The 72,089-nt window shown below is 45.5% G+C and overlaps 2 protein-coding genes across 2 annotated transcripts; one reads left to right on the forward strand and one right to left on the reverse strand.

Moving 5' to 3' along the window:
• The first annotated feature begins 14,209 nt into the window (after positions 1-14,209).
• LOC149281434 (lysophosphatidic acid phosphatase type 6-like) lies at positions 14,210-25,196 on the forward strand. Its single transcript, XM_089499291.1, has 10 exons — positions 14,210-14,398; positions 16,961-17,089; positions 17,819-17,949; positions 18,159-18,238; positions 18,593-18,680; positions 19,065-19,197; positions 19,826-19,926; positions 20,754-20,849; positions 22,759-22,924; positions 25,059-25,196. The coding sequence occupies exons 1-10, from the start codon at positions 14,210-14,212 to the stop codon at positions 25,194-25,196; spliced, it is 1,251 nt and encodes a 416-aa protein (XP_089355417.1).
• Positions 25,197-31,350: 6,154 nt separating this feature from the next.
• LOC149281435 (B-cell CLL/lymphoma 9 protein-like) lies at positions 31,351-43,823 on the reverse strand. Its single transcript, XM_089499278.1, has 7 exons — positions 43,588-43,823; positions 42,123-42,439; positions 39,690-39,873; positions 39,260-39,359; positions 36,692-38,936; positions 33,237-33,494; positions 31,351-32,444 (listed from the first exon to the last, which is right to left on the reverse strand). Exons 1-7 carry the CDS (start codon positions 43,821-43,823, stop codon positions 31,351-31,353), a joined length of 4,434 nt encoding a protein of 1,477 aa, XP_089355404.1.
• Positions 43,824-72,089: the final 28,266 nt, after the last annotated feature.

Below are 72,089 nucleotides of genomic sequence, written 5' to 3' on the forward strand. Positions count from 1 at the left end.
CGTCTGTCTGGGGAACCGTTCAGCTGAGGTGCATCTGGCTCAAAAGGATGAGGTGATAAAGATATTTTTAGTGAATTGCTCCGTTTTTGAGGATTTTCATAGATTTACAGAACTAAAAATCTATGGTTGTACAATGTCCAAAAACTGGATAATACCTTTTTGTGGTGGTTCCCATCCACCCTTTATTTTTACCTTAAAAGTGTAATTGGCATCAAATATTCTGTGCCTTAGGGGTTTAAAATATATGTCTGCGGTCGAAGACAGAACAAGGAGGACAACTTTAATGGAATGTGGGACATTTCTGATGATCCGGAATAACGGTATCCCAGAAACATTCTTGGCACATGGACTATGCCAACAAATCATAAGCACATTGACTGTAATGGTCATAGACGTTCTATCCACCTTACCAAAATGTACAATGTCATGGTGGACATGGTGGACTCCTTCTATTTTAAAATCATGTTGAATTAAAACGTGAAAAAAAGGCAGATGATCCTTGACTTTTTTAAATAAGAGACCCCTATTGCCTGTGTCTTCTGCCTTAAAAGAAATGTTAGAATAATTTTACTATTACTGAGTTTTCTTACCGAAAAAGATTTAGTCCAATGTTATCAATTATTTGTATTAAAAATATTGTTACAATGGTTGGTATTGACTTTATTGAATCGAACGGCCATATTGGGGATAAATATTCCGTGTGGAGACCTTCGCTTAGGTCTATAGGAATCCTTTTGTCTTCTGTTTAATGAGCCTTTTTTTAACGGACCGTGAGACCTTTTAAAATCGTACGTTGGAACCTCCTCAGAACGCTAGCCCGGATGGCTCCTCCTGTTATTTAAATTCACCCCCCCCCTTCTTGGCTTCCATATTGAGCTGCCAGGTAACAGGTGGACAGGGCAGATAAAAGGGATTGGGTGGAGTTAATACAACCAACTCCACACCCCGAGATCACAAGTGCCCCGAGACCAGGCAATCAGATGATATCAGTGATAGCTCCTCAGGTGGGATAGATGGGGTGGAGGTGGCCCCCTGAGACAAATTCACATCCTGCAAAAGGTTCTATTTCTGAGGTCAGGGTCCTTTGTCTTCAGTTATATCAATATGTCCGATGACAAAGACCAAACAACCCCCGCCCTTTCTAAGTGTCTCACCTGGTGACTAGTATAGCCAGGAAGAGGTCACTTGTGGCCCCAGGCCCAGAACACAGAAACAGGAGTTGCACAAATCAAACTTGACAGGAAGCACCACATAGATGACAATGACATCCACAGACAGCGTGTCACAACCCTTTCCAACGCGTTTCACGGCTACATTGTGATTTTGTTTTTCTGGTAAATTAAATTGCTGTCCCAAAACAAGGAATCAGCGCACATCTAGCGAATACTATTAAAAAGCACCTATCTGAAGCATAAATATTGGGGATTACATCACATTATTTGGTCATTTAGTGCTTATCCAGCACTAAGAAGATGTAACCTAGCTGACAGGTGTGTTTCGGACCTGTACGTTTTTAATCGCATGGAGGACGTTACCATGACAACAAAATATGTCGTATTAACATATTAGGCAGGAGTTTTCTGCCAGGTTTTACGAGCCAACTCCATGTGACACCAAATGGGAGAGATACCTATACTCTGAAGAGTAAATCTGGAGATTCCCACAAATTACTTTACTTTTTTATACTGTTTTGGATGTATTTATTTGTATGTCCTCTGTAACCATTCATTTTTTTATACTTTATATATCTATTTTTTTTTATTTTTTTTTTAACTAATATAAATTTGAACTCTTTGAGCTTTCAGGATAGCCAGAGTTATCACATTACTGGTTTTCTAAATGGGAGGTTTTACCTTTTTTGCCTAAATTGGGATTTTTTTAAATAGAATAAATGAGTAGTTCAGGGGGTTACTAAAGCCTCCTTAGATACTAAAAATAAATAAATAAATAAATAAATAGAACTTGGAGGTGGCAGTGAACAGGTTTGCGGTTAAGATGCAGTTTGCTCTGGGCCCTGCGGGGAGAGCAGCAGGTGAGCAAAAGTAACCATTTTTCCCGGGGTGGTAATAGAGCGGTAGCTCACACAATATGCAAGGGCCACAGCCGGACCGGTCACAATTGCGACCCCTGCGACTGTGGTTGTTAGGCCACTGGGACCCGCATTTATAACATTAGGCGGCTGTCACGCCACATAGATGTCAGCGCAGCCCCATAGGCCACTCCGGCCCTGAAATCCACAGCCTGACCAATAATCCTTCAACAGGGGGCTCCTGAGTCGGCAGCTATCTTCACAGAGAAAGTTTCGCGTATTTAACTGTTCACACGAGACTTCCAAACCCCGTAAAGCATCAGCTTAGTGTGGTGTTTGAGCCGGGAAAGTCAACCAAAATATCACATGACTGAAAACAATGGCCGCCTCCAGGTCTGCAGATAAAGGGAGTTTATTGGAGCAAAATAAGATAAAATCATTGAACTGGTAGTATAATATGGCAGTGAAGGCATGCTGCCAGCTGCCCAAAATAACAAAATAAAACCCACACAAATGAATTTATTAAAATATATTTTCTTATGTATTTTTTATTTTTTTTTAAAATGGGCCGGTGGACTACTGCTCCTATTATCCCCAGCCGTAATCATGATGATGGATGATGGGATCTGTGGCACATTTGCACATAAAGGTTGTCAAAGTTGTGGACTTTTCTAACTATCTTTTGTTTCTTTAACACAGTTATGATACTTAACCCCTTCTTGTGTGCCTACCCTGCAATATATTTTGTGTACTCTCACCTACATTAGCAATCGACATGTGACATTTACTAAATTAGCCCCATACAAACATATATTGTTATATTCTCAATATATAACCCCATATAGATTTATTTATTTTTGGGGGAAATGTTCCACTTTTAGCTCAATTCATTTTGAAACTAGCGCCACCTATTGGTTTGTAGTTAGGCAGCTTTGGAAAAAAGCCAATTTCCAGGAAATGCAAGCGGCCAATTAATGTATCAATAAATTGCTCTAATGCTTTAAAAAAAAATAGTAGTTTTCTGTTTTGAGAACACATTGAAAGTTCACGTTAATATTTTAGAAAAGTAAAAAAATAATAATTATTGATTTAAAGGATAAGCCAAACTTATGAAATCTTGCTTTAGTTGTACCCTGGTGGGTGATTCCTGGCAGACTTCATCTCTCGCCATTAGCCATGAACCATGAAGGACCAATCTTGGTGGGTTTCTCTTGTAGGAACGGCTGAACCGACCCAGAATAGTTAAATGTTAATGTTTCATCTCACAGAAAATAATCAAACCAAATGGTGGGACTGGGACCTCCTGCTCTTCATAATGCAGGAAAAAGTTACCCAACGGGAATTAATATTTTTTATTAATAAATGACAATTGTCTTTAAAACCATGTCGCTTATGATTAATTTCTGTTTTCATCACATGGTGTCTCCTCATTATGTTGAACATATTCATTTTAAAAGTTCTATACTCCTTGGTTCTAAATAATATGTCTGATTTTAGCACTCTAAGTGTCATTATTCGTATTATGAGAGAGTAATTATGTTGATGTATGCATGTCTAGTGTAGAATTTGGAATATATATTAATTTTTTTTGTATTATTGAGGGAATTATCACAACACAAGATTGTACTTTATTGAACTAGAATGTGAGCTTATCACAAAAATCAGTTATCCCCTGATAATAAAAACCTACTACTGACCTCCTGCTGACCATCTGTGACGGGCAAAGCATGTATCTCAAGATGTCGTTGGACTATAGTCCCATTACCCTCAAGATGCTTAGTTGTTATTATTGTTATTATCTTTTTTGTATATACCCAACAATGTACGCAGCGCTTCTTACAATACATATAATCAAGGGGTCTGACAAGAGTAGAATTGACAGACTAAGTTGCAGACCATCAATGGAGAAGCTACACTAGATCCTTCAAAGAGGTTGGGTTAGCAGCCTTAGAACATTCAGAACAAAGGATCTTTGTTAGAGTACCTTAGTGTTTTTTGGATCTTATATAAAAAGCCAACCCATTATTTAAGCCTTATCACAAATTTAAACAAAATGTTCATTATTTTGTTAACTATTTGAAGTTCAGCTATGGTCAGAGAATGTTTATCATGATGGGGGACTAGCCCTAACTCAAATATCCATTTCAGACAAATGACAATCCCGATTAATACATTTTAACTTTTAGGTTTTTTTTAGATCTAATTTGATGATCAATAAGCACTTTAAGCTCAAGTACACCCAACAAGTGCCCTTTCTAAACAATTTTGAGCCGGTACCAGGAGACAGGAGGCACGGGGCCGGTCACAGCTGCGACCCCTGTGGTCACGCCAGTGCTTGGGTCCCTCTTCTCCTGGAATCTGACCACTTTCCACACATTTGTCACAGGAGCTTTCTCCAGCTACCTGTGTCGTTGTGCGTTTGCATGTGCCAATTTATGATGCATCGCAGTCTTTGTCGCGCTGCCAGCATTATCATTAAAACACCAGCGTCCTAAACCTAATTAACTCCTGAGTTAATAGCATTTACTTGGTTGGAGTTATCTGTGCCAACGTACTTTGCACCAAGCGCGGTGCCAACAGCTTTTTAGGCTTTAAAAAAAAATTACATTATTTATTCCAATAAAATGCAGGCAAACATTCCGTACCTCGCAGGATGATATATATCTGTAATAAATTAAATCCAATCAAAAATAAAGTTATTTTATCCGACAAATAACCTAATCATTTTTATCACATCCAGTATTCGCTGATGTTATTTTAAGGGCAGTGTTTGCTGGGGGTTCTTCTAATGACATTAATTATGGTAAATTAAGGTTAAATGGAATTTAACCTTAGACTTAAGAGTTTCAGGAGACAATTTTGAGGACAGGAGCCTTGATCAGGGATTGTTCCCTAGAAATCGGGGGGCGTCTGGTTATTTTATGGCATCCTGCGGTTCGAGCTTGCGACGTTGTCCCCATTACAGGAACATGTCCTCAGAAACGTTGCCTTTGTTTTCTAAATGCCTTTGATCATCGCCACGGCCCAAGAACAATTTGGTGCATATGGGGGGGGGGGGACTTCCTGCTCTGCCCGGACCAGGGAAGGAGAGGTATGGGGGCCGGGGGGATCACAGTAATCACAATCATATGGCTTTGGAGCCAAGCTGTCTGCCAAGGAGACATCTCTTTTTTTCTACCTTCAGGACTTCAAAAGCCAAGACCCGCAAAAGACTCAAATGGCCGACAGACCTGACATGTTTACCTGACATATAGCAGAACCCATAATGTATATCAGCTTCAATGCAGTCAATAAATACATTTTAACCTTTTGAGTGCCAGACGGAAATGAACGTAGACTCCCTATGTGAATACGCTGGCCTACAAAAGGATATCCCAATATAGTAAGGACTCTAAGTTGTCTAACGCTGTAACGTGTTTTCGATCTTTGTCATGTAAGAACATTCATCCCAAGAGCGCTTCATTAAGAAGAAAGCCCCTCTCTGGCTTTAAATCCCTGTGCCCCCCCCCCTTTCTCCTCTGATGCCCCCTCTAGATGCTCGGAATGTTTGTTGGATATCGGTGTGACAATCATATACCGTATTTGCTCGATTATAAGACGACCCTGATTATAAGACGACCCCCCAAAATCTGAATATTAACTTAGGAAAAAAAGAAAAAGCCTGAATATAAGACGACCCTAAAGGAAAAAAGTTTTACCAGTAAATGTTAATTCATGTAAACTATTTTTTTTAATAAAAGCTATGATTGAGAAAAATATTTTTTTTGTTTTTATTTCTTGTATTTTCCAGCCTGTCCCCCAGTTACGCACATCTGCCCCCAGGCTTGCCACTCCAATATGGCACTGTGGCCCATGATATGCCTTTTAACCCTCTATATGCCACTGTGCCCCATGGTATGCCTTTTGACCCCCTATGTGCCACTCTGCCTCCAGAAATGCCTTATACCCCTATATGCCACTCTGCCTCCAGAAATGCCTTATACCCCTATATCCCATTCTGGCATTTAGGGGGTTAAAATGCATATTATGGGGCAGAGTGGCATATAGGGAGGTATAAGGCATTTCAGGAGGCAGAGTGGCATTAAGGGAGTTAAAAGGCATTGTATAGAGCACTCTGCCTCCAGAAATGCCTTATACCCCTATATGCCACTCTGGCATTTAGGGGGTTAAAATGCATATTATGGGGCAGAGTGGCATATAGGTGTATAAGGCATTTCAGGAGGCAGAGTGCTCTATTAAATGCCCCCTTAACGCCACTCCAGAAATGCCCTATGCCCCCATTTAACACACACACACACACACACACACACACACACACACACCCTATACCCCCATTTAACTAACACACACACACACACACACACACTCTCCCCTCCCCTCCCCTCTCTCCCCTCTCTTACCGGTGCTTCCAGCCGGGGCAGCGGGTTGACGTCGCCTTCTGCTGCAGCCGGAAGGAGGTGGAGTTGGCAGCGGGGGTTGTCTGCGTCCGTCGCGTATACTTTCCCCGGCTGTCAGAGATCAGAGTTCCCCGCACCGGTGCGGGGAACTCTGATCTCTGACAGTCGGGGAAGGTTTGCGCGACGGACGCAGACAACCCCCGCTGCTACCCACACCTCCTTCCGGCTGCAGCGGACGTTGTCTACGCGGATCGCGTAGACGTCAACCCGCTGCCCCGGCAATACAGCAGGAAGCACCGGTAAGTGTGTGTATGATGGGGGGGGGGGGGTGAGACAGGAGGATCCAGGTCCCCTGCAGCGGTGCGGGGGATCTGGATCTTAGTCTCCTAATCAGACTCTATTTGAGGTCTGATTAGAAGACGACCCCGATTAGAAGACGAGGGGTATTTTTCAGAGCATTTGCTCTGAAAAAAACCTCGTCTTATAATCGAGCAAATACGGTATATGGAATTGGCGGGTTATGTGGCTATAAATTATATCATGTAAAAAATAGATATTAATCATCCTTAGAATGTCTTAATTTAATGAATAGCTATCAATAGGCTACAAAAATATTTTTAAAGCTCTGACCAACCCCCACCCGACCCCCACAGTCACTCGCCTAAAACAAGCGCGCCCCTCATTGACCATTTTAATTGTTTGGAGTCACGCAGAACGCAAACGAGTTTAACAAACATTACGGCGCTACTGAAAAAGATTAAAAAGCAGTCTTATAAATATTAAATAATTAAAACAATTTAAAAAAAAAAATAAAGATTTTTTTTTTTTAAAATAAATACATTTATGAGTTTTCTTTGTATATAATAACCTCCTGAGTGTCTTCTGGTGATTTGAATTAAACTAACAAACCTTTTCCCAAGGTTTTTTTTTGGGGACAAATATCACATTTCTGTATGGTCCGTTGCAGTTGTTTAGACAGAATAAAAGAAGGTTTGTGCACGGAACCCGCTGAGATGCCGATGCGTCGCCAGCATTTTCCTGCCCTGGGTGCGCTCCGGATTCGATGCATTCTTTTGTGTATTTTTAAATATTTTAGCTTCCAAAGTAAGCAACGTTGCCTTCAGCATCGGATTCTGACTCTTTGACCAAACAGTTGGGATCTTGTACTAAAAACATTCAGCTAGAACCACGCTCACCATGAAATCTCAACCAACAATGTCGTGCTCTATGTTGAAACTTTTAGGCAAAAATCACCCCCACCTCTTAATTTGTGAGGCTATAAACAGGGGAATACATACAAAGCATTAAATAAATAACTTCTGACTTATCTTATTAAAAGGAAATTGTCCTTGTCACAATATATATATTTTTATTATTATTTTTAATCTGTGTAATGTTATCTAGTTATTGCTTTATTGCCCGAGAGAAAATTAAAGTATTTAACTCAAAATGGATACCTTTTATTGTGTCTGCTTGGAAAATTGTAAAGTTACAAAAGCTTTTGGAAACTCAAGAGGTCTGTTTTTTAGATGGATGGAGAAGATCTGGAGAAGAAACTTACGAGAACCCCAAAAGCTTTAAATCTTTTTCAATATTGGCACAATAAAAGGCATCATGCGTAATTTGTTGGCGCTTGATAAATAAAACGTAATAAGAATAAATGACTTTTGTCACTATTTAATCTGACACATACACACGGACGTTAAAAAGTTTGGGGAGTGATGGGAGTGATAATGGGCCATTGGAACACAGGAGTGATGGGAGTGATAAAAGGCCATTGGAACACAGGAGTGATGGGAGTGATAAAGGGCCATTGGAACCCAGGAGCGATGGGAGTGATAAAGGGCCATTGGAACCCAGGAGTGATGGGAGTGATAAAGGGCCATTGGAACACAGGAGTGATGGGAGTGATAAAGGGCCATTGGAACACAGGAGTGATGGGAGTGATAAAGGGCCATTGGAACACAGGAGTGATGGGAGTGATAAAGGGCCATTGGAACCCAGGAGCGATGGGAGTGATAAAGGGCCATTGGAACACAGGAGTGATGGGAGTGATAAAGGGCCATTGGAACACAGGAGTGATGGGAGTGATAAAGGGTCGTTGGAACACAGGAGTGATGGGAGTGATAAAGGGCCTCTGTACGCATATGAAGAAATTCCATTAAAAATCATCTGATTCCAGCTACAGTAGTCATTTACAACATTAACCCCGTCTGTGCTGGATTTCTGATCCATTTCATGTTATTTTAATGGACAGAATGTGCTTTTCTTTAAAAAAAACAAACAAACAAGAATGTTTCTAAGTGACCCCAAACTTTTGAACGATAGCGTAAGTGAAGATGCAGAATTCACTGCATGCTGCTACCCAGTTCAGGCAAATAGTCATCTAACCCCAGAACCGGCTTCTGGAAGTCAGAGAGCCCTGCAGGCTAACAAACTACTCGACCTGCAATCCCAGACTACAACAGAATAGGAAAACGGGGTGATACTTTATCAATACACGATCACGGGGTCCTGATCATAAGTGCTTTGCGACTGGTCTGGCTCTCTTCTTGTTGTGGAAGGACGGTAATTACCAGCATGATAGCAAAATGTCCGAAAGATCAGTTGAAGAATGAATCGGAAGTAAGAGTTCTAGAAAAGCTTTCTTTACGTTATTAGCTTAACAGACAGGAAGCGTCTGTTGTGGTCCTTTTGGCCATGGAAATAAGAAAAGAAAATATGTGGATAGTCCAGGACTTACTGACCTCTTATTCTCCTGTCTTAAACTTTTCGATCTCCTTCATCTGTCTCAAACGGGGAGGTTTTGGGGTTTATGCTAATTACACAATAACCAAATGATGGATATCCGGTGAAATCGAAAGGAAAATTTCCAATACTAACCTGATAATGAAGTAGCCAACCTAGAACACTTAGGGACGCTCTATCATATATGACGACACAAGCAGTATTTGGATAAATCGCTGCTTATTTACCTCCGATAGGACGTCGGATGGAGGTGTTGCTCAGTAATTATCAGGCCCAGTCTACGTTTCTAGAATATATAATGTTGCCTTTATGTAAGTGATGCAAACCCAGTTGAGTCAACATTTCCAATAGGTCGTAGGTACGTACAGAAGATTAAATATACGTCTTAGTATAAACTATGCATGATATTAAGAAATGGCATATAAAATACATGTTTCTCAAAACAATGAGAGCGTGTGAGGGACGGTGAGTTTAAATTAATCCTTAACTCAAGTAACCATGTATTTTAACGTTTAAGATTACGACAGGCTCAGGTTAAGGTCAACATGGTCACGGATCTCCTGCTCCTCAGGTAGACTACCGCATAGATAGGTGAGTGAGGTGGAGAGCAGTTATGCCCGGGCAGGGCTGACTTTTAGGAGGGTCTTTCCATGATGACAACTCATTTCCTTTTGCAGACAATCTGGGTCCTTGTAGCAGCGACCAGGCTAGGGCTGCACGTTAGGTAGAACAATATCTTTCCTTGCATGTGCGTTTCCCATCATGCATCCTACTTAGCAGACATGGGACACCCGTGAGCAAAAACAGACCATAAGCCTTATGTGGCGCTTATGACAGTCCGTGAGCCGCTGGCATGATATCTTTTGTTTCGAAAAATACCGTCTCGAAGTGGCTATTCGGGTAAGGTGGGCAGGTAGCCCCCCCACATCCCATTTACTTCTGGGACCGAATTTGACACCTGAGATGTTGGGTAGCCGGCTTTAAATCTGCACGGACATATACAGCATGAAACCCTGGGCAAAGTATTTGCAATGATATAGAAATAGTCTGCAAGCGTAGAAGTCATTTCTGTCTCGAATAATAATCCCAGTATAGGAAGAAACAGGTGGCTGTCAAAGATAGAACTGCCCCAGGATATGTTTAATAATAATCAAACTCCGCTCTGTGGGCTAATATGAACATATCTGGAGTGAGTCCCCTGTTGATAGAACAGTTGGATAAGGTTCTGACAAGGACATTTAACACCTGTCTGTTTTCTTATTTTAAACGAAACCAAACGCAATCCCTGCAAACGGGAAAATCAGCAAAATTTATCAACGGGACCATCTGGCTTCAATCAAGTGGCTTGGAATGAACGGTTCTGTTCTGAATTTTAATATCAATAAGAGACAGACACTGATGCCAGACCCTACCGTTTTCGATTTTTAATAAAAAAGAATATATTTGGATGTTTCCGTTTTCTTAGAAGGATGTACAGATACGTTCACGGATGCAGAGTGTCCGATGCTTTTAACGTTTTTATCTACATCACTTTTTCCTCCTCATCTTCGTTTTCAACTGGCCCTGGTCAGTTAGTCTGGGAATATTTGTGCTGATAAAGAAGATGGTAACAAGGAAAAGATCCAGAAGTGTTGTTATAAAAAAAATAAAAAAAAAAGAAGAAGCTGCAGCCCTGCTGCCTTCCTCCAACATTGTCTGACAGTTGTTGAAGCAGCCAATCAGTGGGAGGAAAGCTCTCCCACTAAAAGCAATGAACAGACCCTCATTACGGCCCTCCATTGCTGACTAAAGGTTCGAATATAACGTGTTTGCCCGTACATATCTCCTGCATTGCAAATAACTGAGGGGGAGGGGCAAATGCAGAATATGCAAAACGGGCACCGCAAAAAAATTGAAAGGGGCCACGTATATTAAGGTTTTCACAAAGTACATCAATAGGCATTCCTCTTTGGTGAGGCGTCTGGGACATTAAATTGTCTCTTAATTTTTTTTTTTTGCCTTAAAATGTTGTCTCTATGGAACCAGAAACGAATCCAAATCAAGCAAGTCGATAAAACTTCCCGGAGCAGGATTGTAGGAATGTCACCTGTGATCTCGGGGGAGCTCAGCGCGTTTCTCCAAGCGGCTCGCGGTGAACAGCTGCGGAAACGAGAGCCAAAGCACACGCAACACGTCTGCTGACCATGCATTAACCCTGACTTGGAATTATTCTGTTCTCTGTAGTTCACTTCTATTTGTAAATTTACATGTAACCTGCATGAACACAGGACAAGAAACGTGCCTTAGTGTGTATATATGAAATTCACAACCTGCTATTCGGTGGGGTGCACTGTGTGCAAACTACAGCATCCCCCGGTATCCCAGAAGGCACTGCACACTGTGGGCATAGTAGCCTCCTCACCAGCGAGGAAGAAAAGAATAACAATAAATCCACACTATGTGGGCAAAAGTATTGCGCAAATATTGCCATTGCAATACAGGAGTGATGGGAGTGATAAAGGGCCATTGGAACACAGGAGTGATGGGAGTGATAAAGGGCCATTGGAACACAGGAGTGATAAACGGCCATTGGAACACAGGAGTGATGGGAGTGATAAGGAGCCTTTGTACGCCTATGAAGAGATCCCATTAAAAATCAGCCATTTCCAGCTACAATAGGGAGATGTCTCTGCCGATGCGGTGAAGTCTGGACGTACCAGTACAGCCATATGGTAGAGAAAGGGTTAATTAAAGCTATGCAAATTAATTTGGTACGATCGATGACTTATTAGAACCATGTTGACTCCTTAACAAACTGCTAGCTGTTGGCCGGTGAGTTTGGTGAATTGGAGCTCCAGAATTCCTGAACTCATTCCAGAAAGAGATCTCCAAGGTCCTGAAAGCCCATGTGACGCGAGACGTTCTTCTCTGTTGGCCCAATACAAAGTATCAAGTCACTACGCATTTTCATGCAACTAAAGGCTTCCATAACTGAGGGGAGGGGCAAACGCATTCTGTGGCCCCAGAAGAAAATTGGTGGCCTGGCATCCCTCTGTGGCCCTATAATGGAAGCACATCAGAACAGTCGTGCATTCATTTTTTGTTTTGCGTGGGGGACGTTACTGTGGAAACGGCTCCCTTAAGATGTTGTTTTTCGAGGTACATTTTGCCCCCCAATTGCAGGCGAGATAGAAGACCAGGCTCTGCCATGGAAGGAAGGGGCAGCATATCGCCACCTGCCCCAGAGGGGGTTCTTGTTACCACTGTGGCCCTACTACTTGTCCCATCTTCACGAGACACCTTGAGCTCCAAAATAAAAAATCAGCCCTCTCATTATTTGCTTTTACCCTTTAAAGCAAACAAATGATTATTAGCCGTCTCAGTGGATGAGGAGTAAACAGGGCCTTCCGCATGGCTCCCGCGCACTGAATAGCACATAACTTGTTCCGGTTCCCAGCAGACATGGCGCTATCAGTGCCTTCAACAACAGGATGCGCCGTCCGCTTCTTCCCTCCGACAGGGGGCGCTGAGTAACTCCTTCAGGGATGCCTGATCCCACGATCACTGGTGTCCCGCCGCAAGCTTCGCGCGGAGCATTGTGGGACATGTAGTTAGACGCGCGATACCGCGAATTTTGAGATCGTGCGTACTGGTCAGCTCCGGACTACATTACCCATAAGCCCGCGAGGCGCCCTGTTAACCGTGTCGCGTCTAGGAGCAAAGTCCAATACGAATGGTGTGATAGTAATTGAATGACGACCTAAGGGCTGCCCGGGGAGAGCCAGTGTGTTACCGTGTGTGTGTGGCAACATCCGGGAATTCCAGCAGCCAAGGAGGGCTGGCGCCAAACCGAGGGCAGAGGACGTTACGCTTTACCTGGGAACCTCCCCCTAAAGGCATGTTCTCTGCATTTTAATCAGGGTCTGTAATTCATTTCCCCTCCATCCCCCACCTGTATCTTGACCTGTTATTACTCTGCCCCCCCGTGCCTCCCCCTGAACTGATAATACTCTGTCCCCCGTCTCCCCCTGACCTGTTATTGCTCTGCTCCCCCGCCTTCCCCTGACCTGTTATTACTCTGCCCCCCGTGCCTCCCCCTGACCTGTTATTACTCTGCTCCCCCGCCTTCCCCTGACCTGTTATTACTCTGCCCCCCGTGCCTCCCCCTGACCTGTTATTACTCTGCTCCCCCGTCTCCCCCTGACCTGTTATTACTCTGTCCCCCGTCTCCCCCTGACCTGTTATTACTCTGCCCCCCGTGCCTCCCCCTGACCTGTTATTACTCTGCTCCCCCGCCCCCCCCTGACCTGGTGTTACTCTGCCCCTCGTACCTGGTAATATTCTTCCCTTGTATTGTCTTCTTTCCCCTGCGATACTCTGTCTTGTCCTCCTTCCTGTTGCCCGTAATATTCTTACGTTATTACTCTGCCCAGCTGATGATGATAATAATAATACCCGGTGTTTCTATGCCCTCGGTGGCCTTGTCTATTCCCCGGCCTGGTAACAATACCTCGTTAGTATTTCAGTACTTCGCTGCTGCTAAATAATAATCCTACTCCCATCACGTCTAGGACGTGGCTATCTGCCCCTTTGTCCTGTAATATTTTATTAACATCTGCTAAATATGTAAAAATGACCCCAAATCACTGCTATCACCCTTACATGCCTGCCTGTGTCTTAATATGCTCGGTCATTCTCACCCCCTCCCTATTTATTTATCTGCCACCTAGACACACACTCCCTAGTCGTGGGGGTAACAGGTCTGGGTTAAGGGGTAGTTGCTCTGCAGGGAGGGCTGGTTTCCCGTTAACCTTTTCACATCCTTGTCCCCAGCGTCACGGGGCAGGCAGTTTGCAGCCAGCACCCATTCAACTAGCAGCTGCTGCTGCCTTTTGTTTTAGTGGGACTACTAAAGAGCATGCACAGGAAGTGTACCTGAGTATGCTTCCTGTTTCAGTAGAGGTGGCTGGATATAACTAATACCGGGGATTAGATTGTCTAACGCACGCCAAAATATTTTATATCCTACAGAGATCCTTCAGCATACAAACGCACGATGAGTGTGTGCGCCCGGGCCGGCGTCTTGGGATCTGCCTTCTACTTCATGCATAAGAGTCGCGCTGCATTCGCCGAAGCGAAACGGGACGTCAGCAGCAAACAGGGAGAGTACGACCTGAAACTGGTGCAGGTCATATTCCGACACGGAGCTCGGACGCCTCTCAAACCCATTCCGCACAAGGAGCAGGTGAGGCAGGGGGCAACTAGAAAGGGGTTACATTGACAAAAGAGTAGTGCCCTCTAGTGGAAGTAGATTGCAGCCTATTGTTTTTTTGGGTGGGGGCAATTTACATACTGTTCACTAAGCCCCTAAAAGGTAGGTAGACTTGGCCCCATCCAATGAGGAGTCTGAAAATAGGCAGGACGCACCTTTTGTTTTCTGTAAGTTGAATAGCAAACCCCAGGGGCTTATTCACTAAACCATATTCTCGACACTTTGACCCATAATCGTTATAAAGGTAGAGGCCATCACCTAATGCAAGAAGGGCCCTGAGTAATGCATTGTTAAATCAGCGGTCACAGCTTCGCGTACATATCGGTCAGGCCAAGTTCCGGGAGTAAGAGCAAGTCAGGTTTTGTCTTCTCTGCCACCAGTGAGAAGCCTTCCCCACCAAGCAAGATGTTATAACGCGCCTCCTGGTTGGCTGCCACTTGCCGCTGTTTGTCAAAGGAAGCCGTCGCAAAGCTAGAGTAGGAGCTTCGAAATAGAGGTCACCACACAGGAAAGGGCCCCCTGAGCGCGGTGTCCGGTCGGCTCGTAAGGGGCCACACGCTGTGCGTTGTGTTCCTATAAAGATCCAAAATATTTGAATGAAGTCCTGCGGTGTTCGTTTTCTGTAAGTCTCCCCCAAAGGGTATATGTGATTTAGCTGCAGCCAACGACTGCCTGTTTAGCCCTCAGCCTGAAAAGACTCTTTGGGGAAACCCTGTTGTCCTCGAGGACTGACGTTGAATCCCCCAGACCGGCGGGTTGACGTTGGGAATGAGTATAACCGCGACCTGGAAACGAATGAATGAAATGGCGTTCTGTACAATTCATTGCAACAACGTGGCATCGGTCACACATCGGCTTTGTCTTACGTCAGCCGGAGCAAATTGTAGATCTGTAACCCCCGTGTGGGCCACCTAGCTGTATACTAGACGGACATCGCTGGCCTCGTTCCAGGAAAGCGGTGGCTCGTCTGTACCCTCCTAGACCCCTCTAACTGGAGCATAGGAACGGGGCGGCAGGAGATCTGCTCTCTGATGTCTCGTCCGTTCCTGCCTTTGCTCTGATTGTGTCACCTTGGACCCATTTTAATGCATAATCAAGTCGGGGAGTTGACTCCTGGTTAAGTGAATACAGCCCTAGCCTATCAATCGTCCGTAGGGTTATCTCACGTTTGCCACTTCTGCTGCCAACCGGTGTTATTAACCTTTTGACCCTTCAGGTTAAGCTTCCTGTTATTGGAAAAAAACCCCGTTATTTTCGTCTGCTTCACCTTGGAAACGGCCCTTTCTTGGCTTTTCTTCATAATCCCGCGGATTCCGAGAACAAGATGTTAAAATATTATGGGGCGTTTAATAACAGATCCGTTTCTTCACTCCGCAGCATGGTTATGAAAGGCTTATTTATTGTATAAAAATGTGGGATTCGGGAAAGTGACAGATCTTGTTTTAATTCTTGCGGGGACGGCATTTAGAGCCGGAGAAACCCGCTAATTAAATGAGTTCGCTCAGCAACCGCCGCTTATAATTTTAGGCAAACTGACATCTTGATTACGAAAATACAAAGAAACAAAAAACACTTGTATTTTAAACCATGTTTTGGCTGTATTTTAAAAGTAAATTAGGTAATAAATATATCCTCCTACATATATATTATACATACATACAGTACACTACGGTTTAAAAGTTTGGGGTCGCTTAGAAATGTCCTTGTTTTTAAAAGAAAAAGCACATTTTGTCCATTAAAATAACATGGAATGGATAGGAAATCCGGCCCAGACGGGGTTAATGTTGTAAATGACTATTGTAGATGGAAATGGCTGATTTTTCACAGAATCTCCTCATAGGCGTACAGAGGCCCTTTATCACTCCCATCACTCCTGTGTTCCAATGGCCCTTTATCACTCCCATCACTCCTGTGTTCCAATGGCCCTTTATCACTCCCATCACTCCTGTGTTCCAATGGCCCTTTATCACTCCCATCACTCCTGTGTTCCAATGGCACGTGGTGTTCGCTGATCCAAATTTAAAAGCTAATCGATGGTTAGAAAACCATTTTGCAAATTACAGTTACAGCCAGAAATGTCCTTGTTTTCCATGAAAACAGCTCATTGAATTTTTTTTAGAATTGGATTATTGTAGAAACGGTAGATCGGCCCCATCCGGCCCCCGTCAAGTCGCCCGTTTCTCCTGCTGTAAAGACTCAAACCTTCATCGGCCGTTGATCTCGTCTTAGATTCAAGAGCCATATGCCTGTCCCATGCATGTTTAATACCCTTAATGTAGTAGCCTCTACCACTTCTGCTGGGAAGCCGTTTCACTTGCCTACCATTTTCTCGGTAAATGTGCTCAAAGATGCTACACCTGATCTTTCCCAAAAAGTGAAACAAGAACAGGGACCACGTGCGGGGTGTCTGCCCCGTTGGCCTCCTCTCTCCCGTGGAAATGCGTTTGTTTAAATGCAAGTTCGTAGCCGCGTCTGGGCAGCAGCAGCTGCCGGTTGTATGAATGACTTCTTACTAAAAGGCATTGGCTTTCGCAGGTGGAATGGTCCCCCGCGCTGTTGGAGACCCCCGTGCACACGCAGTTCGATTACACCGTCACAGACCTGGCGGGGGGTCCGAGGCCTCATTCTCCATTCGAGGAACGCTACAGATCTCACAAACTGAAGGTAATTTCTATACCGCTGAGCGACAAACGCCTGCCTCGGCCCGGCCGCCGCGCTCTCCTGAATTCCGCATCATTAGTAGTTTACCTAGCAACGGCTGTGCGGAGCTTACAATCTAATGCGCAGGTAGATCGCGCTCATGCACCGCGGCGGCCTGCGCTCTGAGATTTATTACGTGATCCCCCCCCCCCCTGGCAGGATACCCCGCTGCCCGTTACCATACAGCCGCCAGGCTTCGGGGCTCCTGGAGATCCTGCGAACGCCGACATCTCGAGCAGACAAATCAAGAAAACGCATCACTTATTTAGCAACTTAATTGCTGTCAGAGTGCGAGACAAACGTCGCTTAGCTCCGTGTTTATTCAACGCCAGGGGAACAGCGAGACTTCGCTAATAAACATTTGAAACGCGCAACTCCGCACATCTAACGGGAAAACGGATATCGCAACAGGTTGTCCTTTAACCCATTAATGACCCTGCATCGTGATCCCTGTCGTGAGGGGGTTAATAATCGTGAGGTATTAAAAGGCCATTTTTTTTTTTTTTTGGACGTTACCGTTTTAAAACCGGAACGTACAATTAACGTGTAATAGTGAGCGCTGTTACCCCAGCATTGCCAATTAGAGAGTCGTTATAGAACCCCAGTATATAAAGAGATCTCGCTACAGACGGCATGTTCTCTGATTTGTTCACCCGGAGGGTATGTTTTCCCTGTTTTTGTTTTGCCGGACAGGGAGGAACGTTCCCGGGGCAGCTCACTGCGGTTGGGATGCAGCAAATGTTTGATCTTGGAGCCCGACTCAGGAAAACCTACGTCGAAGAGAAGAGCTTTCTGTCTCCAGGATTTAAATCGTCGGAAGTCTTGTGAGTGTCCCGCGTATCTGTAAAGTGCATAAACGTCGATATCGTTAAGACTCCCAAAATTGGCGCGTAGGGAGCACAGAAAGGATCCGGCCAGTTACAGAAATTTGGCCCTTGAGCGCTTTCCATCCAATCCAGTAGCCCCAGATTATTACCCTGCGCTGTTGCGGTGTCGCCTGGCGTGGGTGAGTGACTGTTTGCTTCCATTTCAGTGTCCGTTCCACAAATATTGTCCGGAATCTGGAGTCGACCCGTTGTCTGTTGGCAGGACTGTTTCAGCAGCAGCAGGAAGGTCAGTGCCGGCTCTTGTCTCACCTCCTTGCCGAAGAATATATGAAGGCATTGAGAAATACGGCTGCCGTTCTGATTATTGTACTGAGCGAGAGGTGGTCTCACGGCGCCTACCTCTTGTTGCGGAAGAGCCTACTGCCCGGTCCCCCCATTTCCTAGTTTAACGAGGCAGTGTTATCCATGCTTCCGGGGGCTCTCGTTGACCGACCCGACCTTAATATCCCGCCGCTGTCTGCAGCCCGTCTAGTGAGCCCGATGTAATCCGGGCATCTTCTGCAGTCAATGAATGGAAGTGCTTGTGTGTCTTCATGGGTCTGAGCGATACATTCGTAACATGTCGTCGCTCTTCTCGTAGGACCGGTGACTGTTGTTACTTCTGAGTCCAGCACGGAAATTCTTTATCCCAACTACCAAGGGTGCCAAGAACTGAAACACCTGACCAGGTGAGTAGAGTATATCCTGGAGCTGATCCATGTTTCACTTTACGTTGAGTTACCCATTGAAATCCGCGTGACTCCGCTTGCGTACAATAAGATAATTTCTACTGCGTTTTTTGGGGGGGCAAAAACCACAGAGCCCACATGGTTCATCCTTTACACCAGCAGAGAACGTGGCGCGTTCGTCATAATCTATTTTCCTATCTGCAATCATTGCAAACTTTAAAGGGACAGTGCTGCATGGTGTGTTTCTTTTGTATTATTGTAAACGTATAATGTTTGGATGCTTTGCGCATGATAATGTTTGGGATATAAACCCAGCCGCTTCCCTTTACGTGCGGGTTTAGACCCGCTTTCTGGTTTAAACCGTGCCTCGTTTTGTTCTTGCAGTAACAAGATGTCTCTTGCGTCATCACAACCTGGGATGTCAGACGACCTAAAGAAGATCCAGGAAGGGATGAACATCGACGACGAAAAGGACGCCGGCTTCTTCCTGCTTCTTGATAATCTGCTGGCACAAGAGGTAAAGGCTGATGTTTAGTAAATCTGTCCCTGGATCGCAAAGGGCGTCCCGCCGGACGTTGTTTTCTACAATGCCTGTGGAGGAGACTATGGCGCTTAAAAGTTCTGCCGGGTACTCTGCTGGTATCTGACTGCATTAAAATTAGGTTTGCCGGCTTTTTACTTTGTTCTGGGGATCTACTTCACCCGCGACCTTTGTTTCCGTCTGGTTATAATTAGTCCCATCACTCCTGTGTTCCAATGGCCCTTTATCACTCCCATCACTCCCATCACTCCTGTGCTCCAATGGCCCTTTATCACTCCCATCACTCCTATGTTCCACCCATATGTTCTCTGATCCAAGTTTAAGTTTAAAAGGCTAATTGATGGTTAGAAAACCCCTTTTGCGATTGTTACAGCCAGAAATGTCCTCCCCCCCCCCCATGAAAACAACAGTGACCCCAGACATTGTCCATGGTGCTGACAGTTAGTTGTTCCAGGAAATGTTTAGAAAATGATTTTTCAGATGATGTAAATCTAGCCGGGTTCGGCTTTTGAATTTAATACCGTTGCGTAACTTTACTATTAATTATTATTATTTATTGGCCTTCTGCCGATCTGTTATTCTTCTTACATTCTTGTTTGCGCAGGTTCACGGGTTTCCGTGCTCGCTCGAGGACAAGCCTTATCTCCAGAGAGCGGAGAGCAGAGTCATTGACATTGTGTCTTATGTAATGGGGCCTCAAAACCTGTAGGTAACGTTCCCTTTCATGAATTTGTGGGGGTCCTTAATTCTGTATGCTTATTGCCCCTTGGTTCCACTTGGGTTTAGCTCTGGATGGATCTCCACCGAAATCATTGGGACTGCAGCTCAAAACCGCTGCCTGCATGATATTACAGTCGCCCCCTGCTGTTCACGGCTGTGTAGCGCGATTGTGATGCTACAATCTTCATAAACACATCTAATAAAGGCGGACAGCGGCGTCACAATATTGGTTGTCTTGGTGGAGATCGATACAGAAATCTTTTAGGAGACCTCTTTATAAAGGTCAAGATTAAGGAGCTTTCGCCTAAAGCATACAGAAGGCTTCTTTACTGTTAGGGCGGTAAAATTATCAATATATTCATACAATCGTTGGACGATGGAACCCCCTTTTTTTACTATATGGTTAAACAAAAAAATAAAAGCTTTATCTGCGTATATTCTGTAAGATTCATATTTAATAGTCACCGGGTAACAAGGAGACAATCAAGGGCTTAGATGTAACGTAAGGATGTTTTATTTTACTAAGAGGGTAGTAGATAAGTGGAACAGCCTCCCATAAGAAGCAGTAGAGGGTGATACAGTGACTGAAACCTACTATGATTGTTTTTCTGATAAATAACTATCCAAAACACTGTAGTCAATATAACGGTGATCACCGATCTCGCGCTGTACAAATACTATATAATATATATATTAACTTTAAAATATGATATGAATTATTAGCTTTATACTTGATAAGTGTCTGCTGTCGCTCACAAAAATGTTTTTATTTATGGTGTATTGCTCGGTAATTATATATATATATTCCCCAGGGAAGTTCTCCGGTTGAGCGTGGGGCCTTTTCTACACGCTCTGCAAAGTAACATCCTGGATGTCGTGAACTCCGGTGCCGAGGACGCACAGCGCAGGTATGTCCGTACCCCCACGCTGCAATATTAAGGGTATTTTTCACGTGCATGCGCGTGTAAACCCACAATTATGGGTGGATATCCGTGATACAGCCCGTGTTATCTAATTTGATGCCTGCCGCACGTTCCGCTCGCCTTCACACGCGTCCTGTATGAGTTATAGCTTCGTACGGGAGTAACTAGAAACCCCAGCGGGAAAATAACCCCCCCACGCAGGGACCGGCTTCACCAAACATTCCCCACAGTGTCACCAAACAGCTTGCCCGTGTGTCTCTCCCTCCGTGCAGACTGATCCGGCACGCAGGAAGTGGCTGTGATCTCACTTCCTGCATGCTGGATCAGGCAGCTCTACACCGCTAACGGCATGTGTTACCCACAGCTAATAGCTTTTAAAGAGCCGGTCGCCTAGAATGGGGGGGCCGGGTCGCAGCGGCTTAATATACACTGCTTTAAAAAATAAATAAAAAATGTATATATTGAGTCGGGCCGGTTCCTCGCTAAATTTGGTGTTTAGCCAGGGCTTGATTCTTGCAGCTTAACACTCGGTTTGCCAGGGCGGAGGCTATCTGCTGTGTTTACCCGTTTAATACGCGCTTTTAAGAGGTTATAATTCTATTTTATTATCAGATAAGTAAATGTCAGGCGCAGGGAGTCGGATCGCTTTGCAGATCCTTAATGTAATTTAACCAACAGCAACAAAAAACGTCAGATGGCTCTAGCGTACCGAAGCCTGCCGCCTGTAACAAGGAAAATAGCCGTCCTGCGCTCTAAAGATTCAAATTTAGTGTAATGATTTTCACGCTTCCTCCCATTAAAATCATTAAAGGGCTTCTATAGCAACTGCACCATTTTAGATAGACTGGAGGCATCCAAGCCAGGTAAGTAGATGAACGTAGACGTGTAATGTAGGGGTTAAAATGCTAGTCTGTACTGGCCCCAAAGGGTCACAATCTAAATTAGAAATGGCATTTCTGTTAAAGCCCTGCTCTTTGGTTACAGCCAGAGCCTGTCGGAAGAGACTTATCGCTGGTGCCTCTGGTTGGGTAAAACGCTCCTTTCTCTTTTGCAGCGTAGTTGCGACGCTGTTTGTGCGTGTTGTGCTGTTCATACGTGTTGTGCTGCTTGTGCTTGCCTGTTGCTGGAACGTACATGGGGGGTAGATTTGCCCCCGACCTTATAGTGTATTGCCAGGGCAATTTTCTTTCCTTTGTAATTTACCCTGAACGTCGGAAGACCTTCATAGATATAACACTGAGCTCTGCAGGGTTCAAGCTGCTGGGTTTTGACTCCCAGGAGAGTTACAAACAACAGATATTAATCCGACCGAGTAGATCTTATCTTAAAGGAGCCCTCAGGCCCTATTTTTATTCATAATGTATATTGAGGTCCATTTTGCATGAACTTCGCATTTTAATGCATGCAAATAGCTGCAGGCATTCTATAATTATTGGAGTTCCTTTAGCTCCTCCCCCAGCCGGCTCTAGTGATAGCAGGAAGTGTACATCGGTATGCTGCTTGCACGCGCTCAGCAGAACTCCCATTCTAGTCTATGGGAACTCAGCTCTAATAGAAACCAATGGGAGTAGCAGCAGCCAATGAAATGTCTGCTATCTGAACACAGATGTTCTGCCAGCGTACATGCAACTGATTCTTCAGTGACTTCAGCTGGAGTGATACTGAGCATGTGCAAGAAGCTGACACACTGATGCTGGGCTTTTAAATCTCATTCACATACTCGTGTGAATGAATAAATGGCGCAGCATGCGCTGGAGTTGATGCAGAACGGTCTTCAATGTGCATTTAAACGTTAAAAATACACTTTTGGGACTTGACTTTTTTCCAGATGGGTATACGCTATTCTAGAAATTGCTTTCTAAAGTGTCCGTGGTTCTGTTGTCTCTGTTCGCAGGAAGCTGTATCTCTACGCCGCCCACGATGTAACTCTCATACCTCTGCTCATGGCCCTCGGGATCTTTGACCAGCGGTGGCCTCCTTACGCCGCAGATTTGACTCTGGAACTTTACCAGCACCAGGCGTCCAAGGAATGGTTTGCCCGTCTCAACTACAACGGGGAGGTAAGGATGAAGCTGTAGTATTTAAAAAAGACAGGTTACAGGGATGTGTCCGTTCATCCAGTGTATTTGTACAGCCCTGACGTTTATTAAACCCACATGTTCTACATTCAACGTAATGAATGGGTTCCAGACCCCCCCCCCGATTAGTTGGTCTGTAGTATTGGGGTCAGATGTGGCGTCGGGCTGGACGTTTAATAACCGTATTGGGGGGGGGCATTGCGTGGCTTTAAAATTCATACAGGAATTGTCTTTTGATTTGGGGGGGGCGCTGCACCTCCTTTATTTTATTTGCTGGGGGGTTTTTGGTTGTAGAGCAGTTTTTGGGGTTTTTTTGCTGCTTTTTCGGTGTCAGAATTCTACTTTTACTGTAATTATGGCTTATCACGCCGCTTACGTGGCCGGGATATTCAGGGGTTTTGATACCTTATATACAGAAACATAGACTTTGCCAGCAGATCGGCCCCATTCGGCCCCCGTCTAGTCGGCTCGTTTCTCCTGCTGCAAAGGCTCAGACCCTAATCAACGCGTGGCGGATGCTAGAATAGGGTCCTGTGTGGGGTTTGAGAGGCTGTGTGTGGCCCTCAAGGCTCTTACCCTTCTAAATGGTACATGATCAAAAACGTGAACTGCCCTGCATTACAGGGCTGCAGGAAATCGCCTCTTTTTGCAGCCGTTTGTCTCAGTTTCTCTTAGAACGAGACGGCAGCATTTATATCTTTTCACATATCTCAGAGACTTGCACCCAGAGGGTTAACATGCTGGATCCCCCTCTCTCCCTGCCTCCCGAAGACCCCCTTTCACTCCCCTCCCCTCATATCCCAGGTAGCAGATCAGATGTCACCGGAGTTATGGGGGGGGGGGGGGGCGGCGGCAGCAAGGATTCTGTCTTTAAATACAGTAACCCTTTAGGTTCCGCAGTGCTTCTCACACCATCATTTCAGACAATAACGGGTGAGCCGCCCCTCGCGTTTCACTATGATCGATAACCGTGCGAAATGGTGCGACATTTGGTCAGTGAGAGCGGTGAAGCTGATCTGATACTTTGTAGCCCATTTCATGTAGATTGTTGCCAATGAATATTACATCGGAGCCGGTTATATCTTTCGTTTAGGTAGTAGCCAAGCTGGGGTTTACCTGCAGTCTTGAATACATAGGCGTCCGTGTTCCTTTCTTGGCATCGCATCAAATTCATGAGTTTAAATCCTGCCAACCAAGTTCCGACAAGTTCTGTTCAAGATTGGGAATAGTGGGATTTTGGCCTAAAAGAAAAAAGTCACTTGCAGGGTTTAAATTGTAATGTCTTGCACTCTGTACGAAGATAACGGTTTCTACTTAAGCAACGGCGTAAATTCAAACAAATGTGCAAAGTTTTAGTCTCTCAGACACCTTGGGCCTCAGAACAATTATCATTTATGTGTCTCTATGGAATACCAAGAGCCCCTAGAATGACCCCCCCCCCCCCACGGCAACCGACGACTCCATTGGTTGGCGCTCGGATTAATGATACTGCCCTCTAGTGGGCGTTTATAGACAGGTGGCGCTCTATGCACTGTATGTGTGTAGGTGGCTTATCAGAGTGTTATATAATGTTATATATTATATCACGGTGTTTGTGCCCTTCCCATGGTCTCTTGCCCTCCCGTCGAGCTAACGGAGGCAAAACATCTTTACATCTGGCCCACTGGGTTATTTCTTTCTGCACATTAAACAGACCCCAACATGTAGATCATAACCCACTGACCCCCGAGGCAAAAAAAAAAACCGACCCCCCCCCCCCCCCCCCTACCTGGCAGAAAATCTGGATCTTCGTGGATAGGAGTCTGGCTGCAGCGCTGGTGAACGCGCCGGGTGAAATTGGCAGCTTATCGTCTCCAAACACCCTCTAAATTTTACCAGTCGGTAGAAAAAAATTACTGTTTCTGAGAAAGTCTGATCGTTGCTCCATTAGGAAGCCGAGGATGGATCCAGTACTGGATTATTTGTATTGAACTTTTTTTTTTCCCTTGTGATTATTTATATATATATATATATATATATATATATATATATATATATATATATATTTATTTATTATTTTTTTTTATTTTATTTTGGTAGAGCTTAATTAAACCTGATTTCTTTTTCTTCTTCTCAGGAACAAGTAGTGAGAGGATGTGAAGCAGGACTCTGCCCGCTGGAGGATTTCCTAAACGCGCTCTCTGAGTTTGTCGTCAGTCCTGAAGAATACCTCAAAGAATGCTCTAGAACGCAGAGCACCGCCGACACGCAGTAATAGTACTGATGCTGTCCTCCCGACATGCCACCAAAGTACCCCTGTATACCCCTCCCCCACCCCACTGACCAGCAGCCCAGTACAGAAAGAGTTAAAAGGTATCTTTTATGGGAGATTTATGGTGATTTAAGTCTTTTTTTAAGTTTCAGCGCTGGACTCTCGCTCACTCGTTCTCACAGGAACACATACAGCCTAGTACCTCACTCAGCCGTTTAGTGAACCGTCACCAGGTCGCTGCTGGAAGTCAGACCTAGAACGGGTGATTTAACTGAAACCAACGCGTGGAATTTTTTTTTTGTACCGTCGCTAAATTTGTTTGCAAACGTTTTGAAGAAAAATAATAAATAGTGTTGGTTTTCCAATTTTTATTTTATTGTTTTTTAACTGGAATTGTTGTTAAGTGGGAACGATCCGCTAAGACGTAGTCGTTTGTCTCTTGAGTGCGTAAGGCAGTCAGGGCTTTATGGATGAGGATGAGAATACATGGGCACTTTGGGCACCTTTGCATGCTCCTGGTGCTTCCTCCCCTCCACTAGGGGTCTGAATTTAACCCTGTGGGCACCTGACTGATGCTGCGGTGCCCTAGGCTATCTGAATCATAAAGGTCTGATGCAGCATATTAAAGAGTATTTGCCCTCCCAGTGATTTCTCTTTAGAGACTGCGGGGCCGACCAGGTCTCCTTTATTCCTATTCTTACCTCAACGGGGAGTCAGACGCAGCAAACCTCTAAGTTCTCATAAGTTCCGGTGAAGCGTGTTTAATTTGAACAGAACATTCATCAAAAACAAAGTCCCCCCCCCCCAAACTCTGCATTTAGAGCGCAGCGGGGCAGGGTGGGATCTGGGAGCTCCGGAGAGCGGCTGCAGGCTGGGAAACTCGGGAGAATTAAAGATTCCGTTCCACTTCAAGAAAACATTTACAGATCCGTCATTTTATTAAGTCTTCGGGAAGTTTAAATGAATCGCATAAAAACAGCGCGGCGTTTGTGACGAAGCTGAAAGTACGGGGACGTTTACATTGCCTTGGGATTATTTTTCTGATGTCGTATTAAGTTAAAAAGTGTTGAATTCGGCAAAGTACACGGCACCTTTTATCCTCCATGCTGCAGATCTTGACCCGGCGCAGCAGATCACAGGGCTGGCCGCCGGTACCATAGACTGCTTTAGTAACAGGAGCGTTCAGCTATACCGCTTGTACCTCAATGTTAAATGCACAGAACTACATTCACGGAAGACAAATCTACTTTACGTTCCATTCTGCGTAGAAAAAGAGACTTCTGTTTTATGTAACTCCTCCCCCTGGGTGCTGCTACTGAAAGCAGGAAGTGTACATAGGTACACTTCCTGCACATACTCTAATGAACAGGAGTAGCAGCAGCCACTCATAAGTAGGCTCTCTGAACACAGACATTTTCCTAGCATTCATGCGATTGGCTGCTGCTACCCCAACTGATTTCAATGTGAGCTCTTCCTGGTTTCAGTAGAGGCACCCAGGAGGTGTGGGGGGGGGGGGGCAGTATGGGTTAGGGTGAAATAACATAGAAGTCTCATTTTCTGACTCCTAGGTACTTAACGAGAGCACTTGGTGTTCCTGTAAGGAAGAAGTTAAATTTAAACCGATGGGTGTTTATTAGTCCATGTCAGGTTACCGGCCCCCTCCCAGGAAGCGCGATGATACGGAGACCATCGAATGGCTGGTCTGCTGTAATCCCTTTGCTTTGTAAATGGGGGGGGGGTTGGGGGTGTTAGTGCTTCTAATTCCCTGATTCTATAATACATACCAGCATCACACGGGTCACACTCGGTCCTAATAACGAATAATCATTTCGCTTTGAACACCAAATTTCTTGTGTTGCCTTCTCACAATATGGATGATTTATTGAATATATTATATTTTTAGATATAAACACACAGCGGCAAGAACAGAAGAATCAATAGTTTAGCAAAGTATTCCACCCCCCCCCCAAATTGAACTTAATTAAAAAAAAAAAATTAATCTGTGAATGAAGAGGAGCCCTACCGCCCCATAACAAGTGTTGCATTGGATATTTGTTGGGATTTTGCACCCCAATCCATACAGATTGAAAATTATGTTTTACAGCTGTGTGGGGGCAAACCTGATGTAACACAGCCAGGCACACACAATCATTCAATGCACAGACACACAATACCATAGACAGTGTGACTAACACACTTATCCAGACCCTCGCACTAACACAGCTAGGTATTCAATGCTAGTACACACTAGCACACATCCACTCACACTAAAATATCCAAACACCATAACACACACGCACACTTACACTAACATACAGTAACATACCCACACACACTAACACAGTCAGACACTAATATACCCTGAAACACACTAACATATCTAGATTGTAAGCTCCTGTGACCAGGGCCCTCCTCACCTGTTGTCTCTGTAAGTCAAATTGTTATGTTACATACTACTTATGTCCTGTTCACCCATTGTACAGCACCACGGAATATGATGGCGCTATATAAAACAATAATAACAATATCTAGACACACATGCTAACACACCCAAAAACCCACTAACATCCCCAGGTCACAGACACACAAACTACATCCCCAGAAGGATATCGACACAACGGAGAGAGTTCAGACGAGGGCGACTAAAAAGATGAAGGCGAGGAGACTTCCAGAAGGAATGAGGAGAGGAGTAGAGACCCAGGAACGTCTCTGTCTAGACCCTACGGAGTCTTGTCTCCTAGACCCTGCTGAGCTCTCTGATCACACACATTACATCTGGGAATGCGGGGCTCTGGAGATCAGTGTGAAAAGAGAAACACAAAATGTATCCCTTTGCAAAAAAATGAACTACACTATGACATCACTGGGGCCCAGCCCACACAAGAGAGATCCTCCAATTGTTGCACTGGGAGCAGTACAAAAAAATTAATCTAAAAAACTGCCCCTGCTATTTTATATACAGAAGTATAAAACAAAACAAAAACAAAAAAAGATAGGGGTTGCTGTCCTCTAAAATCTATATAAAAAACAAAAACTGCATATCAGGGATTTTTCTGTTTCCAGGGGGATGTTGCCATTTTTTTTTATTATTATTTATTTATTTTTTAGCAGTGGCACCTATTCTTCAGAACAAAAAAATCCTAAGCAAAATATAGGTTTTCTTTTTAATTTTAGGCTTGTTTTTCTCAGCATTTTCCATCAAGGAGGTCACGCGATTATTTATGGTGTTTCCCCAAAATTGTACATAACTAAATCACGCAGGACATTAAACCAACGTGGGCAACTTCCAAATACCAATGTGATTAGAATTTCTAGATGTCATTTAGCAAAACATAATAACCCTCAGCCAAAAATACACTGGCAGCCATCACTCAGCGCCTTACCCAAGTCTGTCATCGGGAAAAGATTGCACAGAACACCTAGACAGAGCACAAAATGGATCCAGCCACGGTGTAATTTTCTTAAAGGAGAATGCACAGCAGCCCTAGTTTCATGTAAAGCGCATACTGTGGTCCACCGGGTTATACCACGTGCAAATTGCTGCCGGTATTTAGTTCTTGGAGTTCCGGCAGACGATGGCAGCATTCAGCCGGCACACGTGCATCGGCCTGCTGCTACACCCATCAATCACGCTAACACTCGGAAAGTTTTTTTGGCTTTAAGGTAAACATGTCTACACGTATTCACATGTGTTACATGTTACACTCAAACATATGCAATCACCTACGCAAGGTACTGATCTGCTAACAAGAGACAAGCGATACCGAGACTTGGGGGGTTGTGAGTAACGGATCACGAGAAAGTTCAACATTGCAAACGGGGCAATAAGAAAGAATCTGATTTGAGACAAAAGATAGATAAGAAATAAAAAGCACAATCATTCCATGAAATGAGGAACATTCTCTTGAAGTGTCCTGTAACCGAGTTTTGAGATACCCTCTAAATGGTCCCCTACACGTAACATGTGGAGCGACGTGAGCAATATAAGAATCAAATTGCGTATTTACGTTTCCATCACATTCTCTCTCCTGATTAATTTTGATCCTGCAAACCACTCAACAATTTATTCGCCCTGTGAACTCTCGTCAATATCATTCTGGAGATGGGGGGTCTCCAGTACAGCCCCCCGATTTTGTAAGCGAGATCTGTAAAGTAGCCGAACCTCCTCCATGGATATGATTTATAAAATGCAGATTTCAGGACGTTCCCACGTGTTCTTCCCATTTATTTAGTAAACTATAGGTTAGAGGTTATATCAGGCAAGAGACGACCATATCGGGAACAGAAACGGGCTCAAATTCTACATTTTACAGACACCAAACATTAAAAATAAGTTTAATCAAAACCCATGTCCACACCGTGAGAGCCGCCATCATTACTTCCCGTTCTTTGGTTTCCGAGTTCTCTCCCCGGTTAAGCCGCTGATCGCAGTTGATCGATCGAGGAAGGCGTTGGAAAGGTGGATGGGGAGGGAGAGGCGTCCTTTCGATTTAAAGATTTTTAATAATTTCTACTACATATGAAAAATCATGTGTAGGCCCTTCTTTCACTGTAGCCACTGGATATATAGACAAGATAGATAGGACATTATTTGTATACTATTAATGTTTATATCCCATTCCATATGAGGAAGATGACCCCCAACACATTTTAGCAATTTTACTTATATTGTTAAAACATAAAACCAAAACAAAAACAAGCAAAACGAAAGTGTATTGGTAGCTGCCCTAACTCTTAACTAATCTTTTAAAGTCGTATTAAAATGTCTTATATTTTAACCTGTTTGAATGTAGATTTGGGGTCTTTATAGCCCTCGGATCTCTCACAACCAGACAATACCGGTTAGTATATTATAGTGACACTCGGGGCTTTTTTTTTTTTCCCTTCTTACAATTGTGAAACAAAAATAAAAAATATAACATGTTAGAAAAAATACACAAATCCTTTCGTAAGAAATATATTTTATTTTTCCAACACCACAGCCCTGGCAAGTGGTTTTGTACCAAATTTAATGGAGATTACACAGAATGCTTTAAACGCTGGGGTAAGAGGGACAAGAGGAAGAGTGAAAAGTAACCGTCACAAAATGGAGAAAAAAAACATATATATATATATATAATTATATATATATATCCCACAGTATCCACTCCCGCATCATGAATTATTTGGGATTCCTAAGAGCCAGGATAATTACTGCATATGGTCTGACAGCCCATGGGTATATGAAAAGGCATTCTAGCCTGGCTTCAGGGTGAACATGATTAAGAATTACCAAAATATGGAGCCAGTTCTCACCTAGATTTATCCCCCATCCCCAAAATAAAAAACACAACACAGCGGGGGGGGGGAAACAAAGAACAAACAAGGACATTACACCTACATAGAATGATGAGATTGGGAGGGAGCAAATCAGACAAAAACAAACAAAAATGTAGTTGCTCTCCACAGTCTGATTTTTTATTATTTTTTAGATTTTTTAAATTTTTTTTTTTTTTTTTTAAAGAAAGGAGATCCCCTAACTGGACATAATAGTTCATTTGTGCTTTTTTTTTTTTTTAATAATACTCTTTTTGTATGAGGTCATAGTTTGGTTTACTATACAATGAAGTTAAAAGGAGGAAAAAAAAAAAAGTAACAAGATGGATTACCCACTTAAAGTAAACAGCACTGAATCAATCTCCCCTCAAGTGTCTCGGCTAAAATCCCTTTTACAATATAGTACAGTACACAAAAAAAAAAAAAAAAGGGGTTACCAAGTGTCCCGAAGAAGCCAATCCAAACAACGTAAACATACAGGATGGTGCAATTTATGACAAATGGCAATTCTCAAAATACAGCTACAGATTTTTTAATTTTTTTTTCTCTCCCCAAAAGCAGGTGCCATTATGGGGTACCAAAGTCCACAAAAATATTTTTTTTAAAAATAAAATCTTAAAAAACAAAAAAAAATGAAAAAAAAAAACAAAACAAAAACTAAACACCTGTTGAATAAATGAAAGCAATGCTCAGATAGTTTCATACATTCTTGAGTTTCCTCCAAAGTTTCATTTGGGTCCTTTTTCACCTATTGCATGGCCTTATGGGACTCCTTATACGTTAAGATCTCTTGGGAGACAATCTCACTTCTACAAGTTCCAATTTGTCCATTCGTAGCAGCTTAAAACATCATGTTCCCAGGGTTACCCGGCCCTTGACCGAATCCACCCATTCCAACATCAGTAGGCATACCTCTGGGGCGCATCTGTGGGGGAATCATGAGGTTTTGTTGAGGTCCCATCATCCCCTGCATTGACATCAACATATTGGGAGATCCCACGGGTCCAGGGTGGCTATAAAGTCCTCCAGGCATTCTCTCTTTTCCTGGCATCATACCCACCCCTCCTGGATTTCCCATCATAGTCAGTTGGCCAGGCATTCCTGATTGTGCTGGTGACATCATGCGATGGTGAGGTCCAATCATTCCTTGCTGCATAAAACCCGGTGGCCTCATAGAATTGTGGCCTGGCATGTTCGGACCACCCCCTAAGGGTATATCTGTAAGCCCCGGCCCTCCCATACCAGGCATAGGAAGACCCATTCTCGGGTTTGGCTCTCCCATCATAACAGGCAAGTGCGAGAAACCAGGTCCTTGTTGCGGCTTTCTGCCTGGAACTTCCCCACGAGGGAAATATTGCAGTGTTTGACTGGGTTTTTCCGATGGAATAATCCTAGACAGGTCAAACTCAGGGATCCCAGAAGCCCCCGGTCTAATGACTTCCTGCAGGTCCGGGTCTGTGAAAACCGAAGGCATATTATTTCCCATGACATTAAAGGAATCCGGCCCCGTCGGACAGCCAGACTTACAAAGTGCTGGGTCATTTGGAGGCAGATTGCCAGGGCGACCCATAGGTCCTTCTCCTGGAAAGCCCATTGCGGATTGAAAGTTTCCTTGGCCTCCATTAGGGCCGTTGTGTGGGAAGGGAACTTGTGGAGGAGACTGCACTTGAGGAAAACCTTGGGCAAAAGCCATGCGTCCCTGAGGTACCATGGGAGGATCTTGAGGGCCGTGTGACATCATTGGATTATGCGACATCATCCCCGGTCCCATAGGACCTCCGTGAGGTGGTACATTGGGACCCATGGCGTTTGGAGACGGCATCTGGCCACCATGGGACAGGGGCTGTGTCATACCCATAGGACTTAGTGTTGGCATGGAAACGCCGCCATGTGGACCTGGCATCTTGTTAGGATTCTGGCTGTTCATATTCATGCCTATAAAAAAAAAACCAAACAATCAATTAAAATCTCCCAAGAACGGAGTTACAGAAAAACAACAAAAACCCAAAACACATGATTAGACAAAAAAGTCACAAAACAGATCAATTAAAAGTAAAAAATTACAGAACCCTTTCCAGTACAATAATACAATTTAAAAAAGGCAGCTTCCCTAACTCTTAACCAATATTTGCTATTATTTGTAAGGCTTTTATGACTATAGTACTTTATGACTATAATTTGGGGGTTTATTAGGGTTTTTAATTAGCTGCTGTATGTTTGCGCTGACATCGGCTCGACTTAGATTAAAAAAGTGACAGCAGGTATCACGCCTAAATTTCGATGCACAATAATAAAAAAAAAAATTTAAATGGAGATCTCCTATAAAGGCATGATATTTATATAAATTTTTTTTTTAAATCAAATTAAAAAAAAATTAAAAAATCACTTTTTTGTATTAAAATTCCATGTTTCTTTAATTACAACCCCTATAACTATGACTTCAAGATACCTAATAAGTGTCAGTTTTCTAGTGATAAAAAAATGAAAAAAATTAATAAAAATTCCCCATGATGTAAAAAAATAGCATGATCTCATTAAAAATTTTTTTTTTTAGGCCTTTAAGCGGACAACGTGAAAGATCAAGAGACAGAGTAGAACAAAAAAAGTTTGACGAGACAAATTCGGTTTCCCAGAGAATGGTAAAGTCCCTTTTTTTTTTTTTTTAAGTGACAAATGTTAACAGAAAGCCGTGCGGATGCTTGAAATGGAGAAAGCAGATCCCCCTACCTGGCATGTTATTCATAGATGGTAGGTTGGGTGAGCGGGCGGGAGGGGAATCATCGTCTGAACTAGCCACCGTTTTGATGGCGTCATGATACAAAGGTGTGGAACTGGGCATGGCAAATTTTGACATCCTAGACATCATAATGGAGAGAGGGTTTTGGGAAAGAGTAGGCTCAGGCGGCATTGTGTAGCTAGTGCTGGAGGGAAGACTTCCGGGGTGATTTATCGAAGCAGACTGGCTGACTGATGGAGGTGGGCCTCCTATGAGAGAATAAAAAATAATAAAAATTATTTAAAAGGGAAAAAAAAAAAAAAAAACTAAAAGCAAAAAAAAAAAACCAAAAAACAAATGATGGCTGTTACCATTTTCTGTAGAATTTAATATTGACTACTCTGAAACAGAGATCTTCCAAAGAGAGAAAAGCAACTTCCATAAACTCGACAATATAATAAACGCATCGACCGTACGACTGGGAAGCAATTAAAACAGAAACGGAGAAATCGCTGCGGAACCAGACGTGATTACGCCGAGGATAAAATCCGGGCTGACGGAGGCCGAGGCGCACGCGGTACGTCGTGTTAAATGTAGCGGGCCGTCAAACTAATTCACAAAGGAAAAATAACCCCCGAAATGCACCGATTTATTTATACGCCGCCTGGGGGGCACCGTAAAGCCGAGGAGTTTGTGATCCTCCAAACCATGACCCGTCAGAAGAGAAATGCAAGTTAACCGAGCCGTATCGTCAGTGGGGTTAATGCGATCGGGTTCCAGGGGGGCCAATAACAAAGGCCAGCGTTTATTAAGTGGAAGAATCACAACATTTTAATACAGACGGAAACACCAAAGAAACCCGTCTGCTTCCTACAATCATCCAGTTCTGCCGGCGCTCCTACACCGTCCCAATAACAGAAGAAACCTAGAATACGTCTTCACGCCTCGTTAAACGCATAATCAGTGACATCGTGACATCTATTCGCAACAAACCTTTTCTGCCAGAAACATTCGGTAGGCACGGGCAACGCTTGAACCGATATACACGGCCCGAGACTAAACCTGCTTGTATATGAAACTTTTAAGAATGCCCGGTACTCCACTTCTGTTGAATTAGTCTGTATTTTTTGGGCCGGGATCCTAATGATATCCGAACAACATCACCTTCCAAGGAAACGGGGCGTACGGGCGACGCGTGAAGGGTGGTGAGAAAAGCGTCGGGGGAAAAAAAATAAATAAATCAACCGGCAACTTAAAGAGCCAAAAGAATACTTTGGATGCTTTTATGTAGAGAACGTAACGGACGCCTCCATGAATATCAATAGAAAGAAACACAGTATCATTTTTAGGAGACGCGGCTCGTGGTCCCGGCCGGAGGGCAGGTAGAAAGAGCATGGGTAGGTGCAGACCACCCGCTTATTAATCAAGTTCAACGCAGAAGTTGGGCATTTTCAAGTTAAGAAAGTTTAAGTAACTTCTCGTAACAAGCAGCAGGATTGCAGAACAGGGCATCATCGACACACACCAGCGTCTTACGGCCCCCAATTCTCATCCACCGGAGACGTGGGAGAGAGGAGTCGGAGTGAAGGAGACGACAAGTCTCTGCGCTGCTTAATACTAAATCACCGAAGGCAGGATAAATCGGTATTAAAAGGTTCCGTGGGGGACTTCACCTGATATATGTTATAAATTTCGGGTTAAAACATTTACTTTTAGGTAATGTTCCAGATTAAGAACACATTTTGCACCAAAGAGAACATTCTTACGTCTACAGAACATGAAACCGTATTTGTTCTCGAACAATATTCTTTGTGGTCCAAGGACCCTTCCTTCTAACCATAGAGACTCCCACCGCCAGGCCTGCTCCTCCGGCACACAGGGCCGCCGGCCGGCAGAGCCGCACACTCATCCAATCAGCCGCTCCGGATACGGCCGGCAGTCACACTACACAAGCAGTCGATTGGCTGCCAGCCTTAAAGTGCCGGGACCAACTAATCACTGCCTGCCAGGCTGTGCCGCCGGGCAACAAACTCACACAAAGGCCATGAGTACCCGTTGAAAGCGTCTGCTCGGTATAACGCAGCGCATGTAGGTTAACAGCCTGTCCGCCTTACATACACAGACAGACACGCGTCTCATTTATTTTTTGGTGTTTGAGGTTAATTTTGTTTGCAGGAATCTCTAGAAAGAATAGAAGCGGTGAAATGATTTTGCAGAGAATGAAAGCAAATAGCAGAGCGGCGTATATATCAGGGGCCGGAGCGTTAAGATATCGAGCCGGCACAGGTGGGGGGGCGCAGCTTTCTAAACCCATCCTCCACCCACAACAAACCCCATACGGGAGAACGATACGAACCCAAACAAGACTAAGCAGAGCCCAGATTATAGCAGAAGTAATAAACACCAAGGGGACCCCATCTACACAACGGCACGCCGTACACGGGTAACGGCGTCCATCCCGGGATAGTCGCCTCCCAAACAAGACCCTCGGCGTAATCGGCTGTGCCCATCTAACGGAGGATATGGTTACTGCTCAGCGGGGTTATTACACTGAAATATAAAAGCCCCGAAACGCCACGGCCAGAAGTTCTGTCCACACCGGGATCGCATGAAGGCGATTTCGGGACTTGGGTCGGTAATGACTCGATTAAACGGTTTCACGCAATCCGTTTCCTACCAATATCCTCAACGTCGGTCCGACATCAAACCGCCAGCAACACGATACGTACGAACGCTAAAGTGTATAAAACACGACAAGGGCTACGGGGTGTTCTATCTGTACAGTTACAGCGTAAAACCAGCAGAAACGGTAAAACCCGACACGCCAGGTCTATCCAGACACACGGCGGCAAAACCACACAGACCCAAAACAATGAATTCCTGCAACAGAGATATAAAGACAACACGGAATCGCAGTACTATACCTAACATTACACAAAAGGTTCCCAGTTACATAAAAAATACTAATTATATATATATCGATCAATTTAAATACTATTAAAGATTTTTACCATCGAACCAAAAACCAAAATAAAACCTGCGTCTTCCCAACATAAGGTTTCCTTTTCTAATCTCGCATTTAGTTCGGGAGACGAGAGCGGCTGAAATATTAAGCGTCAAGGAGGTTACAAAAAATAAATAAAAAAATAAAGTATCCCAGGGTCTTCAGTGAGGTTACCACGGTAACGTCAGAACGGAGAGATTCAGGAATCAATTATGTTATTAAAACGAGACCACACTCCGGGGACAAAACAATTATATTTCTGGGGTGGTAATTGCTTAAAAAAAAACAAAAAAAACTCGTTAATTTATTCCTGTTTACAATGTAATTCGCACAATAAGAAACTGGTTACATGTGTAAAGCAACACTGGAAACGGCTCGAAGAGGATGGGAAATAATTATATATATGCACAATATACACGTAAATATCACACGTGAATATCACATGACACAGATGTTACTCACCTGATTCCATATTCCCCATCATGGCTGGTGAGGTGATGCCTAGGGGCTGCTTGTGCTGGTTCGGGGGGATTCCCGGACTTTGCATTGGAGGTTTCGGAGAAGACGTCCAACCCGGGGAAGGTACCGGTAAGGACGGAGACTTCAGGTGGACAGGGGAAGCAGCAGCGGACCCCATAACCGGCGGGGACTTAATGGAAGCAGCAGCCGCAGCCGTCGGTCCCGTCAGCATCCCGGCTAACTGAGACGGAGTTTGAGGAGATTTAAGATTGCCGGATGGGGAGCCCAACATCGGAGACTGGACCTGGCGCATGGTTGGGGATTTTAAAGGGTTCACGCCAGGAGAGTTCACTTGACCGCCCGAAACAGAAACGTTATCCAAAGGCTTGCGCCCCAGGCTGCGCTGACCGGGAGGCGCGACGTTGAGGTTGCCCGGGTTGCTGTTTGGGTTGAGAGGTAGAGGTGGTATGTGGCTGAGCCGGCTATTAGTCCTTTGATCGGGCCCCATCTGATCCCTAGGATTTCTTAACACGCCGCCAGGCCCCTGGGGCATGTTGAGAAAAGGCCTGGAACCCATGCCATACTCCTGCTGGGAGTGCTCAAACGGCGCAGAATGCATTTTTTGCTGGTTAGGGAGCATCTCTGAGCTGCCTGGTCTCATCTTCATCATCTCCTCGGCGCCCATAACCACATCTCTCATCTTCTGAGACATTAACTGCTGGTTGGAATTCATGTTAACATTCAGGTTCATGTCGACCTTCATGTTCATATTCCCGGGGCCCATGCCAAAGTCCACCTCTCGGTTCGGGCCCATGTTGGGGGGCATCCCCTTGTGGAATTCTATCCTCGATGGGCTCAGTGCTGCATCTCCTGGCATCCGAGGGAACATGCCGCTTCCAGGCTCCATACCCCTCTGAGGTGCCATGCCTCGGTTCATTTCCATAACAGGTCTAATCGCCTCCATATTAATCCCGGGGGAAACGCCAAGTTGCTTTTCCGAAACGTGTTGATGAAACATGTCATCCGGCATACCCTGCGGATTCGGGAATCTCTCCCCTCGGCCCGGGCCGCTAAATATGTTTTGTCCAGGGGGGAAGTTGCGTCCGTCTGGTATTTTCGGCACCTCGTCAGGCCAGTTAACGCCGGGAAGCCCAGGCCTGGATGCAGGGTTGGGAACGTTAGGTCCATCCATGTCTGGGTTCATCATGCCAACAAACCCAGGTAATCGGTGCATTTGGCTTCCAGGCACATTTGGATGAGGGGGCATACCTTTGGGTGGCATAGGATGTGGCAATCCCATGCCGTCAGAAAAAGGCTCTGGACCTCCTGGCCCCCAACTCTCTCCAGGATTCATCTGGTAAGGAGGTGGAGGGCCACGGACCATGCCTCTAGGTCCATGCTGGTGTACCATCATATCCTGCAAAGACCGCTGCTGGACCACGGCCTGCTCCTGCTTCCGTCTTTTCTCCTCATAGAACTCCTGCTGTAATTTAAGCCATGCCACCTGCTCTGGAGTCATGTGGTCCAGGTGATCTTGGCCAGGCTGAGGATTCATTGGTGGTGCCATATCCTCTGGTGAAAAAGGCATCTCTCTGTGACCCTGGGGCCCAAACGGCATTCCACCATCCGGGTGAGGTCCTGGACCTTTACCTAAATTTTGCGACTGAGCCATCATTGCCTGGATAGGGCCTTCAAGTTTCTTCTGTGGATTGTCCAGCATTCCAGGGTTCTGTTGAGGTCCCCCACTTTGGCCTGTAATGTCCTTTATGGCAAACTCTTTCTCGTCAGGGAAGAGCATCCGCTGAATATCTCTCAGAGTTTGCAAAGACCGTTCTCTGTGCTCTAATTGTTCTTGAGAAAGCCCATCAGGATTGTCACCCAAAGACGCTGGATCTCCTCCCGGTAGCGGCTGCGGGGGAGCTTTTGTCTCCGTCTTGGAATCTACTGGAGGGGGGACATTCCCTTGCGGTAAAGGGCTGGGAACTTGAGTGTTAGGGGTAGAACTTTGCCTGCACCCTTCAGTCTGTAGCATGTTCGCATTGGCCGGGCTGCTGGCTGCGATTTTGTTGTCCGTGGTCCCGCTATCCTGTCCAAGCGAGCAATGAGAAGGGGTGGTCTTGGGAGGCAGTGCTGGACCAGTCGGATTCGATTGCGCTTTGGCAGCTTGCGAATGGTTCTGTTCTTGGGGCGTAGGCGCGCGGGCATTCGTTTTGGGTTCATTTCTAATAGTAGCAGGTATCTGAGAGTTCTACAAAAACAAAACGTCAATTTTTAAAAACGTGGTAACTTGAAGACCCTACAGAGTCCAGACAGCACAAACGCATTAAGAAGGGCATTAAAGCATTGCATTTAATAACTGGGGGAGACTTTGGCAGTCTGAGAGGACATTAAAGGACATATTCACCCAAACACCCCACACCATCAATATTATGTGCAAAATATAACTAAACCTAGAAGCTGGTATATACGGTGTGCTGGTCCCATATGGAAACCGCAGACCAAATATCTAGACGGTGAAAGTACGGACAGAAGAACAACGTCCCAGGAAGCAGAAAAGGTAAATTTTCCTACCGTAGGAGTCGAAGTGCGTTCAGCTTTGCTGTTTGAGGTGCTCTGGATGTGGAAGAGAACGATGGATTCCGCCTGCCCCTTCATAACCGCTTCGGCAGCTCTGCGGGGTAAAGGAGTTCGAGATCAGAGACCACCGGACCACTCGCTTTAGTTTACAGGCATAAAAATACTTTGGATGATAATGTCGTTCGTTTGGGGAGCCTCTGGATTACACTTTGACCCGATCTAGATTTTACCTTCAGTACTCACCAAATATCTCTTCTATTCCCAGAAATTTTGCAGGCCAGCTCGGCCCTTTACCCCGAGAAACACCGCCCTTTATAAAGCGTATATAGCACACTCCGGCAAATTAATGCAGCGCAGGCCACCTACTAACTCAGCTCCGAGAATAAAGCCAGCGATTGTCAGAACACAGAGATAATTCACTTACTTATTGGCCATTTCAGTAGAAAAGACATAGACCACTTTCGATGGAGTTTTTCTTTCGGGCGCAGAGTCAAGAATGGTCTGCCCGTGCGAAGGAGTGGAAGACCTGGGGACGGAGGTATTGGAAGGGGTCATGGCGTGCGTGGGGTGCGGCTCTAAGGGCATCACCGGCTCTGTAGTGTTGCACTCTACAACAAACAAATAAAAACAATCATTTTATAAAATGTATAAGAAAGAAAGAAAGAAAGAAAAAAAAAAAAAAAAAAAAAAGGATTCATATGCAAAAGGAAAAAAAATATTTCACACATACACCACCAGGTGTGTACATGTCGCATAACGAAAGATTACACTAGTGTGCCCCCTACTGGTACCATCATAAACCATAAAAAGCATTCTGTGTGTTGCTTGTGTAGACAACTCCATTCATTTTCTACAGACAGGTAACCCGAGTGCAGGTGTGGAAGCCCAGCGGAGGTGGTGCATAGTAACCCCGCAAGGCGTCTGCGACGATTATCCGGTGTATACGCTGGTTTAAAAGGCAAAACGATACGTAACAGAAGCCTAACGCGGCCGAACATCCCCGAAAAGACCAAGCAGCACGGATGGGTTAGGAGGTTTTGCCTCCGCGGCACCAGCGATGCTAAAAGTTAAATATTAAACACGTGGAAAGAGTAATAATGTCGTCGGTAATCCCCGGGATCATGAGATCGCGGGATATCAGCTACTGTTTAATCTGCGTCAACATTATTGATCCTTAATTAGTAAACAATGGAAAAAAACTGGCAAGTAGTGGGAAAAAAAAAAAAGCCTAGAAAACGCAGTCTATATCAGACAGCTCTGCTCTGATTGGCTGTTTTATACAGTTAATGTGACATATGGGGGGGGGGCACAGATTTCTAATGCTTTATTCGCATCCGTTGTGTTGAAAGATATGGCTTTGATCCAAAATATTTCTCCAGCGAAGGCCAGGATTACAAACTGAACTCAGCTAAACCGTAAACCATAACTCTAAATGCAGATACCTGCAGGCAGCAGCCGGTCCCTTATAGAACATACAGTAACAAACATTTTATGTCCTATAAGGTTTTCTTTGGTAAAAAAAAAAAAAAAAAAAGACGACTTGTTGGCGCAGTTTGAAGAAACTTTTGAGCGCTAGTGTACATTTGTGGGATTTCCAGGTTTTTAACAGCCATTAAAATGTTTTATAAACATCAGCCACCTCGTTGTTTCCAGCGCCCGAGAGGCTTCAGACGTAGAACGCTGGATCAGGCGCGATGACTATTTTTCTACGGCTCCTGGATACCGGCGCATGGTTAAAATATTCCGGGGACTATGCAGACTCGCGCAGAAGAAAACTTATTTCATTCCAATAAACCCTCTTTTCTGCAGACCTGGAAGCTGCCATGGTTATCACGCTATATATATATATATATATATATATATATATATATATATATATATATATATATATATATATATATATATATATATATATATATATATATATATATATATACACACACACATACACATATATATATATACACACACACAACCAATACCTCACGGCATTAGTTAGAAAGTCCAAACGGTGATTGCGACGAGCCATTCTACTGTTCCCCACAGGCGGTATGATAAGGAGTCGGGGTGTTTAATAGATTGGGGGATCAGATAACGGAGAGAACTCATACAAAACGGCAGAATCACAGCGAGGCTTGAACTTTGTTTTAATCTGTGCGTTATACAGTATACACGAACTGGGATTTAAAGAGATATTGTTTATAAATGCCGTGAGACTGTGTGGCAACAGACTGGCCGTATAAACTTGGATAACCGATAGGACTCCCCGGTTTATAACTCAATGTTTTCTTTTGCAATCTATATTCGGGTCATTTTATGTAGATTAACAGAACCGACGCGGAGCCCGAGGGCGTGAAAATATATAAGATCCTGCGTTTGAATGCTTATCGCCCGGCCGGAGCCAAACACAACACGTGGGAAATGTTCCGCTGCGCGTGGGAAGCGCTCCGCGTGTAACATTACGACGGGGTCCAGCTTTTAGACGCCTCTCCGGGAGCCGCAGCCTGTAACACCCTAAACGGACTCCAAACCCAGCAGAAAGCAAACAAAAATGTGGCCCTCCAGCCATTACAACACCAAGGATGTGTCTGCCCTCCATGGGCTTTTTGTTTTAGGCTCCATATGATGATGATGATGCGGGAGGGATATGGCCGGCACGGCTTTGGTACAAACCATCGGTAACATTCCAGGCGTTAATTAGAACATTCCAAAGCTTCCCAATGCTGCTTCAGTCGTTGGAATCAAGGGGGCCCAAGACCCTCAATAAGTGTAAAAGTTAAACAGCGACAATAAGTGAGACTCCCATTGATACATACGGCCCAGACATTAAAGCAATGTAGACCCATCGCCCGCTTACCTTTGATTTCCGAGTCTGTAGTGGGAGTTCCTGGGTCTCTCTGGTCAAACGATTCAGCAGAAATACTTCTTTCCCTTTTCCCTTTCCCTTTGGCTCCGTTCCCTGCCCCATTCTTGAGTCCCATGCTGCCCCCCGGCCCCTGCAGCGGTTTGGGGGTATGGTTGCCGCTCTTTGGGTCACAAGGCGAGGCCTGCGACTGGCTCGTAGAGCTTCCCTGCTTCCCTTGGCTGGAGAATTTGGGGTCCAGCTGGGGGTTGCCAGACGGAGACATCACGGAAGGAGGATGTACCATAACCTCCGGCTTAGATTTTGGGCTGCTGTAAAACAAACAAAAAAGCGTTAGCAGACGGGGTCTAGCGGCCAGATAACGCAGGCAGGACTAACGCGGCGTATCCATGGCAGTCTTTGATTTCATAAAACAAATGAGGTTTATCAGGGAACCTGTAGCGCTCTTCACTAAACAGATTATTGCACACCTGCCCCACACGCAACTCCGATCCCGGATATTCCAGAGACGCTCCGTGGTGTAACGCAGGGAATGGACGGAGTAACTACAATGCTTCGCGCCCCTGTTGAGCAGTTAATCCGGATCAGATGTCCTCACCTGTTGCCGCCGTAACAGAGATTCGTGTCGCACTGTAAAGTCGCGGGTAGCCCCGTGCGGCCCCCCCGGGCTTTCCAAAGAAAGAGCTCGGACGCATTAGGTCACGCATTCAACATTATAAATGTGTGACTTAATAAAAAGGCGCAGGAGGCAGGCGGCACAGACCGTTGCCTTATGATGTCACCTACAGCCCCGATACGGGAATAGTTTATCAGTGCGTGTATTAAATATATTTATATAAATATATATGTTTATGTATATATCTCTGCTGCCTCCGCAGAGGCTTTTAATCAGGTTTGCCGACCGCTTGTTGTTCTGCACAGCAGAGCGAGATTCTGCCGCCGACGTCCCGCGCCGGACTGGTTCGATCACATGAGATCCGAACGCAGCGGCTTCTGTCAATAAAGCAGCCTGTTTCTATGTACACAGAGATGAGAAACAGCAAGTTCTGCTCAGAGTAAATAAACACTGTTATCACAACGCACGGCTCGACAACAGGCGGGCAAAGTATCACCTACGCCGACGGCCGCAGCACGAGAAAGAGACCTCTGTGACGGACAGGTGAGCAAGAAACGAGGGAGGGTAACGACTTCAGCCGCTCCGTTCAACCTCAATAGCCTTTCGACATGAGTTCTGGCTGAAACGACGTAGAATTATCCTCCAGGACCGGAGAAAATCTTTTTTTAACCCAAAGATACCTCCCGTTAAGTTAATGAGGGGATATATGGGGGGGGGTCAACTTAATGAAACACTCGCAGGTTCGTATTTGTTGAGTAAGGAACAGAGGTAACGCCGGCGCTGAGGGCTTCCCCTGGACCCCAAAGCGGAGCTTCAGGGGGGCCGAGCCGCAGACCCCCGTACCTCTGTGTGTTTCCTGACGGGGAGTTGCGCACTTTGGGGTTACTGGAATGCATTGACAGAGATCCCGAGCTCACGGTCACAGACGCGGGGGGGCTGGCCAAGTTCTTTGGGGGGCTCGGGGTCTTCAGGGCTTTCTGCGAAGTGCTTTTGTCAGTGTTGTCCTTTTGCTCGTCTTTCTCCTTCTTGATTCGCTCTCTCTTGTTGAAGTTTGCTCTCCCCTCCTGCAGCTCCAGCATTCTTCGGACATGTGCCGCTCGTCGCAGGAGGAACGCCGTGCATCGCCAGGGCGCGCTGATCAAAGACAAAACAAACAAAAAAATTATTAAAAAGTAATTAAAACCCCGCGGCAACAATGACATTCACCGTACAGGAGTAAGGGCTTCCAACAAGCACGGCTTAAAATGTAAAATAAAAACATATTTAGTATGAAAACAAGCAAATAAAAAAAAAGAAAAAACCCACAGCGAATGAAATAATCGACTCGTTCCCAGAGTAGGTCCACAACGCGGTGATCGTTATTACGGTTTTAAAGTCGCTATCTTCGTATAATGAAAAAGTTTAGGAGAAACAAACACTTTGAGGGTTTATTCGCTAAAGGGAGTGTTTTAAGGGTCATCGTTCGTTCCGAAGGGCCGGAGCCAGTAAGTTTTGCCAATCGCGAAGGGCCGAGCTGGGCCCGTATAATGTACTGAAGGGAGATCGCCGATTTCGCCATACGTTATACACGGTCGGCACGCAGGAGCTCACCGGGGCCGACCCTTCACAAGGTATAGCAGCCGAAACGCTTTGCCCTGCAAACTCGCCCTTTAGTGACGCGACAAACCAGAGGAGTCCGGGGCGCTGCGGGTCGCGGTCAGAGGGGACGCCCTCGCGGGGTTACAGAAAAACATGCTTATGTTTCTCAGACACCGCCATGTAAAGGATTAAAAAAAAAAAAAAAAAAAAAAAAAAAAAAAAAGCATTTTTTATAAATAAATCCCCACAGATCTAGATATTTCTGCACAAAAAGAAAAAAAACAAAAAACAGGAGATGCAGCGCGCAAGATACAGAGTGACGTTCCACGCATAGGAGAATTATTCCTTTACAGGTCCCCTCGTTACGAGGATTTCTCATCACTTCAGGGCCAGTCGGTCGGGGCGAGGCATCCTCGCCCCCCGGCACAGCTTCCCTCTCTATTTAATGGCGCGGCATCGCTGGGACGGCAGAGGAGGCGTTAAACCAAACAGCGGCAAACTTTCTAACCGCGGACGCTGAAGCCCGCCGGCCCCCGACCAGCGAAGAGCCGTTCCGGCAATAAACTTACGCCGCTGCCGAGATGTTGTGGTTTCGTTCTTTATAGTTTTGTAAAACACGCTGGGTGTCCAAACACAATGAACTCAAAACATGCGTTAAACAAGAACACAGGGCCGGGAGGGCCAACTTTATAACATATTGTCTGTTCTTTAAAGGGGACACCACAGCCATCATCAGCACTTTAATAAATATGAAAGCCGTGCGGCCCCTTTAAATGTTGGCGTTGCAGGTTTTGCAAATGCATGGGGGGGGTTCTGCACTTGCCCTTCCCCCGCTGCCAGGCTATTTTCAACGCAAGGGATGCATCCCTGCATGCGATCTATTTACTGCCGGTGTGCTCCCGGGCTGGCTTGGCAAGTGTTGTGGGTGAGGGTCTATTCAGGACAGTGGCAAGCGCCCCCCCATTCATTTCAAGCGGGCAAAGAGCTGCAAGAAGCGTCAGACACATGGAGGAGGAGAAGGGCAGCTACAGCAACAGGGCTGCAGCTTCTAGGTCAGGTAAGTGTGAGTAACCCTGGGGGGTTTGGGCAGAAATGAAAGTTGGAGTGACAGCTGAAGACCCATCTTGTTTTCATTGATCTGACTGCCCCGATAACCCAATCCCAGCAGGGCGTGCAGCGCGTCAGGGAGACGTCACGCTGGCGGCCATTAAGCTGACGACATCAGAACCAACGCAGAGCGTCACACGGAAGCAGACGACGGGAAGCTTCGTTAACGCAAACGCTTCACCCGCTAAAAGAAATGCCGCCTGGGACAGATTGTGTCAGATCCGTGCTGCGGAATTATTTATCAGTCCTGATGCCCAACAGTTAAAACGGTTCCTCTCCCCGCGGAGCCCGAGCAGGCCTCGGAAAGCCGTTACTCACCGGGTCCCTGGGCTCACGAGACAGCAGTCCTCATCCTGGAGGATAGTCTGAGGGCCCGAGCGGCAGAGGAACAAATTACCTGCAAAGCAGCAGAGAAATCTTTCAAGATGACAATTCCAAACGGCTACCAACACCACACGATTCGCAATATAACAGCCAACGGAACCTGCCGGCACACCGGCCCCATCCGGCCCCCGTCTAATCGCCCTTTTCTCCTGCTTTAGAGACTCAGACGTTAATCAGTCGTTGGTCTCATCTTAGATTCAGGAGCCATATGCATGTTTAAATCCCTTCACTGTATTAGCCTCTACTGGACGGCTGTTCCACCTATCTACTACCCTCTCAGTAAAGTAAAACCACCTTTTCATTATATCTAAGCCTCTGACCGTCTGATTTGAGATTAGGATCTCGGGTTGTAACATACCTCCTCCTAGTCTTACACTCACATTTATTGTATTATTCCCCCCACCTGGTACAATAGACTTTGGCTCCCAACGTCTACATCTGAACATCACGAGGCGACGGGCGTGGAACGTGAAACCCGACGATATATAATTAATCACGGAAGATTCGCTAATGAAGCTACTTTGCCATTTAAGTCATACAGCCCTCCATTGGAGTTAAAACAGGGGGGGGGGGGGGGGCAGAAGAGGCCGGCGCCTGAAATCTGGCTACAAGGGCTAACCGTTGCTAGCCACGTTGGCCGACAACGGAGCGGTGAGCAATGTCGAGAGGGCGATGTTGCTTGACCTCTGCTGTGCGGCAGAACCGCGCGAAGCTCACCAGACGCCTGATTAGAGGGAAGCTCCAGCCATCACAAGCACTTTTAGGGTAAATGCCCCCCCCCCATTTATTGTGTGCGAATAGCTATTAAAATCCTAATTCATAACGATCAGCCTCTGAAAGTATAATATATATATATATATATATATATATATATATATATATATATATATATATGATCGGGCGCCCAGCCGCCATTGCTGGAACGCGCAGCAGGTATTCAGGGACGGGGAAGATTATTATTGCGGCACCGTTTCCAAGTCATTTGAACCCTATTTCTGCCCCGGGGCCTGTATGTGGAGTATAAAGCCATCTAATTAGGGCTCCGTTGGTGATTTGTTTAATTTCGTGTTATGCGCGGCGGTACAGATACCGATACAGATATTACACCAAAATCAGACAGATCATTAAATAACGTGAGCGGAAACAACCTTATCAACTCTAATCCCGGTGAACATGCGCTCCACAGGACCGGAGAGCTGCTGCCCGGGTCCTTCCACTTGCCGGGTTACCCGGTGCCGCCGAGACACGGTGACGGTATTACCAGACGAAGAAAAACGGCGATATTATGTAATAAATTACAAACTCTTCTATACAGCAGCATAAAGTAGCTTTGCCTTCAGGTGCAGTTCTCACGACGTGGGGCACAGGTGAGATATCTAATTATATATATATATATATATATATATATATATATATAGATAATGTTATATGTTATATGTTATATGTAGTAGTAGGGGGGAAGCCACAAAATCATTAAAAAAAAGCACCTTCAAGCTAAAAGGAGCGCATCGGTTAAATGTAATATTTACGGGGAGTCACTAAGTACAGTAATTTTGCCAGGTCCCCCACCCCAGGCGCTGTATACAGTGATATACCGCGCCCCCCCCAAGGCGCTGTATACAATGATATACCGCCTCCCCCCGGCGCTGTATACAGTGATATAACGCCTCCCCCCAGGCGCTGTATACAGTGATATACCGCCCCCCCCAGGCGCTGTATACAGTGATATACCGCCTCCCCCCCAGGCGCTGTATACAGTGATATACCGCCTCCCCTCCCAGGCGCTGTATACAGTGATATACCGCCTCCCCCCCAGGCGCTGTATACAGTGATATACCGCCTCCCCCCCAGGCGCTGTATACAGTGATATACCGCCTCCCCCCCAGGCGCTGTATACAGTGATATACCGCCTCCCCCCCCAGGCGCTGTATACAGTGATATACCGCCTCCCCCCCCAGGCGCTGTATACAGTGATATACCGCCTCCCCCCCAGGCGCTGTATACAGTGATATACCGCCTCCCCCCCAGGCGCTGTATACAGTGATATACCGCCTCCCCCCAGGCGCTGTATACAGTGATATACCGCCTCCCCTCCCAGGCGCTGTATACAGTGATATACCGCCCCCCCCAGGCGCTGTATACAGTGATATACCGCCCCCCCCCAGGCGCTGTATACAGTGATATACCGCCCCCCCCAGGCGCTGTATACAGTGATATACCGCCTCCCCCCCAGGCGCTGTATACAGTGATATACCGCCTCCCCCCCAGGCGCTGTATACAGTGATATACCGCCTCCCCCCCAGGCGCTGTATACAGTGATATACCGCCTCCCCCCCAGGCGCTGTATACAGTGATATACCGCCTCCCCCCCAGGCGCTGTATACAGTGATATACCGCCTCCCCCCCAGGCGCTGCATACAGTGATATACCGCCTCCCCCCAGGCGCTGTATACAGTGATATACCGCCTCCCCCCAGGCGCTGTATACAGTGATATACCGCCTCCCCTCCCAGGCGCTGTATACAGTGATATAACGCCTCCCCCCCAGGCGCTGTATACAGTGATATACCGCCTCCCCCCCAGGCGCTGTATACAGTGATATACCGCCCCCCCCAGGCGCTGTATACAGTGATATACCGCCCCCCCCAGGCGCTGTATACAGTGATATACCGCCCCCCCCAGGCGCTGTATACAGTGATATACCGCCTCCCCCCCAGGCGCTGTATACAGTGATATACCGCCTCCCCCCCAGGCGCTGTATACAGTGATATACCGCCTCCCCCCCCAGGCGCTGTATACAGTGATATACCGCCACCCGCCTCCCCCCCCCCAGGCGCTGTATACAGTGATATAACGCCTCCCCCCCCAGGCGCTGTATACAGTGATATAACGCCTCCCCCCCAGGCGCTGTATACAGTGATATACCGCCTCCCCCCCCAGGCGCTGTATACAGTAATGTCGGCCGGTGACAAAAACCTAGTTATATCATTTTGTTCCAACAAACTCCCTTTATCTGCAGACCTGGAGCCGCCATTGTCAGTCATGTGATATTTTGGGTGACTATTATGGGCCAAAAAACTGTATAATAATAATAATAAAATTTAAAAAAACCACAACAATAAACATATTTCATCCTCGGGGCGTCCTCTACATCACTGGATGTGACATGAAGCCGTCTTTCAGCGACTGGCAGGTATATACCGCAGATACACGGCGCTGCTTCATGCCGCGTGATATCCCACGAGAGACGCTTTCTAACCCCAAGTCCTCGCGATAGAAAGAATTTCCTCTGCGCGAGGAGAGTTTATTTCCTTTCTCTGAATCCGGTTTAGAAGCGGAAAGCCGTTCATACCTTGTGTGCTGTAATCTTGTGGATTTACACAGCCTCGGTCGGGGTGGGAAAAGACCCCCCGGGGGCCAAGTGCGCGAGAGGGACAGCGTCTCCTGAGAGACATTATAACGCTTGCGGAGACATCCTGTACATTTTGGCGCTTGCCGAACGGAGCGCTGCGGGTCGACGCGTGCAAAGAGAACGACCGCCAGCAGCCCAGCAGGTACCGGTGGGGATCGGATGTCCGGCTCCGGGGCCGTTCGTACACCAGCGGGGGCATCAGCCTCAGCAGTTAAGTGACAAGCCCCACTCACGGTTACTGAGGTGGGCTCATTTGGTGGTAAGAGGGACTGCCCTGGGCCCAACCAAAAGACTGCTGGGGGGTTATAACATCAGGGCAGGCAACAAAACCCTGATCATGCAGACACAGGACTCCATTTAGTGGAGGGGAGAGACCTTCTTACTTTGAATCAAACACCCAGAATTTACCAACAAACCGACTAAACGCAGTTTCATGAAACAGTCTGAACGCTGTGAACACGCTGCGCGTTTTAAGCCATCGTATGTATCTATAGCCATACGGGACCTTTTGTTACATACAAATACACATCGCACATGTGATTTACACTGTATCCAAACACTTCGGGTGAGTGCCTTGCAACATTTAATACACAATCCTTCAAAAGGGGCAAAAAAAAAAAAAAAAAGCAACCATTTAGGGGAAGGAAACAGGAAATAAAGCGTAAGTTTTTGATTGGACGTTAAATGCCATTTAATATCATGGAGCCCCCCAGCTCATAAACTCAACAGATCAAGGAGTTAAACGTAAGAGACGTGAGGGCGGAATAAACCTCAGCGCGAACGCGGAGCGCAAAGCAAGACGACTTTCAAATATCTACCAGGAACGGTGGCCAAAGCATCGGGGTCCTTACCTGCGCGGCAGCGAGCGTTCTACCACCCAGCGCAGCCAGCAGCCCGGGGCAAATAAACACAGCGGGGGGGGGGGGGGGGTCTGAATGTTTCCGTATGAAATAAACCGCAAGGTTTTTATTCGCTTTATCAAAGCGGCCCCCGCTCCCTCTACAGCGCCGTTCAATCCTCATAATCCCAGCGATGCTACGGTAAAGAGTGTTTGGTAATATTACAACGCTGGGAAAGCCTTACAGCCCACTGGGTGACGCTTCGAGCATTTTATATTATCATACAAACAACGGATATAACGGGAAAAATCCACTGCGAGCCTCAGACACTAAAGCGGGGAATGGGGAGAGAAGAGAGAGGGAGATGGAGAGAAGAGAGAGGGGGATGGGAGAGAAACATTTAAATACATAAAGAGATTTAACAAAGTAAAGAACAAGAAATCATATTCTAACACCAGAGGGTCAGAGGCCGAGATACAATGTAAGGAAGTTTTACTTTACTGGGAGGGTGGTAGATAAGTGGAACGGCCTCCCAGCAGAAGTGGTAGAGGCTAATACAGTGAGGGAGTTCACACACGCATGGGGTATGCATATGGCTACTGAATTAAACATTAACCAGTCGTTGGTGTCTTTAGAGCAGGAGAAACGGGCTGAATCTGCCGACAAATTCTATGTCTGTAACGCGGACGCCCGCAGGGCCGTGTTTGGAGAGCTTGTTTTGGAAGCCGCCACATGCTCTGGTTTGGGACAATGTACACGGATTTACGTTACGCAAAATTGCAGCAAATACAAGATCTAAGCAAAGCTCCCTGAAGCGCACGGCCCTCATGGACTGAAACACCTCGGCGCTGAGCAGTCCTAGAAGAGCCAAACGAAGAATTGAATAGCCCCTTTAAGTATAGTAAATGTGTAATCACGGTATCAGCAGGGATCTGGCTGAGGCTCATGGGAGTTTCCTCAATTAGACTCCTATTGGCTAACCCCAGTGTAGCTCCCTCTGTGCCAGAATACTATAAGCTAGTCACGTGCATTCACCGCTTAACACAATCCAGCCGTGTTACTGCAATTACAGCGAAACGTCTCTGCAGACTCGCTTTATTGTACGTTTCACATCATGCCTTATCTTAGACACGATCTCAGCTTACATCACAGCAGACTCGCACTGACATCACAGCAGACTCGCACTGACATCACAGCAGACTCGCACTGACATCACATTGTCTCCTCTTTATTCTGTTTTTTTTTTTTTTACCACTAAAAACAATGCTGCCCCACGAAACAAAAAAAAAATAAAAATCATCAGACCTTGGAGCAGGAACATAAACCCACTTATTTCTTTTAAAAAATAAATAAGAAAAATAAAATAAAATTATATATATATATATTTATAAAACCATATTACTAGATGTTAGGTTCTTTGTTTCGGGAGGGGAGCCCCCCTTCCCCTCCTTCCCACACAAAGACTGCATATTCCTGAACATAAAATAAACCGGAATGAAGGATTTCTCAACTACACTCCGTTCAAAAGTTTTGGGTCACTGGGCTGTTTTCATGCAAAACAAGGAGATTTCTGACTGTAACATAATTGCAAAAGAGGTTGTTTTTTTTTTTAACAATCAATTAGCTTTTTAAACTGAAACTTGGATCAGATAACACAACGTGCCATTGGAACCCAGGAGTGATGGGAGTGATAAAGGACCATTGGAACCCAGGAGTGATGGGAGTGATAAAGGGCCATTGGAACCCAGGGTGATGGGAGTGATAAAGGGTCGTTGGAACCCAGGAGTGATGGGAGTGATAAAGGGCCATTGGAACCCAGGAGTGATGGCAGTAATAAAGGGCCATTGGAACCCAGGAGTGATGGGAGTGATAAAGGGCCATTGGAACCCAGGAGTGATGGGAGTAATAAAGGGCCATTGGAACACAGGAGTGATGGGAGTGATAAAGGGCCTGATGTACGTCTATGAAGAGATTCCATTAAAAATATATTAACCCCGTCTGCGTTGGATTTCTCATCCATTTCACGTTATTTTAATGGACAAAATGTGACCCCAAACTTTTGAACAGTAGTGTAGATTGGTCCATGTCTACAGCAATTCTCCACCCTTTCGCTGATAAAACTAATTGCATTTACAAACGAAATTACACGGATCATGATTTTCCCGCTACACAAATGGTACCGTTTCAAAACGGATACTTAAAAGAAAAAGAACCGGGGCTTTTAGACAAGGAGATGAGACTTTCTAAATACGCTGAGAAATGTGTATCTAATAACAGAGAAAAGACAATGTATATAATGACAAACATTACCTGGTGCGGTGGTCTTATAAGCCGTGCGCGACGCGGGACTTCCTAGTGGCTGCGACCGACCGACTATCACCCCATCCAACAGCCTCGGGAAAAGGGAATATTACCAAACGCTGAAAGAGAGAAAAACAAGACGCCTTTAGCCGATGACTAAAACAACAAAATAAATAAACAGCGCGTTATATTAGGTTATATCAGGTAAACGGGTCGCGTAACGGCACTTCCTACAGATTGTCAAACCGGGTCCTACATCGGCCGCCTGCAAGTTCATATTCAAACTTTTAAAAGCTAATATAATACACAGAGAAAGAAGAGAAATGGGTACAAGAATATAATAATAATTATATATTATACACACTATGAAATATATATCACTAAAGTCCACTTCGAGAAGCATTTCACTAGATCATTACTGTGCCATACGGAGCATTCCTTTGGTTACCATGACAATCGTTCACACTTTTACTCTATTGCCCCAAACCGTCCTCCGCTACACTGGACTCTAGGAAGGTTTCAAGCCCATAATCTCCTTCATAGCACGCAATTACCGGCCCTCGCCCCATACTACAAGGCGCTGTCTGTGATGTAACGAGGGCGCTCTGGGAATTTGTTTTGCATCACATCCTCCGTCTCACGCTAATTCCGTCGCCTGCTTACTCTGTTTCCTACTTCTGTTGTCGGCGGGTTTCGCACAGAAAGCCTCCGTAGTCGCAGAGGACACGGACAGGAGTCCTGGTCGATACAGACCCGCTTCTACTTCCACCCCCACCGACACAACAAACATCTTATAAAGCAAGCATAATAACTCCCGGTATTCACCCCGGCTTCTGCCGGACAGGCCGGTCACAGCATCCGTACAAAGAGAGCTAAACACAACATCCAGAGAAGGGATACATTTATCTTTAATTCAAGAAAGAAAGAGGTCCAACCAAAGATCGATACAAACCGGGCAAAAAGAATCTAGAAGCCAGAGTTCTAATAAACGGAGTTTGAAGGTTCGTGAGAAACAACTACCCAAGTGTTCTAACTTTCTACCTGGAACTCAAGCGCAGCAATACTAACAGACATAAGCAGAAGAGCCGCCCAGCAGAAGTGGTAGAGGGTAATACAGTGAGGGTATTAAACACGCATGGGGTAGACATACGGCTCCTGAATCTAAGACGAGACCAACGACTGATTAAGGTCCGAGTCTTTACAGCAGGGAGACGGGGGCTGAATGGGGCCGATCTGCCGACAGACTCTAACGACTCTAAACTCTGCCAACCGATATTTACCGCGGGGGGCGTTAAGCGGGCCGGATACTCCGGGAACCCCGGGCTCGGTCGTGTCGGTTACAAGAGAGTTTAACAGACGTCTTACAAGCGTTTGCATCATTCTTTTCCTTCGCTGCATCAAAAAGGAGCGCCAGGTAAATAGAGACGGATAGAAGTAACCCTCGCACCAGAGAACACAGCCCCTGCAGGAACGACACCGGCCGTCACGTTAACCCATTGGTGGTCAGCCCCGGCTGGCCAACTCGAGGCAACAACACCTCTCCGGTACTTACACTAACACCGGAGTCCTGATGGCGTTCTCCCAAATAACTCGCCCCGCTTCTGTTTGAAGATCAGAGGGGGGCAGGGATCTTTTCTAAACTACTGAATAAGCCAGGATCTGTTGCTCTCGCAACACATGGCCGCTCGGCACCTAAAGCAACCTCGGTAAAGGCGTCTATAAAGAGAAATAAACTATGTATATGTATCAGCAAACCGCTTTCTGTATATACCACTGGGGGCAGCCATCTTGACTTCTATAATCGCCCCCACCTAGTCATGTTACCCTCTCTGGTGGAATCTGATTGGTTCCGGCGGCCGGACAGGAAGTGAATCACCTTCACCCGGAATCTCTGCCTCCGCCGGTGCCCAACTTTTAAACCAATTATCTCTAAGATATTCCCACCAATAAGAAAAGGCAGCAGAGCAAGGTGCGAGCAGCAGAGTAAGCGGGCAAGCAGTGCGCTCGTTACATCGCCAGCCTGTCAATTCCAGTTTAGTCGGACCCTTTGAACGTAAATTGTTGAGGCTATAGAAATAAAAAGGCAATATTAACTAAATATAGTTACAGACGTACAGCACCTTCCGCGCGGAGTCAGACACCCCTTACGTCACAAAACCATACAGAACACAATCTACACACGTGTAGCACACATGACAGCTCCGCCAAGCCGAGGCCGGCTCTGTTCTACATGTTGGGAGCTACTGACCGTCATCCCGCGGATAAGAATAACCTGCCGCACCTATACAATATTACCAGCCCTCTTACCCACTGTGTCCCGGCCAGCTGATGACATTTAGTGGCCCTGCGGGGACACCGTAGCCCATAAGCAAAACAGAAGCCTTCCGAACATAATCTACTCAATACGTTTACAACCGTATACCCCCCCATCCCATTACACACACATGCAATTAACTGAAAGCGCAGGGGTGGGGGAGCTTACCCAACGCATACATCAGTACTATCATGATGATGATACCCCTTAACAACATAGAGTGGTATCTGGTATTGCTAAACCTACGTACGCTACTAAGTTATATCCTGACCTATTAAACTCACACGCTGTATATTTAGTGCGCGTGTCCTCGTTTAACCTGAAACATCACAACCTGCTGTTGATATATCCACAAACCCCCGGGGTGCTCACACAACAGGCTGTATGACCCTATGGGTCGGCTAGCTAAACACCAGGGCTCTGCCCCTTCAACAGCAACCTACGCCGGTGACACCCCCAGGGCAAAAACGCCATCTAACCCAGCATGAACCGCAGAGGATAACTTACCCCGTGATCATCAGGGGTGCGCTTCCACTGCCGATGAAGCTCATCGTCCGCCATAACAGCCAATCAGAGAAATTTACAAATATATCCTACGACCAACTCACAGGACTGTCCCGACACCTAACCACTACTCCATATCCGTCCGTGTAGCCTGTTACAAGCAACCTACAGCTTAGCCATACATCCCGACATGTCCCACAGCAGTAACATCATCGTATACCAAACAAATCCCGTAGTCTGCTACCAGGAGCCAATGAGCTCCATCGCTTACATGAGGGGCCCTTCCAGACCGTAACCCAAGGGGCACGACGGCGTATCAGCAAAGCCTCAACTTACACCATAACCCACTGCTCCTCTACTCCTCTATTACCGAGTACAGCCGTGGGCCATGACGGGGCCCGCATACTTATACAAGCAGCCATCACCTACCCCAACATTTACTATTTTATTAAGTGGTGCAAGAAAAGTAAAATCACAACGATGGTCACCATTGAGCAAGAACCAGCAACCCCCCCCCCATGCGCATGTACGCACTTCAGTATCGGTATCAAAATAATGCTTTAGGAGCACTTAAAAAGACAACACACAGGACACCTATATCTCTCTGTACACACATATATATATATATACACACACTCCATACATGCTAAACAAATGTAACAAATCAAAGCAAAGCCTGCGTATGACATGAACATGCGTGTAACGTATCCGAGTTGTCACCGTATTTGTCTCTCTGTAATAAATATAAACACGCTGTTTAGGAGTTGTGATTGGCTCCCTCACTTATCCCATGCAGGGTAAGTCCTGAGGCCCAGCTCCTTCAGTTACCTCATGTCCCCTATGCCGTGTCCCTAACTTAACAGCACACTGTGCCCACAGCCTGTAACCGGGCCGGTCTCACTCCATGCCACCTAAAGTGCCCGAACCCTAACTTGCAAGGCCCCTCACTTACTGCCCTAACATGCCCCATACCCTATCAGCGAGCCCTTGTCCATTTACCTCACGCACCCCAATGTGCCCCATATCCTATTACGAACACCCCGTATTTCCCATGCCCTGGGTCCTGCTCTTCCACGTATAGATAAATGTTCCCCTGCAGCGGGCCCGGATCCCTCACTTAGCCCGTGTTCCCGAATGTGCCCCAGACGCGGGCTCGGCTCCCTTACTTGTTCCCTAACGGGACCAATCGCCAGGCCTTGCTCCCTCAGACACCCTGGCCAACACATGAACAATCTAGGCCGCTGGGACATGTGGCCCCTGACAGGGCCGGGCCCCCCGGAATTTCCCGCTCGGTTCAGCTACCTTTCTCGCTAACTCGATACACCGTGGCCCGAGCTCGGAGGGCAGCGTGGGGCCTCGGCCTCCTCCCCGTGCCCGCTCAGCCCGCCCCCGTCATGCAAACCGCCACTCACCGGCAGGCGCCTCGGGCAGCGCCAACAGGGACGGGAGCCCAGCGGCCGGGGGGGCGGCCGTGCAATCTGGGCTGCGGGGGGGAGGGCTACCGATGTGACGCGCCAAGCGGGGCTCCCCCCGAAGGCTCTCCTCACAGCCGGGAGTGCAGGGCACTCGGCGGCAGCTTTAATCTCCCGCAGCCACACAGAAGCTCCATTGTCTTCCCCCCCCCTTACCAACACCACCACCTTCTTCTTCCACTGCCCTCCCCCTTTCCGGCTGCTCAAAGTGGTACCTTCCTCCTCCCCTATCTTTGGCGTAGGTTCGTGCGAGCCACTCGACACGCCCCCTTTCCCTTCACTAACCCGATTAGTTTTCAAATAACCACGCCCCTCCATCACGGCTACACACTCTCCCTCCTTTCGCATGCTCCGAGCAGATTTCATTAGACCACCCCCCATACATAGCCACGCCCACCTCGTTCGCTCCCTCTTCCTTTCTCTGTCCACACGAACATTCCACTCCTATCTCTAGACCACCCCCCCGCACCCGTGACGCGTGGTACCGCCCCCTCCTTATTCCTAGGTGTTTGATCCCCTCCTCCCCCTAAGGGGGCGTTTGGTACTGCCCGCTCTGGTCGGTCGGGGTTCTTCTTAAAGTGACAGCGCCTCCCCCCATCTCCTGCCACCAGGGCTGACAACCGCGCATATCTGCCCCGCCGGCGGCACGGGGCAATCACTGATGTCTTACTCAGAGCTCCTACCGGCCGGGCGAACACAGTAACGGCTCATCACCGAGCGAGGCGTGCAACGTGACATGTAATACTGCTCTAGTCTGCCCTACTCAATGCATACGTCATACATACATCATGTATTTATAAGACAGACATACATACATCATACAAACACATAGAATGTAAAAGCCGATCGCCCTGTCTAGTCGCCCGAGTAAAGACTCAGACCTTAATCAGTCGTTGGTCTCTTTTTAATTCAGGACCTGTATGCCTGTCCCCTCACTGTATTAACCTCTACCACTTCTGCTGGGAGACCGCACCACTTATCTACCACCCTCTTAGTAAAGTAAAAACGTATCTTCTATCTAAGCCTCTGACCCTTTAATTTTATTTCAAAGCCTCTTGGTCTAAACATTTCTCCTCTGGAATAAAACTTCCCTCCTGTACTTTATTAAATCCCTTTAAATATTTAAATGTCTCTCCTCCCTCTCTCTTCTCTCCTCCAACGATATATCGAGATCTATCGGCCTCTCCTGATAATGTTTATCCCGCAAACCGCTCCACGTTTCAGTTGCCCTCCTCAGAGCTCTCCCCGGTGTGTCAGTATCCTTCTAGTCCATATTTAGAGGTTAATATGTATGTACACACACAGATATATACACACACACACACACACACACACGAGTTTCGGTTAGCTGAGTCAAATCTAAACACATACTCTGACTCCCTATCCAATAGAATGGCTCAGTGTTAATCACCCTGCTGGACACTGACTAATGAAAGCCTATGGAGGAAGGGACTGTACAGCTGAACGGCTCTGATCTGCCGTCACATTCTATGGCTTACGGTTTCTTCTGTGCCATGATTTCGATGACCATATCTTACAGTCAGATACATTCCGGACGCGTATTCTCTCTAACAATGTGAGTTAAGATTGTAAGCTCATGAGTACAGGGCCCATCCACCTAATACTGAGGGTCAGAGGCATGACCCAGGGCAGAACCCGCAGCTGCCCCCTCCACAGCAGCCATCTTCACTGCAGAGCGTCAGCATATGCCAGCATATGACATCATATCCTGGCACTCCGCGTCTGGCTCAGCACAGTCCCCCATAGTGTAAACGGGCCGTCGGGGAGATCAGATATCGCCCTGGTAGCCATACCCGGGAACCTTTGGGCTCCGGCTACTCTGAAATAAATGCATAGCTGCCAACTGTCTTCCAGACGGAGGCTCGGTCTCATGTCTAAAGCGTTCCTGGGAACTCTCTGGGTTTCGCTCTGAGACTCCGGGTCACCGCAGAAAAACTCTGGGTTGTGGGAGTGGCACGCCCCGCCCCTCCCCCTCCAACAATGGTGCGTGTCCTGTTATGTCAGCGGGACCATCCACTGATGTCAGGGAGACTGCCTACTAGCGACTTCCGAGACCTTCTGGGGGAGGGGCTTTGCAAAGGGTGGGAAGCAGGAGGGAAAGTGGGTGTGTATGTGGGAGGGGGAAGAGGGTGGGTGTGGCCTTTTCAGTTTCCAATGTAATAACCAGTACCTGTTTTTGTGTCACATGACAGATAAACATTCCCTGCGCTTCATTATTACATGAAGGACGAAGCAATATTATTAGATGATTAAATAATTATTTCCAGGAAGGGTTTAGAGAACGTTTTCTAAGAAACCTCTACAGAAACTAATAAAAAAAAAATACGCGGAAGAATAGTCTTTAACCAGGGACTGTGTGTGTAGAAATCTGGGTCAACTGGCAGGTATCAAACTGCAAATATCTGCTTCCAGGGCTGTGAGGTTTATAATCCGCTGGAAATAAGAAGGACCGCAATCCTGGAGTGCCTCGGCCGGGATGCCGCTCTACCTCCGCAGCGCTCCAACATTCCTCCCTAATACACGGGCTCCCTTCATTCCGCCAGGGAGGTCACAAGCGGCTCCACAAGTCGCTGTGTGACTCTTTTAAGGGTTAACGATCAGTTCTGCGTATTCCAAAGGAAATGGAGCTGGAATACGAGGCTCTCTGTTAACCCGACTGTCTCTTTTATGAATCCGTGGATACAGATCATGGGCAGTTAATGCTTCTGCTGTCTCGGGAAGTCACATTATCTGCGTCTACATCTTTAGTGTTTGAGTTATATTTTGTATATTATAATAGTAGTCCCAGTACTTTTTCCTTCAGCATAACCCCAAGCGCTGTATACAGTAATATAACCCCAAGCGCTGTATACAGTAATATAACCCCCAGCGCTGTATACAGTAATATACCCCCCCAGCGCTGTATACAGTAATATAACCCCCAGCACTGTATACAGTAATATACCCCCCCAGCGCTGTATACAGTAATAACCCCCCAGTGCTGTATACAGTAATAACCCCCCCAGCGCTGTATACAGTAATATAACCCCCAGCGCTGCATACAGTAATATAACCCCCCAGTGCTGTATACAGTAATAGCCTCCCAGGGCTGTATACATTAATATAACCCCCCCAGTGCTGTATACAGTAATATAACCCCCAGCGCTGTATACAGTAATATAACCCCCCTGGCGCTGTATACAGTAATAACCCCCCAGCGATGTATACAGTAATAACCCCCCCCACCATTAGGCGGCCGTTGGGCTGCATAGACACCAACAAGGCCCCAGTGTTGCCCGGCTGGACCGGTGAGATCTGCATATGAGAATGGGTGAATGTATTTCCCGGTAGGCCACTCCGGCCCCAGCCCCATTGTTGTCGGTCATGTGATAGTTTGGGTGACTTTCACGGCTCAAACACCGCATACGAACGGCTAATATGCAGCTGCCTGGAAACATTATATGATGGGGCAAAAGCTACAAACAGTTTTAAAAATGAAAAGAATGCAATATTTTTGAAAACGTATTTTTAATCCGATACCAGGAATCCCCCGTGAAGCTCACGTGTGAGATAAACGCAATACTTGTCATTCTATCACACCAAGTGTTTCACCGAGATTTCATTTTATTTAGGAATGAAGGGGAGGCTTCGATTGATGTTTTGATGTTTGACAAGCAGACACGTCGAAAGGCAGTTTCACTACAACAACCACAACTAAACGAAGCCATCGCAATCGGTGTGTTCAAAAAAACGTACCGCGTCGCTCTGATCCAAATAATAAATTGCGAGTGAATGAAGCAACCAGTGACAGATTAACCCCTTCGTGACAAAGGCTGATTTTACTTTTTGCACCCTTCGTGACAATGGCCGTTTTAACATTTCTGCGCTGCTTGTGTTTAGCTGTAATTTTCTTCTTTCCCGTTTACTGAACCCACACACATTAGATATTGTTTTTTTCAGGACAAGAAGGGCTTTCTTTAGATGACATTGTTTTGATTGTATCATATTATTTACTATTAAAAAAAGTATAAAATATGGTGACAAATTTAGAAAAAAATGACTGTTTCTAACTTTTAGTTGAAAAATCTTTTTTACTCATCTATATAAGGTAATGAAAAAACCTGCTAAATATATTCTACTATTTGTCCTGAGTTTAGAAATACCCAATGTTTTTATGTTTTTTTGCTTTTTTCTGCACGTTATGGAGCATTAAGTACAGGTAGCGTTTTGCTATTTCAAAGCCATTTTTTCCAAATCTGGTAATTCTTCCCCCCATGTGCCATTTCGGGTATCTTTGAAGCCGGCCAATGCAATTTACCCCATCAAATCATATATTTTTGAAAACTAGACAGCCCAGGGTATTCCAAATGCTAGTATTTTAACCCTTTCCAAGGGGTAAATCATAAAACACCCCAATATGTGTTCAGCAACATCTCCTGAGTACAGCGATACCTCACATGAATGATTTTGCCTGGCTGTTTGGGGGCAAAAGGGCCACATTTGGGACATGCGCATTTTTCAATGTTGAACTTTGGCATTTGGGGATCCACTGCCCATGCCCTATTTGGTACATCTTTGAGCCGGGCCATTTCAGTGTGCCCAACAAAACCATATATTTTTGAAAACTAGACACCCCAGGGTATTTTAAATGCTGGTATTTTAACTCTTTGCATGCACACATTTTACCACCAGAATTTTTTCAAAGTTTGCAGTAGTATTCTTTTGTGTGTATTTTCCCCCCACACACCTATGTTATGTATGAATTTACAGCTCCTGGTATATGCCGCTGTCACACGACACCCCAATATGTGTTCAGCAACATCTCCTGAGTACAGTGATACCCCATATGCATGGGTTTGTCATTTTTGGGGGGAACTAAAAGGCCACATTTGGTACGTGTGCATTTTTCTAATTGGAAATTAGATGTGTGGCCATCCTTTCCCCCCCGTGTTAATTGGGACATTGTTGAATCCGGCCAATTCAATTTACCCCATCAAATCATACATTTTTTAAAAGTAGACACCCCATGGGCATTTAATATGCAAGTATTTTAACTCTTTTCATGCGAGAATTGTTTTAAGCTAATGTGCTAATTTTAGGACTTGCTCACAAAAATATATTTTTTATATATATATTTTATTTTTTTTGCCTTTTTAAAAAAATTTTTTCAACTTGAAGGTTCCCCTGATAGTGACATCAGTGGGAAATTATTTTTACATTTTACTGGGTTTTTTTTTACTATTTTTTTCTAATTATTATGAATTTTATAATTTATTTTTACTAATCACGCTGTGATTAGAAAGCTGGGCTCCATTGACTTGCATGGTTGAATGCAGTACCTGTATTCAACCTGCAAGTGGAGCCAGAGTTCTCTAGAGGGTCTGGAGACCGTCTAGCGAACTTTTTCACCTTTATTGTTTTTTTTCCCGGGCCGCCGCCATCTTGCGGTTGTTGACGCCCCGGTCGAGGCATTATAGCAATGCCGTTTGGGTGCAGAAAGCGAACGTAGATCGCTTTCTGCACCCGTTTAAAGACGTGCCGGTTCTGGCACGTCATTTGTCATAATCGACTTGTTTTTCCGTGCCGTGCCAGAACCGGCAATTGTCATTAAGGGGTTAAGCATTCTGCGCACATCCTTTCCAAAGCCTCTATGGTAAAAATACTGATTTTGGACTCTTAAGGAATGGAATAGATATTCATACATTAAAAACAGTAACATTCTGTATAATAGTAGCGTTTTCCTAAACTCGTGCGTTCTCGCTCCGTTATCTGAGCTCCATCTACTAGACAAACCCTCTGATTCCTTATCAATAGCCTGCGCTAAACAAAGGAATGTCTCAATCTTAATCACCCATTCAGACGCTCTGACTAATAAAAGTCTATGGAGGAAGGGACTTCATTAGCATCGCCATAAAGCATCAGCTCAGTGTGGTGTTTGAGCCAGGAAAGTCGCCAAAAATATCACATGACTGACAGCAATTTTTCTCATTAGCATTTCAGTTTAAAGAGCAATAGGTCCCAATATCATGTACAAAGTCCTGGAATAGCTCCGCCCCTAACCACACCCCTTAAAGAACAACGCATTCTGTTTGGAATTCTGAGAGGAGAGTACCCTAAACTTACATACCCCCCCCCCCCCAGGTACACCCGGCAAGCCTTCAGCAGATAGATAATACATGTTTCAGGCATAACGGGGGGGTTTTTAGAAATGTTTCCTCTGACGGTAGAGGTGGGTGAGCTGGAAGTAGAAGGGAGGCGTTCGCTCAGTTCCATAAATTGCTAAGAAATCCCACGTGAAGCCCAGAAACGTGGGCGCGATAGATATTATATATATATAGACACGCGCCAGCGAGAGAGTGCGTGCGGGGGTGTATATTACTGTCTCGGTAGGGCTTTGTCGTTCATAAAGAAGATCCCTGTCACAATCCGATCACAACATCTCTCTGATACAGCGAGACGCTCGTACGCAGCTGGCCTACTCAGAGAGACACCCGCGGTGGCATAATGTATATATACACACTATATACTGTATACCTATACACACAGACACACACACCACGTATATCACACACTATATACTGTATACCTATACACACAGACACACACACCACGTATATCACACACTATATACTGTATACCTATACACACACAACGTATATCACTCACTATATACTGTATAGCTATACACACAGACACACACAACGTATATCACACACTATATACTGTATAGCTATACACACAGACACACACAACGTATATCACACACTATATACTGTATACCTAAACACACACACACATAACGTATATCACACACTATATACTGTATACCTATACACACACACACACATAACGTATATATCACACACTATATACTGTATACCTATACACACACACACATAACGTATATCACACACTATATACTGTATACCTATACACACAGAGACACACACAACGTATATCACACACTATGTACGGTATACCTATACACACACACAACGTATATCACACACTATATACTGTTTACCTATACACACACAACGTATATCACACACTATATACTGTATACCTATACACACACGCGACGTTCAAAAGTTTGGGGTCACTGAGCGGGTTTCATGGAAAACAAGGAAATTCCTGGCTGTAACATAATTGCAAAAATGGGTTTTCTAGCCATCAATTAGCCTTTTAAACTTAAACTTGGATCAGAGAACACAAAGTCTCATTGGAACACAGAAGTGATGGGAGTGATAAAGGGCCATTGGAACACAGAAGTGATGGGAGTGATAAAGGGCCATTGGAACACAGGCGTGATGGGAGCGATAAAGGGCCATTGGAACACAGGAGTGATGGGAGTGATAAAGGGCCATTGGAACCCAGGAGTGATGGGAGTGATAAAGGGCCACTGGAACACAGGAGTGATGGGAGTGATAAAGGGACATTGGAACACAGGAGTGATGGGAGTGATAAAGGGCCATTGGAACACAGGAGTGATGGGAGTGATAAGGAGCCTCTGTACGCCTATGAAGAGATTCCATTAAAAATCAGCTGTTTCCAGCTACAATAGTCATTTACAACATTAACCCCGTTTGCGCTGGATTTCTCATCCATTTCATGTTATTCTAATGGACAAAAACTTTCCTTTCAAAAATAAAGACATTTCTAAGTGACCACAAGCTTCTGAATGGTAGTGTATATCATAGCTACCAACTGTCACCAAACCTGGTTTATGTCCTTGCCCGCTAGTGCCATTAGCCTTTTTTTTTAATATATTATGAGAAGCACCACTTCTCAGGGGACATACGTAATGAAAATGTTACATTTGGTAAATGCTGGAAATAAAATCAGGCAGAACTATTCCTTCAAAGAAAAAAAACAAAAAACCCCAATGCTTTCCAACTCACAAAGGGTTAAGTGATCCTAAAGCCAACGTAACCGCGATTACGTTTACATCTGTGCAAGCAACACGCGCTTTAAGAAAGGATTCATTGAGTTTTGGAAGAAACGAGGCTCGGATCACACTGCGCTACAGAAATCTCCAGGAAACATCAATAGACATCTTGTGTGTGGAAGGAAATCTTGGAGAGCGTCAAGCCCCGGAGGCCGAGATAAGTGGATGCCGGGGCAGGTCGCCTTAACCAGTTTCTGATCCTCATAAAGCAATGTCTGCTCCTCGGAGAGAAGGATGGTCGCTGCGTGTGGCGTAACGAAGAGCTGACACTCCAACGTCAGTAAATCAAAGAGCAGAGCTGGATAGACATCTCCTGACCTCTGCGACCGGGTTTTACGAGGGCAGAAGCTCAACCAGAAGGCTATACGTCGGCAATTCCGTTGCGTGGTGTCAGTGTACTTGGTGAGCCCGTTGTTCAGTTCTTGGGCCCCATGGACGACAGCGAATTCTATTTACAGAATGTATTGAAAAGAAATGTAATGTTAATTGTCGCACATACCAAGTCTCTTGAGTTGGATCCTGAAGTCCTGCAATTTTCTCCAGTGTCCCACTTCCAGTAGTGAGACATGTCGGGGCAGTTAGGATGTGAAGCGCACTGCTTTTTAAAGTGTTCTTTGATAAAAAGGTTTTGTACCGTGTTAGCCGTTGAGAAAACAGGAGAAAAGTATAGTTAAAATGATACCATTTATTGGCTAACTGAGAGTTTGATTGCGAGCTTTCGAGACCAAGTTGTTAGGTCCCTTCCTCAGGCATTAATGAAGCTAACACAGACTTATCTAAATACAAAAGCACAATTCGCACGTTAACAAAGACTTTAGATAAACACAGAGGTATTGGGGAATTTGTTCAGCAGTAAATTAGTTGGACAGATCCAATGGCCAGATAAGGTTCAATCAAAGCATCGTTGGTCAGTTCACTCCCTGGTTAGAGGGGCCATAAAACCATTAGACATATGCCAGATCCATGAAGGTGTCAAATGTTCCCAGGAATAAGTTGTTTGTAGTAAATTCGAATTGTGGGAGGATTAATGGTTGGTGATGTTATAATGGGAGATGAATTCTCTGTCTCTGTTGAGGCCAGTAATTAGGGTATTAAAACGGTATATTAGTTTGATCTCCCATATCTTTCTCTCCCTCTGGGTGCGGAACGATCCCATCAGTACTGACAGCTTCACATCCTGAATGCTGTGTCCAGGCTGACAGAAGTGTTCTCCAACAGGTGTATCTACTTTTTTCTGTTTGATGGTATGTCTGTGGGAATTAAACCGTTTGTGTAATGCTTGGCCTGTTTCCCCCACGTACATCGCTGTTGGGCATCTAGCACACATGATGAGGTACACCACGTTAGATGATTTGCAGTTAAAGCAGCCATTGGTTTTGTGGTGTAAGTGTGAGCCGGGTATCTGTATTTCATCTGTGGGAAGGATGTGTGCACAGGTCTCACATCTCTTTTGTTGGCAGGGAGAGGTACCATTTGCTGTTCGCCTGTGAAGGGTGCTCCTCACTATACATTGTTTGAGATTGGGAGGTTGTTTGAATGAGAGCAGTGGGGGATGTGGGAATATCGTCCGAAGTCTTTCATCAGTGTGCAAGATTTCTTGTAGTTCCTTTGAGATCTTGCGCAGGGCTTCCATTTGTGGATTATAGGTGACCACTAATGGTACTCGATCTCTTTTTTGTGGCTGCTGGTATCTCAGGAGGTTTTCTCTGGGGATATTGATGGCTTTCTGTATTTGGGAGTCTGTGATTTTTGAAGCTGTGATGAATGAAGCTTATGAATTCCCTAAAGAAACTTGCACAACTGGACAGTGACATCTTCTTCCTGAGCAGATGTAAAAAAGAAAACCTCATCCCTAAAGGATTAATTCTTAAGATTCCTACCCTGGACACCTACAACAACCGGTACACACAGGAAATATGTATCAGAACATCAGAACGGATAAGGAACAAACTCATCAAAATCTGCTACAACAAAAAAAGACAAGTTAACGCAGAGATATCTACTCTCGATGAACAACTGGAACCAAACACAGAGGACAAAGAATATCTACAGCAGTACTATAAAAGACTCCAAAAAGCACTCATCAACACAAAGAAGAAGAAATTACAGAGATTAAGGCTAATTTCGGGATCTTCAACAGAACCTCCCAAACCAACTGGACAAAGCTGTGTGATTAACCTCTCCACTTACACTCCAAACAGGGAAGAACTGTCAGTACTCTCTAAAGGTCTATCATTTTGCCCAACAAGACCTCTGGACAAAATAACCCTGTGCAGTGATATGGAGGAATTCTTTCGAAAACTTAGACTCAAGGAATTCTTTCATGACAGAACGGACAATGCAACCAGTGACACTATGGAAAGACACAACAAATTGACTACAAAGAAATCCACTTGGACTCCAAAACCAGGATATAACCCTACACTCGACCGATATATAGAGAGCTTTAGACACAGAGTCAACTCGGAAATATTAGAGAAAAATACCAAAAAAACTGCCAACCTAACTAAGAAGGAACAGAAGGCCATTCGATCACTTAAGAACAATCAAGAAATTACAATTAAACCAGCAGATAAGGGAGGTGCTGTAGTTATTATGGACACTGAGGATTACAAAAAAGAAGCACACAGACAACTCTCTGATGACAGACACTACATCCAACTTCAGGAGGACCCCACAAACGCCTATACCAAAACACTCAAGAATACCATAAAAGCACTGCCGCCCAACATCAGACAACAGGTGGAAGGCTTGGTGCCAACTGACCCCAAAGTGGGCTCATTCTACATGCTCCCCAAAATACACAAAGAGGGAAACCCTGGAAGACCCATCATTTCAGGAGTCGGAACCCTTACAGAAAATATTTCTGGCTGGGTTGAAAAAATCCTTAAACCCTTAGTAAAGGGATTGCCCAGTTACCTCCAAGACACCACCGATCTTCTCAACAAACTTACCAACATCGGCACAGTTCCTGAGGGCACCATTCTTGCTACCATGGATGTAGAATCCCTCTACACCAACATTCCCCATCGTGACGGTATAGCAGCCTGCCGCAAATACCTAGAACAGGAGAACCTAGGAATGGAACCCATTACACAACTAATACAGTTTATCCTCAACCACAACTACTTCACATTTGGACAGGACTTTTATCTCCAAAAAATGGGGACCGCAATGGGCACACGAATGGCACCACAATATGCCAATTTATTCATGGCCAGACTGGAGGAGGACTACATCTCCACCTGCCACAACAAACCACTGGTATATCTCCGCTACATCGACGATATACTAATCATCTGGACTGGTAGCGAAGAGGAACTCCTCAGATTTCATGAAGGCTACAATGCCTTTCATCCCACTATAAAGCTGAAACTGAGCTACTCCCGCACTAACATCCAGTTCCTGGACACTACCATCTACATAAAGAACAAGTCCATTCAGACTTCACTCTACCGCAAACCAACAGATAGACCAACCTATCTGAAACACAACAGCTTCCATCCCAGACATACCAAAAACTCAATCATCTACAGTCAAGCTATTCGATATAACCGCATCTGTTCGGATCCTATGGACAGAGATAAACACCTCCAGAATCTCAGGGAGGAATTCATAAACCATGGGTACAGTACAAAAATCACAGACTCCCAAATACAGAAAGCCATCAATATCCCCAGAGAAAACCTCCTGAGATACCAGCAGCCACAAAAAAGAGATCGAGTACCATTAGTGGTCACCTATAATCCACAAATGGAAGCCCTGCGCAAGATCTCAAAGGAACTACAAGAAATCTTGCACACTGATGAAAGACTTCGGACGATATTCCCACATCCCCCACTGCTCTCATTCAAACAACCTCCCAATCTCAAACAATGTATAGTGAGGAGCACCCTTCACAGGCGAACAGCAAATGGTACCTCTCCCTGCCAACAAAAGAGATGTGAGACCTGTGCACACATCCTTCCCACAGATGAAATACAGATACCCGGCTCACACTTACACCACAAAACCAATGGCTGCTTTAACTGCAAATCATCTAACGTGGTGTACCTCATCATGTGTGCTAGATGCCCAACAGCGATGTACGTGGGGGAAACAGGCCAAGCATTACACAAACGGTTTAATTCCCACAGACATACCATCAAACAGAAAAAAGTAGATACACCTGTTGGAGAACACTTCTGTCAGCCTGGACACAGCATTCAGGATGTGAAGCTGTCAGTACTGATGGGATCGTTCCGCACCCAGAGGGAGAGAAAGATATGGGAGATCAAACTAATATACCGTTTTAATACCCTAATTACTGGCCTCAACAGAGACAGAGAATTCATCTCCCATTATAACATCACCAACCATTAATCCTCCCACAATTCGAATTTACTACAAACAACTTATTCCTGGGAACATTTGACACCTTCATGGATCTGGCATATGTCTAATGGTTTTATGGCCCCTCTAACCAGGGAGTGAACTGACCAACGATGCTTTGATTGAACCTTATCTGGCCATTGGATCTGTCCAACTAATTTACTGCTGAACAAATTCCCCAATACCTCTGTGTTTATCTAAAGTCTTTGTTAACGTGCGAATTGTGCTTTTGTATTTAGATAAGTCTGTGTTAGCTTCATTAAAGTGTTCTTTGGCAGATTTAGCCAATCAACCCCAATAAAACTCATCACCAATGGGGCAAATAGCCTTTGGGAGGGGCAGAATAGATGAGCGATGGGATTCTGATGGATGTCGTTCTGCATCTGGATGAAAACCTCCATGAAATAAAAGGTGACACTCGAGTATCATACTTAAGTGCATGATGACAGGACTGCTCCATAATGAAAACCATAGAGTTCTCGATTTTATCTCCCAGGCATCGGCCAAACTACTGTCTCCTCAACCAATAACATTTTGCTTCTCTGGGATGTTGTCTGTCCACACTTAGTCCGGCCCACGAGGAACCACGAGAACCTTTAACTCTCCACGCAGAAGGAAGCAGATGAACAGAAGAGGTTTAAACTGTTGTGGCTCAGGGAAATATCACAACATATAAATCATAATAAAACTAATCTGATTAATTTGATGATACCCGTTGTACAGCGCTGCAGAATATGATGGTGCTATATAATAATGATTATCAATACTCAATACCACTCTCTTTTTTAATTTATTCCTTTTCGTGAACAAAAAGCATCAAATTGACCTTAATGGTCATTCTACTATCAATATTTCTTGTGGCCAAGTCTCGTTCTTCGACCTGAGTAACAATGTAACTGTAACTCTGGCAGAACATGGCGTTACATTTACTTCAAGGACTCAGAAGGCCCTTCTTCAAATGTACTGGTACCGCGTATTATAATAATATACGTATCTCGGCTGATTTATAGGTAAATCCTACCGACGGCACAGCTGGGAGACCTGGAGAATCCGGGTTTCATGGCACTGGGTCAACAGGACAGGAATAATGAGCATAGATCCACCCACCAATCCACAGCTCCTCCCACTCTGCTGGAACCCCACCCACTCCAATGAACCAATTGACCATTCTTTTTATTAGGTGATCTGGCGTAGAGCGAAAGCAGAATATATCAAGAATCCCTTTAAAACTATAAACTACGGGAGACGTTTATTTCAAAGAAGGAGAATGTTAGAACAGGAGGGCATAATCTAAATGGAATGGAAGGAGGTTTTACTTTACTGAAAGGGTGGTAGATTAATGGAGGGACCTCCCAGCAGAGGTGGTAGAGGGTAATACAGTGAGGATATTAAACATGCATGGGATCGGCATACGGCTCCTGAATCTAAGACGAGACCAACGACTGATTAAGGTCTTTATAGCAGGAGAAACGGGCGACTAGACGGGGGCCGAAGGGGTCTTAACTGCCTTACATGCTTCTGCATAATATTACTTTCTCGCCATTCCCTGCGTGTTCCAAAGTGTTATTTTTTAGTGTTTTAATTACTGAAAAAAACAAAAAAAAAACGCCGTGAAACACACAGCTTAATTAAATAATAAAAATTATATATTTTTGGTTATTGTAAAGTCCGCTGCCGCTCATGAAATCAGCAAATAATAATAATTACATAAAAGAAAATGGCTGCAGGAATTTCGGCTTAACATTAAACCTGGAGATAGGGCTGCGTGTTTGGGATTATTTCAGACGGGGGTTGGCGCAGCTGTAGCATTTATAAGAATACCAAAAAAAACCAAAAAAACTAATAATAATAAGAGACCTAAGCTCCAATTCCAATTATTACCATAGCAACCGGTGGCCAAATCTGAAATCGCAACGGTTTTACCGTCAATCATTTCGCACGTTGGGCTCATTAATTACTGTCTGCGTGGTTTACTGCTTGCCGGTGGAATACGTTGCCAAAGGGCACACGTATGTATCTAAAAACACCGGCGGCGTCTAGTTAACCCTTTTCTTCCTGCACAACGGAAGTACTGGAATGGATTAAAGCTACTCTTTTGTCTCGTAAACCCAGCCTTTTAGTCCCCTGGATCGTCACGTTCTAAAGACGGAATTATTCCAAACGATCAGAACGCTGAACATATGTAGAGCCCTGGATTCCAGAGCTGCGGGTGGAAATCTGTTTTTGTTAATTATGAAACAAAAAGAGGCTTTTAGGGAACATTCAGCAGGAGGCATGGGGACCTATACAATCATATTATTTAATCACGATGGGATGCAGTAGCGTACCTAGCGGGGGCGGGCGGTCCGCACCGGGTACCGCTCATCAGGGGGGTGCCAACTTGCCGGCACCCGGCACCTCTCCAGAGACGGACAGTAATGTCCGCCGCTGGAGGAGCAGGCTCGCAAGGGAGCGGTATCGGAGGTCTTTAGCAGACCTCCGGCTCCCTTGAGTGATTTTAAGCCGGGTTCAACCCTTAATGTGTGGATTGGTGTGTGTGTGGATTGGTGTGTGTGTGGATTGGTGTGTGTGTGGATTGCTGTGTGTGTGGATTGGTGTGTGTGTGGATTGGTATGTGTGTGGATTGGTATATGTGAGGATTGGTAAGTGTGTGAGAGTGATGGGTGTTATGCTGTACCATTTCCAATGTATTTTTCATTATATAATTATGCTCTAGTACATCATAACTCCCATCACTCTATACTGTCCCATACAGTGGCAGAGCTGGGAGACAGAGGCCTTGCACCCCCACCGCAGAACTCCTGAAAGGTAAGTGAACTTCAAAGTGGGAGAGGGTAGATAGTTAGGAGGGGGTAGATAGGGAGAAGGGAGTAAGACGGGGGGATAAGGGGGTAGATAGGGAGAAGGGAGTGAGAAGGGGTAGGTAGGACAAAAGGGAGTGAGAAGGGGTAGATAGGGCAATCATACTCCTATCATGCCAAGTGTGCGAGTATATCCTGGAATCTGGGTATGCCTGGGCATGATAGAAATGTGATTGCTGTTAACAATCATATATATATATATATATATATATATCAAAAAACAGATGGAATAAGTATCTTGTGATAATACCTTTT

The sequence above is a fragment of the Sceloporus occidentalis genome, unplaced genomic scaffold, assembly GCF_023333645.1.
Source record: "Sceloporus occidentalis isolate IW3139 unplaced genomic scaffold, rSceOcc1.0.p SCAF_132, whole genome shotgun sequence".
Lineage (NCBI taxonomy): Eukaryota > Metazoa > Chordata > Lepidosauria > Squamata > Phrynosomatidae > Sceloporus > Sceloporus occidentalis.

What these genes read in the sequence shown, in the direction of transcription:
- LOC149281434 (XM_089499291.1), top strand. Translation starts at nt 14,210, where the DNA reads ATGAGTGTGTGCGCCCGGGCCGGCGTCTTGGGATCTGCCTTCTACTTC. An exon ending in ACAGATCTCACAAACTGAAG is followed by an intron (nt 17,090 to 17,818) that starts GTAATTTCTATA and finishes TTTGCCGGACAG; the next exon opens with GGAGGAACGTTCCCGGGGCA. An exon ending in GTCTCAACTACAACGGGGAG is followed by an intron (nt 22,925 to 25,058) that starts GTAAGGATGAAG and finishes TCTTCTTCTCAG; the next exon opens with GAACAAGTAGTGAGAGGATG.
- LOC149281435 (XM_089499278.1), bottom strand. Translation starts at nt 43,823, where the DNA reads ATGCTGGAGCTGCAGGAGGGGAGAGCAAACTTCAACAAGAGAGAGCGA. An exon ending in CCGTCAGGAAACACACAGAG is followed by an intron (nt 42,440 to 43,587) that starts GTACGGGGGTCT and finishes TTTGTTTTACAG; the next exon opens with CAGCCCAAAATCTAAGCCGG. An exon ending in GATGGGGAATATGGAATCAG is followed by an intron (nt 33,495 to 36,691) that starts GTGAGTAACATC and finishes ATTCTCTCATAG; the next exon opens with GAGGCCCACCTCCATCAGTC.